At 36.5% G+C, this 54,822-nt stretch overlaps 4 protein-coding genes, 1 long non-coding RNA gene and 2 pseudogenes across 5 annotated transcripts; 4 read left to right on the top strand and 3 right to left on the bottom strand.

Moving 5' to 3' along the window:
- The first annotated feature begins 6,672 nt into the window (after window positions 1–6,672).
- LOC104768076 (F-box protein At2g23160 pseudogene) lies at window positions 6,673–13,221 on the top strand (annotated as a pseudogene).
- Window positions 13,222–25,398: 12,177 nt separating this feature from the next.
- Window positions 25,399–27,916, top strand: LOC104768078 (F-box protein At2g15640 pseudogene; annotated as a pseudogene).
- A 1,324-nt stretch (window positions 27,917–29,240) lies between these two features.
- On the top strand, window positions 29,241–29,923 carry LOC104766891 (calmodulin-like protein 30). The gene has a single exon (XM_010490868.3). It carries the CDS (start codon window positions 29,241–29,243, stop codon window positions 29,802–29,804), a length of 564 nt encoding a protein of 187 aa, XP_010489170.2. The 3' UTR covers window positions 29,805–29,923.
- Window positions 29,913–31,761, bottom strand: LOC104766890 (pentatricopeptide repeat-containing protein At2g15690, mitochondrial). The gene has a single exon (XM_010490867.3). The coding sequence runs from the start codon at window positions 31,759–31,761 to the stop codon at window positions 30,118–30,120; it is 1,644 nt and encodes a 547-aa protein (XP_010489169.1). The 3' UTR covers window positions 29,913–30,117.
- Window positions 31,762–32,275: 514 nt separating this feature from the next.
- On the bottom strand, window positions 32,276–34,742 carry LOC104766892 (uncharacterized). The gene is made up of 7 exons (XM_010490869.3): window positions 34,376–34,742; window positions 34,132–34,189; window positions 33,967–34,047; window positions 33,826–33,861; window positions 33,458–33,697; window positions 33,224–33,365; window positions 32,276–33,062 (listed from the first exon to the last, which is right to left on the bottom strand). The coding sequence occupies exons 1-7, from the start codon at window positions 34,561–34,563 to the stop codon at window positions 32,557–32,559; spliced, it is 1,251 nt and encodes a 416-aa protein (XP_010489171.2). The 5' UTR covers window positions 34,564–34,742; the 3' UTR covers window positions 32,276–32,556.
- Window positions 34,743–46,057: 11,315 nt separating this feature from the next.
- On the bottom strand, window positions 46,058–46,735 carry LOC147920719 (uncharacterized). Its single transcript, XR_015590719.1, has 2 exons — window positions 46,488–46,735; window positions 46,058–46,354 (listed from the first exon to the last, which is right to left on the bottom strand). It is a non-coding gene; the product is annotated as an uncharacterized LOC147920719 (long non-coding RNA).
- Window positions 46,736–53,196: 6,461 nt separating this feature from the next.
- Window positions 53,197–54,480, top strand: LOC147920718 (uncharacterized). Its single transcript, XM_087501195.1, has 3 exons — window positions 53,197–53,205; window positions 53,306–54,371; window positions 54,422–54,480. Exons 1-3 carry the CDS (start codon window positions 53,197–53,199, stop codon window positions 54,478–54,480), a joined length of 1,134 nt encoding a protein of 377 aa, XP_087357321.1.
- Window positions 54,481–54,822: the final 342 nt, after the last annotated feature.

The raw sequence follows: 54,822 nt of genomic DNA, 5'->3' as shown, positions 1-54,822 counted from the left end.
CTCTCCTCTTTTACTTATTATCGTTTCCATCCTGATGAGAAAATCAATCCCATCCTTTTTATGGAAAAATTAAACAGTTTGCTTCCCATTTCCTCACATATCCGATCGCTGGAAGATGCAGCAGGTGGCGGCGGATGCTCTTACGAACGTCCCCGTGTTACTTCTCTGGCCTGAAGCGAAGGTGGCTAGAGTTTCACGATATTTGGGTTTACGGCTCCGGTGATCTCTGTGACGGATACCTAGCGGTAGATCTCGCAGCTGAGGGTGGTGACGGCAAAACCAGTGGCTGGGTTAAATCCTTTGTGGCTGAGGTTGGAGGTCTTTTGTGCTCGTCTTCTCTTTCCCGGAGTTCCAGTGGCAGCAGTTCATCTGACGGGGTTTGGTCCTGAGACGGGTTGTTGGCGGTGGTCCTGCGACGGGTTGTTGGCGGTGGTCATGCGGCAATGGTTTAACTATGAATTTTGTTTTTGTATTTTGTGTTTTAATTTTTTTTAATCAAATTAATCAGATAGCCACGACTTTATTTGTGATTAATCGTGTCCAAAATAACCATAAAAAGCCATAAAATGTTAAATAGCTACAAAACTATAGCTATGACATCTTGTGTTGCAATGTGTGGCTAATTGCTGCAAAATATTTTGTGGCTAGTTCGTAGCAACGCTTCCACGAATAGACACAATTATCAGATAGCTACGAGCTCAAAGACACAAAAACATTTTGTGGCTTTTTGTGGATATTGGCCTAATAGCCACGAAATTATGGGCATAGCTACAAAAAAATTCTTGTCTATAAGCAACTTTTCTTGTAGTATGTGCATTCCTCGCTCCTAATAGGAGAAACACATAGAGAAGGACTTGTGGGATATTTTGGGCGAGACAAAACTCTAATTGTTGTGATGGAACATTTCTTTTGGTCACATTTGAAAAGAGATGTGGAAAGGTTCTGCGCAAAATGTATCACTTGCTTGAAAGCAAAATCCAGGTCACATCCTTATGGTTTATATCTGCCTTTGCCTATCCCTAACCTACCATGGGTAGATATTTCTATGGATTTTGTTTTAGGACTGCCTAAGATCAACAACCAAGATTTTATCTTTGTTGTGGTGGACTCGTTTTCCAAAATGGCGCATTTCATTCCATGTAACAAGACAAATGATGCTTCTCAAACCTCTAAACTCTTTTTCAAAGAAGTTGTTCGTTTACATGGAATTCCAAGGACCATTGTTTTAGATCGAGACACCAAATTTCTCACTCACTTTTGGAAGACCTTGTGGAAAAAGCTAGGAACTAAGCTACTCTTCACCACCACCTATCACCCTCAAACTGATGGCCAAACTGAGGTAGTTAATCGTACTCTCTCCACTCTGTTGAGAGCTATAGTGGGTAAGAATCTCCGAAACTGGTTATCTTATTTACCCTATATTGAATTTGCTTATAATCATGTTAAGCATTCTGGTACCAAATTCTCTCCATTTGAAGTTGTCTATGGTTTTAATCCTCTAATCCCATTAGACATCACACCTCTGCCCAAAACTGTTTATTCTAGTGCAGAAGGAGTCACCAAAGCTGACTTTGTGAAGAAACTTCACCAAAGAGTTAAAGAAAATCTTGAGAAGAAAAGCACAAAGAACAAAGAGCATGCGGGTAAGCACCGCAAGGAGTTGAAGTTTGAACCTAGAGATTGGGTCTGGTTACACATGAGAAAAGAAAGATTCCCCAAGGAGAGAAAGTCCAAGCAGTCACCAAGAGGAGATGGACCACTTCGGGTCTTAGAGAAAATCAATGACAATGCCTACAAGATTGAGCTACCAGGTGAGCTGAACATTTTTCCTACCTTTAATGTTGCTAGTTTATCTCCTTTCCATGCAGATGAAATAGTTCTGCAGACAGAACTCTCTCAAGAGAGAGAGAATGATGCGGACATCAATAGTCAACTTCCGGAAGAACCCGTTCTGCCATTTCCCGAAGAACCCGTTCTACCATTTCCTGAAAAACTCGTTCTGCCAACAATGATACAAACACCTAGGACAAGGTTGGGAGCAAGAACCTTAAGGGAACAATTCAACAAATCCATTGAAAGTCTGATTACTCTCATTGAGCTAGAAGATTCCAAAGAGAAGACTCAAGACGCATCATTTTTGCCGGTCTTACAAGGAATTAAAGAACCCGTTTTTTCATCATTTCCGAAACAATCAATGAAGGGCTGGACCGTGCATGAGAGCTATTACCAAGGTAAGTGTTTGAATTCAAATAATAAATAATGGTTCTTTTCTTGTTTTGCAGGAATCGACCGTTGGGTCTTTATGAGTCTTTTATTTATTTAGGTCCTAAAATCGAGTCTAGTTTTTTTGCAAGTTTAGTCATTTTATTTGTAATAAATTTTGACCCTAGGAGGTCCCCCGCTGCTGGATCGTTATATAAGGTCTCTTCTCAGCATTGTAACCTTTAAGTTTTTATGAAATAAAATAAGAGTTTTCTTAGGTTTTCTTCTGAGATAGAAGCAACCACTCTTTTCTCCTTCTTCTTGTGTGTGAATCCCTGAAGACTGAGATTTGACTTATCATAGATCCTTTCACATATATGTGTGGCGTCCTTCAATCCACCCATCTATCTTTTCATCTTCCACTGCTACCGAATAGACAGAACAGTGTTTTCAACCATTTATCTATTCACCATCTCTTCGTTGCATTCCATCTATCATCCAACGGATAGACAAAACAGTGTTATCAATCATTTGTCTATTTCCATCTATCCACGTGGGTTTCTTCATCCGGTTCCTATATCACCTTGTGTCGCGAAAACACTATTTTCTGAGATTGTCTTTCAGCTTTTTAACTTCAGTCTCAAAGCTTAAATGTCCTCCAAATCACTCCTAGATGCTCCACTATGCTCATATTTGTGTCAAATGGTACCTAGTCCTATAAAGACTCCAAAAGACCCTAAAAAGAAAATCGAAAAAAAACATCAAAAACACATTTATATGATGGTTAAAAAACATAAAACCCATGATATATCAGCTACTCAATTATTGAAAGGACTTTATAAACATGCAATATTTAATGTTTATAAAAATTATTTTACATACATGTATGTATGATGTATGTAAACTATTTTATTTTGGGAAAAAAATCGTTTAATTTCAGAAAAAGTCATTTAAACAATGAAGTAAAACTCTCATCACAACGGCGTCATTTTGTCACTAGCAGAGAGTAGTTCACAATAGAGTAACGTGTATTAGTTGCTCCGTTATCAAATTTAGCTTCACATCTATTTTGATTTGGTCAATAAAATTTAGTATTTTAAAAAGATAGTCAACAGAATTTGATGTTCTAAATGGTTTTAAGCAAAACTTATGGTTTAAATAAATAGCGTTTTTTTCAAAATTTATTTTAAAATGACATTTTTCTATTTTATTTTCTATCTAAAATATGTTTTTAATAATTTAGTATGTTAGTTTCCAAATTTTTATATATATTTTTCAGAAATAGTAATCGTAAACATTTTTTTTTAATTTTTTAATGTATCTTACAGCTTTAAAAATATATAATTTGTTTTTATATATGTTAGAATATTATCGATTGATTACACATAACGTTAGAATCAACCCATTTCTTGCGACTAAACACGAGTTTATGGCCAACAGCTGTACTGGTATTGTTCTCAAAAGAGCAGCCTCGGTTTTTGTACCTTTACAGCTACCCCAGGGACGGATCTACGTTATAAAGAAATGGGGCACGTGTCCTATACTTCTTTTTAAAGTTCTGCTTTAAAAACATTTTTATAGGTAATACTGTAATATGTGTCATAAACTTTAATTAATATTAAAATTAATATTATTTTAATATAAACATCTTCATCGGTTTTTTATTAATTTTCTTTCTCCATTAGTCATTCTTTATACGAGTATCTTCTATGAACGTTTACAAAGAGGAAAAAAAAAACAATCAAAAAATCAAAAACAAAATTATAAACACACACCAATGAAATTATGACAGGTAAGGTATCTCTAAGAATATGACAATGTCTGAGCAGAGATATTTGAGACACAAGTTCTTTCCTGTTTACTTAATAAACTTTTATTTTTATTTTTTTTTAATTCTGTTTTAAATCTAGAGACACTCCAAAAGATGTGCAATGGAAGTGCCCTTAACATTATGCCATTAGAATATTACTTTAATGTAAACATCTTCATCGACTTTTTATTAGTTTTCCTTCTCCATTAGTCATCCTTCATACGAGTGTCTTCTATGAGCGTTTGCAAAGAGGAAGAAGGAAACAATCAAAAAATCAAAAAACAAAATTATAAATACACACCAATGAAATTGTGACAGGTAAGGTGTCTCTAAGGGTATGACAATGTCTGGGCAGAGATATTTGAGACACGAGTTCTTTCCTGTTTACTTAATAAACTTTTCTTTTTTTTTTAATTCTGTTTTAAATCTAGAGACACTCCAAAAGATGTGCAATGGAAGTGCCCTTAACATTATGCAATTAGAATCTTTAGCTTAGTTGGTAATTGTTTCGAATCTCAGTTAGTACTTATTATATTTTTTTTTTTTGGTCAGTTTTATATTTGTTGGAGGCTTTTGTTTACCTTTGGCATTTTCTTATTCCATTTTTTCTTAATTAAAACTATATGCAATTATTTCTATTTTTCACTTTATTCACATTTCTTTTATTACAAAGTAGACATATATCTTAATTTTTAAAAATATAAGTAATCCTACTATATTAATTGGGAAATACAAATATAAAATTAATCTTAAAATGTGTAAAAAATTACATTGAATTGTCATTAGAAAAACTTAGTTAAGCTTAGTTATTAATTAAATAAATATAATTAATTAAAAATAAAAAAAGCTGACAGATCAAATATAAAAAAAAGCTAGAAAAATAAAAAAAATATATACTTTTTATCTCTAATAAATTATGGACGAAAATTAATAAATATATTTTTTTAAAATATAAACCAATCAAAATTTCAAAAACTAAGATTTTATATCCAAGTACACAATATTTTTTTTTAATAACTAAATTTCAAAGATTTTCTTAAGATTTCAGATTGTGATTCTCCTATCATCTTTATTTTCTTTTACTTAAAAATTGTTTGGAATTTTCATATAATACTTATGATTAATAAAATACATAATTTTTTCTGCATATGTTGTGATTTGAATTTTTTAAAACAAATATATATTACCTAATCTATAAAAAATGTGTGTTTTAATTTCCACATTGGCGGGTTGGTAAAACTAAAATTTATATAAATAATAAATTAATAATTTTTATTTGTTCACAATTATAATATTAAAATTACTACTTCATATTTCACAAGATAATGATGCAAATACAACAAACAAACAATATAAAACTGTAATATATGTCAAAAATAAAATACTATATTATTCTAAAATAATTAGTATTCAAAAAGACTAATAGATTTACAGAACAATTAAAAATAAATATTATCTCAAACAAAATAATTTTTTAAAAAAATATAACAATAATTTTTATTATTATATTAGAAATTTTTTTAAAAATGTTGATCCGTGTTTAAAGCACGGAATATCTCCTAATAAACTATTAAATAAGTAACATTAAAAAATATTAACTCTTTTGTAGTTAATTTATTATTTTTAGGCTTTAAGTTTGTGTGATATGATAAGATAAGTGATTTTAAATATATTAAAAATATTTATATTTTATAATGAATATAAGTTTGTAATTCTGTATTTCCTAATTAATAAATTAAGTATGTATCTATTAAGCATAATCATAAACCAATATAAACAATATTTTCAAAAAGTTTGGCTCATTTTTTGGACTTCATTGTTCATACCTTAGAATATATTCAAAAATGCAAAATATATATTTTAATATAAATAAAAATATATATATATTTATTAACTATATTAAATCATTTCCCCATACCAAATATTGTCCTGGATCCGCGACTGCAGCTACCTTTAGGTTTTTTTTTTCTGTATCTTTGAATGATTGAATCTCAAGTACACTTTATCATCAACCGAGTTTGATAGCTAGGCTTCAAGAGAACAATATAATCCAAATCATCAGCCAATGACTTAGTTTATTTCGCTCTATAGATCCTTCCAAATCTTTACTTTTTTTTTTTTTTTTTTTGCTGAGAATGAATTAGGATCTTGCGAGTTGTGAGTGTAATGAACGTCAATTCTTTGTTCGAACTTCGAAAATCTAACGCCTCCTAATTACCACCCGTCTTCGAAAATCGAACTGCTTAAACCGGTCTTTTGCCTTTTACTTTGGCCTTTAACCAAATCAATGTTTCACACAAACTTATCCTAATTACCACCCGTCTTCTTAATTACACTCGAAGAAGGATATATGTAGCTAGTTTCCTCCTTTAGATTTTTGATCCTTCTTATCTCTCTCTAGTATTCAGTCCCTGGACAGTTTAATAATATTTACCGATGGTAAGTAAAGAAACCAGAAGCTGGCGGCCCACTTGGACGTTAAATTGGCCATTTGTTTATTTTTGTTAACCGACCAGAACATATTTATATTCACGAACTGTAATGGTAGCTAAGGTCTCTTGCTAGGTTCCCTCTACGTCGGCTTAATAGATATTGCTAGTGCTAGGTTTCTCTAGGTCTAAGTTTCTATCATCTCTCTATCCTCGTTGGATCGGCAAATCATGGGTTCATCGTCTCCCATATCGATTATTGAGGATCTCATCCCGGCGATATTGTCAAGATTGCCTTCAAAGATGGCACGTTGCAGTCAACTATTGAAAATAATTCAAAGGAAAAAGCTCTCAGACACGTTTTTCGAGGTAGGGTTTTTTCTCTTCTCTTCTCCTCCTTGCTCCTCCTGAGCTGGTGATGGCCACCACCGGCGAATCTTCTCTTCCATGACCAAGAAAAAACGTAAACTCCCTCCTCTTCTTCCAAACCCGCCACCCTCGAAACCCATCCCCAGATCTGAACCCCCTAATCCGCCCTCTCTTGAATCTGAAGTAGATCTGACAATGGCTGGTACTCCAGCTCTGTTACCATCTCTCTCTGCAAATGTCCCCACTGAACAGTCGCCCTCTCAAACCTGGGCAGAGCGAACGTACGGTGGTTCTTGCTGTTTGAAAAAGTGTGGCTCTCCTTTCCAACTCGAGTCGGGTGAGCTCTGTGTCAAAATCCCAAACAAAGTTATTGAAGATAGCAAGCCCCTTTGGCAGAGTTTTGTTATCGGTCAATTCTACCGTAAAGCTCTTTCCTTTGGAAAAATTCGTGTGGTTGTGAACCTAATCTGGAGTAAATGGCATAACGACGGTTCTGTTATGAAGCTCGGTACGCCAAATGCTTTTCTTTTCAAGATTCCTAACGCATCCACGCGACAACGAGTTCTTAAAGAAGGAATTTGGTCAATTGATGGCTCCATGATGTTCGTAGCTGAATGGTCTCCTGAGGTTATTCCGACCCTGCCGGTTCTCAAGTCAGCCCCTGTCTAGATTGAGCTCAGAAACGTCCCACTGGAATTCTATAACCCGGCAGCTCATATAGCTAGTCTAGTGAGACACCCAATTTGTTTGCACAGAGAAACTGAACAAATGACAAATGTTGAAGTTGCTAAAGTGTTCACGGAAATCAATCTATATAAGCCACTTCCTGAATTTGTGTGTGCTCAATTCGAGTCGGGCGACACAAGAAGAGTTGCAGTGTCTTGCCCTCATTTACCACCTAGAGGCCCTCTTTGCAACGAAGCTGGACACTCATCCAAGTATTGCACTAATGCACCGCCTCTATGTTCCATCTGCCATGAAGCTTATCATGCAGCTTTAATTTTCCCTAAGCGAAAAGGCAAAGAGCTGGTGACCTCGTTTACTCAGCATTCCTGTCCTGCCAACTCACTGGAAGTTATCAAAATAAAACAACAGCCAAAAATTTGGATAAAAAAATCTAAGGATGTTGGTTCCTCCTCTCTGAAAGCCTCCTCTGCTCCAGTAGCCCCACCTGACCCTGACATAAGCATCGACAGCTCAGAGGTGAAACCCCAATGTGCTGATGAGGCTGTCCCTGAGGTGATAGCGGACGCTATTGTGGAAGTCATTGATGGGATGCAGGAGAAACCCACGGATTTAGATCCTGATGGATTCGTAAAAGTCCTATCCAAAAGTCAGAAGAAGAAATTGAGAACCAAGCTCAAAAACGGTCCTATCAATGCGGGAAGGTTCTCCTTCCGTCCCTAATTACATATCTAAATATTTTTTATGATGTTGATGTTTTGTTGGAATATAAGAGGGATCAATGATCCAGATAAGCAGCAGCGGTTTAGATCTTGGTGCCAGCAGCAACGACCAGTTTTTGGTTACCTTTTGGAGACTCACGTTCTAGAACACAACGCGCAGCAGATCCTAAATAAAATCCTGCCGGGTTGGAGTCTCATCTCAAATTACGAACACCCCCATATAGGGAGAATTTGGGTGGTCAGTAGCAAACCTGTGATGCTAACTCTTTACAAGAAGTCGCGCCGGCATATCACTTGTGGTATATTTTGGCCAGACAAAGAGCTTCACTTCACGGTTTCTTTTGTTTACTGAGCATATCTGAGGTCTTAAAGACGTCAACTCTGGGACGATCTTTCAGAGATGTCGTCAAACTCGCCTCTAAGAAACTCTCCCTGGCTAGTTATTGGGGACTTCAAACAAGCTCTGCACCCTACAAGCATTCCAGAAGGGAGGACTATGAAGTCTACTCAGAAGGATGTAGAGAGCTCCAAAGTTGCATGAATCTGTGTGGTTTAATGGATCTGCCTGCTCATGGTCCAACTTACACCTGGTGGAATCACCAGCAGAGTACACCAATAGCAGAAAAACTCGATAGAATGCTGGGTAACCTTCTTTGGCTTCAAAATTACTCCAATGTAATAGCCACCTTTGAGGAACCTCTCTTTTCCGATCACGCCTCATGTTGTATCAGATTTCAAGAAAGAGGTCCCAGATTGATCAGACCTTTCCGTTTTAACCACCATCTGATGCAGCATGAAAACTTTCTTCAAGAGGTTTAAGAGTGCTTGACCTTAGAGCAGGTTCCCGGTTCTTTGATGATGTAGATATCTAGAAAGCTGAAGCTGTTAAAAGGCAAACTCAAGGAATTAAATCGTCAGACTTTCTCCGGGATTGAAAACCGAGTTCGTGTAGCCTTAGCTGACCTGAAAGGATTTCAAGCAAATCTATTAACCAACCCCATCCCTGAGCTTTCCTTAGCAGAGCGTAATGCTTACTCACGCTGGCAGAAGTTAGCAACGGCTGAAGCAACTTTTCTCCACCAAAAATCAGGTCTTAAGTGGATAACGGACGGAGATGAGAACACTAGATTCTTCCATAATAGTGTGGTGATCAAAGGCGCCTTTAGTGGCATTAAGAGGCTCAAGCTTGATGACGGGTCAGTCATCACAGACAAACCCTCCATCAAGGCGACTTGTGTGGATTATTGCACGAATCTATTTGGAACTTCCAGTCCTACGCCTTGCCTAAAATCTTGCATTCAATCCATTCATCCATTTCGCTGCTCAGAGACTCAGAGGAGATGTTTGGAAAGATCATTCACATCCGCAGAAATCAAGGATGAGTTCTTTGCCTTACCTAAGGACAAGGTTCCTGGTCCTGACGGATACACCGGCGAATTCTTTAGACATTGTTGGGGGATTATAGGAGTTGAAATAACAGCTGCAGTGCAAAGCTTCTTCACTAATGGAAAAATGGAGCCGAGTTGGAACTCTATTGCAGTGTCTATGATTACAAAGGTGACTAACGCTGAAACGGTTGCAGAATTCAGGCCCATATTTTGCCTTAACGCGGTTTACAAAGTTATATCCAAGCTTCTGGCTAAAAAGCTCCAACACATTTTACCAGAAATGATTCAAGATAACCAAACAGCCTTTATCAAGGAAAGACAAATTGTGGAAAATGTTCTCTTAGCATCAGAACTTGTGCAGGGTTATAACAACAATGGTATCTCGAAGCATGGTATGCTAAAGATAGACCTCAGGAAAGCTTTTGATTCCATCGAATGGAGCTTTATCCTGGATATTCTCATTGCAACTCAATTCCCCTCCAAGTACATTCATTGGATCAGCCAGTGCATCAGAACCACAAGGTTTTCTATTGCTGTTAATGGGGAGTTATGTGGGTACTTCAAAGGAAAGAAGGGCCTCAGACAAGGAGACCCACTTTCTTCCTACCTCTTTGTAATTGGTATGGATATCTTCTCTCGTCTACTTGATCTTCGGTTTCAAGCTGGGCAAATAGGATATCATCCAAAGGCTACCAATCCAAATGTCACACATCTTATATTTGCTGATGATGTGATGTTATTCTATGATGGAGAATCTAATTCCCTGCAGGCTATTGTTCACCTCTTAGAGTACTTCTCCAATCTCTCTGACTTGGTAATGAATAAGAGCAAGACTAAGCTTTTCCTTGTTGGTACTACAGAAGCGGACCGACAAACGCAGAGTGTCACTTATGGTTTCTCTCTCGGTACCCTCCCAGTCAAATATTTAGGGCTTCCTCTGCTCCCAAACCCCCTCTCCAGATCAGATTGTGAACTGCTAGTCAACAGAATACGGTCACGGCTGCACTCTTGGCAGAATAAGCATCTTTCATACGCAGGAAGGCTCCAACTCCACACCTCTGTCATTCAGAACATTATTGCCTACTGGTGTGATGCTTTCATCCTCCCTGCCAAATGCACTAAAGACATTGAGAAGCTTTGTAGGAAGTTCCTTTGGTCGGGTTCCCCTGATATCCCAAAGAACGCCAAAGTTAGCTGGAGGAAAGTCTGTTCTCCCAAAGAAGAAGGTGGTCTTGGTCTAAAAGACCTAAGAGCTTGGAACAAGATCTTTGGTCTTAAACTGATTTGGAATTTGTTCTCCGCTTCCGGGTCCTTGTCGGTGGCTTGGTGCCGAAAGCACAAGCTAAGAAGGAAATGTTTTTGGCGCCTCTCCCGTAAAGGTAAAGGTTCCTCGATGTGGAAGCAAATGCTAAAGCTGCGTCCCACAGCTAAAATATTCCTCTCTTGCAAACTGGGTGACGGGACAAATTGCTCTTTCTGGTACGATAATTGGACTCCTTTCGGGGAGCTAATCACCTTCCTAGGAGCATATGCCATCAGAGAATTGGGCTCCCTCTTGACTCCTTAGTGGCAAAAGCTCATACTGGGAACGATTGGATTTTCAGAGGTGCTAGGAGTCTTAACGAAGAGCTTCTCCTAACCCACCTCACTGAGATAAATATCGCTGAGAACAGAAAGGACATTTACTTGTGGGCCACACCAAATGGAGACCCCAAGGACCGGTTTCATTTCTCTGAAACTCTAGAAATGTGCAGAACGCTGGCACAAGCAAGTGTGGTTCACAAGTTCTTACCCTAAGCACTCTTTTTTAATGTGGCTATGCTGCCTAGACAGATTTCCAACTCTCTCAAGGCTTAAGAACTGGGGAATTTTGAATGATGATACTTGCCCTCTTTGTGAGATCTATTTCGAGACAAGAGATCATCTCTTCTTGAGATGTCCTTACAGCTACGACCTGTGGAGATGGTGCCTTGGAAGGTTGCAGATTCCTTTCACGGGATTCAACACCTGGGACCGGTTCCTCTTCTGGCTTCAGAGGCCATCAAATGAAGAAAAAATGAATCCTCTAAAGCTCATTTCAGCCCACGCCGTTATCTATTATATTTGGCATGAGAGAAACGCTCGCATCTTCAATGGCACTCGCACGCCGGTGGAAAGACTTTTCTCTCACTTGGACCGACGCATTCGAAACACTTTCTCTGCTAGGCACTGCAACCCGAAGCTACAAGACCTGCTTCTACTATGGTTTCGAACCTCCCCTTCCCTCCCTACCTAGTCTCTATTATTATGTAACCTATTATCCTAGTACCGGGCTTGTTCACCCCGGAGTTTAACGTTGCTGCTGCAGGCACCTATGTATCTATGTAATCGATGACCGTTAAGTTATAATACCAGAAATTTTAAGGAAAAAAAGATTGTCTTCAAAGTCAGCCGCTAGGTTTCGTTGCGTATCGAAGCTATGGGCATCAATGTTGGCTAGTCCATATTTCAAGGAGTTGTTCCGGACCAATTCCTTGGCTAAGCCACGCCTCTTATTCGCCATCGTAAAAAAAGATAAGTGGCGCTTCTTCTCGTTGCCTCAGCTTCACAACCCATGCGAAAAGTCGTCGTCGACTCTTGTAGCAGCCGCCGACTTTCATGTGAAGTTCCCTCGAAAGATCCATCATAATAGTAACCGATTATATTTTGCACATGGATACGCCTCTGGTTTGATCTATTTCAGTGGTGCTTCGTCCGACGATAAACTTGTGTTATGTAACCCCAACACAGGAGGGTATGCAGTCTTACCTTCTCTGAAACGTTACCGAAAGACGTATAGTTTTTTCATGTTTGAACCGATTGATAAGCAATTCAAGATATTGTTCATGGTTTATTCTTGTTGTGATCGTAATCATAAGATTCTTACAATAGGAACCGGAGATATGAAGTGGAGAACGATAAAATGTGCCTTGCAGCATGAAATCGCAAGTGAAGGCATATGCATCAATGGGGTTTTTTTTTACTTGGGTGAGACGTTCTCTCGGAATAATGATGATCACGTTTTAAAGTCTGATTATGTGATAGTTTGCTTTGACATTAGGTCTGAAAAATTCACCTTTTTTGACACAGAAAGGTTTTGTAGATTGATAAACTACAAGGGCAAATTAGCTGTGATTTATTTCGAAGATGATGTAAACACTCTTTCGTTTCTTTATAGGAAGAGATATCATGTCGAGGCTGATGCCATTAATAAGTTGCATGTGTGGGTTCTAGAGGATGTTGAGACACAGGAATGGTCTAAATATGCTTATACTTGGACCGACGATAAATTTTTCCGTCGTCGACACGTAAAGGTTGCTGGAGTGACTGCTTGGGGTGAAATTGTTTTTTCGATGGACAAGTATACACCTAAAGAACCATTTTATGTTTTCTACTTCAATCCCGAAAGGAACACTCTCCAACGTGTTGAAATCCAAGGTTTTGGTGAAGCGTGTTGTAGCGTTTACACATTTGTAGACCATGTATAAGATCTTCATGTTAACGATTTAGAACTACTCAAGTCATTCCATGCTCCATCTGTGAAGAGAGAAGAATCAGAATTTGATTCAGATTATACAGAATCAGAATCAGACTACTGACTGACTGAGAAGGGAAAGGAGAAGAAGCAATGGACATGTCACTTTCGGCTCTTATCTATGCGTTTTGTTTTTTTTATTTCAATCTTAATTATCTGTTCGTTTTTGCTCTTATGATATGTACCCTATCTCATATTAGATATTATAATAAAGCAAGTCCGATCGACCCTATCTTCTTCTTTTTTTAAGCTCATATAATTTTTTTTGTGCATATGAGTATACTTGAAGCTATTTATGTTCTTGAAGCTTTGGTTGCTGTATCTCAGTATCTGTATTTATCATTGTGCATAGTATACTTGACGGCACGTGTATAATTTAGATTTAACTAAGCGCCTCCCATATATTGATATCGGTTTCAATTTTGTTGATGCTGAATCAAGTTCTAAGAGGAATATATGCCCACTAGTTAATTATCACTATAAAGAGGATTCTTGTACGAGAGAAAGAAAAACAAAATTATAGTTTCAGTAACATATTGCTCAGTCAATTAGTTTAGAGACGACATTGTCAACCCTACAGTATTTTGTCTCAGCAGTAGAATGTGAGATGCCTCTTAAAAAATTATGATATTTAATCATATAATGAAACCACAATCTCCTAAAGCAATGACGCAAGTAGTGCTTGAGCAGCATAAACAATCCATGAATCAATGTGATGTAAGTGTAAAACGTCGCAAAATGATCTGTCTCTAATTTTTCATTATTACTACAACCTCGAATCAAAGTATTGTAAGGAAAAAAAAATCCGAAACCAACCCAATTACCCAATATTGATAATCCTTATAACTTCTTCAACTTCCTTTCCTTGCACAATACATCGAACACTCTTTGAGATTTGTTAAGAATCGCAGTCCATATATGCTCATATGATGCAAACAAATACAATAAGATTCAATTTTGATAACAAACTTAGAAAGCTCATCAATTGACAGCAACATCTCACCAGGAAATAGAAAAGAATGGTATTTTTAGTCTCCAATCGATCATGAGAAAGCACCAATTCATCAAATAAAATTCTCTAATTGAGTTTTTAGGCCTTCTACAAGGCACATTTTTTAGAGGGTCTTTAATTAAAAAGTAATACGTGTCAAAATTGGATCAAGTTTGTCAAAACAATATGTCAACAGCTCTACCTTCATTCTCGGATCCATAATGGCTCCAATGGAAAGAATGGTACTATATTCTTTCCAGTACTTGTCAAATTTTGTCCTCATTTCATTTGCCATAGTTTACAATTCCAAATTTCCATCATTTGAATAACTATTCAGCAAGCATTCGATCTTCCAAATTTGTGCAAAATACAAGTTGGCCGTAGGATAACTTGTACCTGAAAAGGACTTGAAAATGTTTAACAAACATTTAATATTCTAAATCATATATAAAGCTGAAATATGATAACTTGTACCTGAAAACAGTTTGGTGATATCGTAGAACGGTTCTAAGAAAGCATAAATCCTTTCAGCTTTATCCCATTCTTCATTTGAGGGACAGAACTTGTAACTCCTATCAGCCCTTTCTAGTAGGGAGAAAGCTCGTCGATATTTTATTACACTACCAAGCATCAAATAGGTAGGATTCCATCTGGTGGTAACATCCATCTTCAAACCAGCTGCATACTTAAGACCAACATCTAGAACACATTCTTTGAATAAATCTTTTCTTCCTTCTGACCACTTAATCCATTTCACTGTCTCTGGAATCTTATGCAAAGGACCCTCAACAAATTTTAAGCCAACTTGCACTATAAGGTTGAGGTCATGAGAAGAACATCTGATATGAAAGAATTCACCATCACAGAGCAAACCATGACGTGATGAGAGTTGATCTTTAAGTATGTTTTGCATAGTATCATTAGAGGATGCATTGTCAAGCGTAAGAGAAAATATCTCTTCTCTATTCCCCAATCTTCCAAACAACTAAGTACCTTTTTAGCCAACTCAAATCCTGAATGTTGTGGAGGCATAGCACAAAATGAGATTATTTTACTCTTTAGCTTCCAACTATCATCCACATAGTGAGCTGTCAACATATATATCCCTCGATACTGATTGATCTCCACACATCACATGTCAAACATATCCTATTCCCAACTTTGGCTAGCTTGATACGATCATGAGACCATCTAAGATGATCCTTGAGTCTTGTTCAACACAAACGAAGTCGAAGATCAATTCTTCCAGCCAAACGACTATATGAGATACATTCTTACCTCATTTGGAGCATATCTCGAAGTGGAATCAGTCCAATCAAAGTTCGGATGAAGGAGTTATTTATATTACAAAAATGTGAACTCATGGCTACTCAATTTGAACATACGAGCATTCAACGGAGGATTCAGACCAAGTCAGAAGGATTCAAGGTATGAACCAAACTGTTCTGGAATCTTGATCCATTCTGAAACCATAGAGAATTGGAATCACATTGACATCAATTCATATGTAAAAGATATGGATATTTCAAGTCAATGGATCTATCTCAGTCCCAGTTTCACCTTTAAGACAAAGATCGTGTTACACAGACCAACTCAGAAACAATTTCGACATGAAACCACTTGGAGGAAGTTAATGGATCTCATATGTTTCCAACAAGCTCAGAAACAGAAGATTTGGCCCACGAAATACAAGGATACGCTTCATTGGCCAAAGAAAGTGAATCTAGTTCTACACTTGAAAAGACTAAGGTCCAATTGGTTTAGGAGCTTCCAGAATTATGTTTGGCAACCAAGAGGTGTTTCTACTAATCCCAAGGGGAAGAAATAGTACAGCTCATGTTGTTTCTCATCAGCAAGTTGGACCAAATAGTCAAAGTCAAAGAAGATCAAGGAAACACTTAATGGGTTAATTGACGAGCTTATGGTCAAAGAGAACATGAGAATTTCTATTGGGGATGATATTTATCAAGTCCAGCCCAGTTTGAGCCTAATACAAGTCCAAGAAAGCCCAAAATAATCACTTTATTTTGTGGTCAAAGAAAAGTGACGAAAGTAAGAGATAAATGCATAAAGAGTCACTTTGTTGGGAAAGAAACATGCACTAAGAGTTGGGTCTTCATTCAACTTAGTATCTTTAATGTTTTTAGTTTCAAGAATAATCAATACTTGACTTTGTGACCAAGTTTTCTATCTCTTTATAAACACACTAGGTCTTGAAAATATTTTGATTAAATTTATATATGATTGATAACAGTAATAAAAATATTATTTTATAGAAAACTTTAGATTACTATTAATGAAAAAATTAAATTTCAGATACCCAATTTTTTAAAATAGAAAAATCAGTTGTGTTATAAAATCAAATCTGATAAAAAATCTTGAATTTAACTCACATCCAATCGAGGCGAATCAAACTGGTGACCTCACATATCCTAAACATTTCTTTGACCACCAGAAAAACAGAACAATTTTGTAATCATGAATTTATCTCATTTTTCATATTTAATTGATCGCTATTACCTATGTTTTCGTGTTTTTTATTCAATGTTTTCTTATTCTTCATATTCTTTCTTGTCGTTTTCATTGTCAAATTTTATGGTAATTATCATCGTTACTTTTACCGTCTGGTTCTTCGTTATACTCTTCTTCTTCTTCCTCATCAACTTCTTCATATTCTTAAACTTTTAAATGTTTAATACAGATTAAATATTTGAAATATTTTAAACTTTAAATGTAGTTTAAATATTTGTAACATTTTTTTTATAGAGTTAAATATTAATGATACTTTAATTTTTTATAGATTTTAAATAGTTATAATATTTTAACATTTTTATGGAGGTAATTATAATATTTTTAAACATTCTATAATAAATATTTAAACCTTTAAAATTTTAAATTTAAAATAAATTAAATAAAACTTCGAAATTTGGAAACTTGATAAATAAGCATAAATCAAGAAAAATTGATAAAATTATAGTTAAAAACATATTAGTTTTATTTATAATGGTTCTCAGCCATAGTCTAAAATTATCTAGTCGATGTGGGACGTACATATTTCTTTTATTTCTATAGATTTTACTTTTTATGTTTTCGTTTTCTAAAAAAACTTAATAATATAGATTACTACTATATTTACAAAAATGTTATTAGTGAAATATCTAATTCTTATTGGTTTTTTAAATCCTATATGGACACCTTTAGGAGTTTATAGCTTCGGCTTGTTATTAGTATAGATATAATATTTTTAAATTTCTATGGAGGTTAAGTAATTGTAAAATTATAAAACATTCTATGAAGTTTAAATATTTTTAATATTTGAACCTTTTAAAAGTTTCAATATTTATAATATTTTAAACTTTTAAAATTTATAAATTATAATTTTTTTGAAACCTTTTAAAAGCTAAGAAATTTTTAAAATTATATAACTTATAATATTTTGAAACCTTTAAAAGCTAAGATTTGTAGAAGTTTCAATATTTATAATATTTTAAACTTTTAAAAGGTTTCGAAATATAATATTTGAACCTTTTAAAAAGTTTCAATATTTATAATATTTTAAACTACAAAAATTTAAAAATTATAATATTTAAAACTTTTTAAAAGCTAAAAACTTTTAAAAGTTTCAATATTTATAGTATTTAAACTTTTAAAATTTTAAATATTATAATATTTTTTTCTGAAACTTTTTAAAGTTTTAATTTGATCAAATTAAAAACCGGATTAATCCGAACAAAACTTTTAAATTTGGATGCATGATAAATCAAGCTTTCCTGCTCATTCGTTATTGGAATCATATTAATCTAATTTATATTGGTTCTGAACCATTGTCTAAAATTTTTTTAGCCGATGTGAGATATTGTACATAGTTCTTTTATTTCCATAAATTTAAAACTTTCCTTTTTCTAAAAAATTCTGCTAATTTAAAAAATGTTAATGAATGACATGTCAAATCATGATAGGTTGTTTAAAATAATTCTTAATATAGAAACTTCTAGAAATTGTAAAAAATGTTAATGAGTGATATGTCAAATCGTGATAGGTTATTTAAAATCCTATGTGGACAGCTTTAGGAGTTTATAGCTCATACTTTTATTTTTAAAAGCTAAAAACTTTTAAAAGTTTCAATATTTATAATATTTAAACTTTTAGAATTTTGAAATATTATAATATTTTTTTGAAACTGTTTAAAGTTTTAATTTGATCAAATAAAAAACCGGATTAAACCGAACAAAACTTATAAACTTGGACGCATGATAAATCAAGATTTCCTGTTCATTAGTTGTTGGAAGCATATTAATCTTATTTATACTTGTTCTGAACCATTGTCTAAAAGATTTCTAGCAGATGTGGGATATTGTGGTTAGTTCTTTGATTTCCATAAATTTAAAATTTTCCTTTTTTCTAAAAAATTCTGTAAATCTAAAAAATGATAATGAATGGCATGTCAAATCATGATAGGTTGTTTAAAATAATTCTTAATATAGAAAATTCTGGAAATTGTATAAAATGTTAATAAGTGATATGTCAAATTTCTATTGGTTGTTTAAAATCCTATGTGGATGGCCTTAGGAGCTTATAACTCCTAGTTTTTTCTAAAAAATTCTGTAAATCTAAAAAATGTTAATGAATGACATGTCAAATCATGATAGGTTGTTTAAAATAATTTTTAATATAGAAAATTTTGGAAATTGTATAAAATGTTAATAAGTGATATGTCAAATTTCTATTGGTTGTTTAAAATCCTATGTGGACGGCCTTAGGAGCTTATAGCTCATACTTTTTGTTAGTATAGATTTAAAAATAACTTTTTAAATTTCGAAATTTTTCGATAATTATCTTTTTACGGTATTAATTATTTTTAAAACAAAATATTTTGTTATTGGTTGTAATCTCAAATTCCTCCTATTAAATATTAACCTTTACACATGTCAAAATCTCAGATTGATAACTTGACACATGTCCAAATCCTGTTAATGACTAATTTTCAAAACCCAACTTTATATAATAAGATGTAATCTCATTTGAGAAAATCATTCAATCCAAGAAGTCTTTTATCTTTTATTTGAGAGTGGTAAACTCCCTTTGTTCCTTTTGGAACTTGTTCTTTCTCCTTGGTGGGTTACATCAAAGAATTCTCCTTGGTGGGTTACATCAAAGAGTTTTCGGTATATCAAGTGATTCTGCCACACTTGACGTTGTCATTCATTAGATGAGGATTGAAGATTCGTTACAAGAGAGTCTAGGGCACAAGGATTTTCGGGATTCGTCTCACGCCTTGTCATCTGTCTCCGCGAAGCTTCTATCTTAAGTTCCACCGTCTTGCTTTGTTTGGTTTGTTTCAAGAGAGTTTAGGGAATAAGGATTTTTGAGTTTATCTCACGCCTTATAATCCAGCTTCGCGAGCCATCGCAATTCTAGGACTATTAGTCTACCTACCTTACAGCGTCGATTCCTTGGCAGAATCACATCGTAACTCTTGCTTCATTTGTTCTTTGCGAATCCCATGGAATTTAAGCACGTCCGCCACTGCAGTATTTCTACTAATTGTTCTATACTCAGGATTTAGATACTTCAAGAGTTCCCTAACCCGTGGATACTCTACAAAAGAGAACGGCAAGTCATGGCATATAATAACCAATGTTATCAATTCACGAACAACAGAATGATCAATCTTTCTTGATGCTAATCTTCCTTCTGCAGCAATCAATGTTTGCCTCACATCACCATTTCTTGCTCTTTTCTTACATCCTTTTGCGTGGCGGTTTAACGGTTGATGTTCCATGGTTTTTTTCCACCACAAGTATTCCAGCACAATGCTTGCATTTAACAGTTTCTTGACCTGATCACTGTTCTTTCCATTAAGATCGAAGTGATTCCAAACAGGTGAAGTAAAGCGACATGTCCTTCTTTTAACTTTTCCATTACTCTTCGTTTTCTTCTTCTGAGGAGATATGTCCTCATCAGTAAACTCGTCTGATTCAACATCATGAACATCATGATCATCCATGTCCATTTTAATTAATTCCTGTAAAAATATATTTTAATCAAGCACTATCATCAAAACAAGACCATTATGAATGAATAAATATTATTTAAAGATATGGTAGGAAAAGCATATTATTCAAGTATACGTATAACTAAAACTTCAAAGAAAACATCTCACAACATAAGGCCTCAACGTTTGTTTGTGATCTAGAAAAGAACTATATTGTTTGTAGCTTTTAGTGACGCAAAATTAAAACAATAAATGTACACATAGACAAACTTATATAATCTTCATGCGTATGATTAAACAAATAATTTTACTAAAATGATTAACGAGATAGTGTACTTACGTATTGTCAATTACAATGAAGGTTGATATGAGTGTAAGTTCGAAACCAATTTTTTTCTTAGATTTATATAGTACGGCACCATTAAAAAAACTAGGGTTAGGGTTTTAAGTCAATTAGTAGATAAACTAAAATGTTAACAAATAAAAATAATTTAAAAAATTACTATATTTTTAAGGGTTTTTCGGGTTAAACCAAGTCCGGTCGGACTAAGCCCAAAAAACCCTAAAACCTAAAAAACCCAAAAAACCTTAAAATCCAAGTCTGAACATATATATTTAAATTCGAACCCAGTATTTTTCAAGACCCTAATTGATATGCCTACTTAAACGAGAGACGTATCTATCTTTTTCTTCTTTTTTTCTATTTTTTTTCATTATTCTAATTGTGAGAGACTGTGTTAGAAACCTCTATCGAGGTGCTCTTACAACCACTAACTAGATACACCACAACGATGGCTAGTTCATAACGCAGGTCAATTTGGTTGACAAAATAGAATATAGATCTTGATGAGACTGAGAACAGTTATTGAAACAAGGGAAGGCGTGGCTTTGTCGGCAAGGTGTTCCAAGAAAGGTCATTGAGAAAATCTAACCGGGACGATCAAGATCTCATGTGCTTGAATGTGGCTCCAGAACCTACGGTTTAATTTAGAATATTTTTTCCTCCCAAATTGAGAAAATATGATTTTTGACTGTGAAATTGCGAGACTTATGTTTTCTGTCAAACCCACGAAACATTATTCCATGATGTTTTTCGTCCAAATGCCCAAAATTGCAGAATTACGTTTTTTATTAAAATCACAAAATTACATAATTAAGTCCAAATGCCCAAAACTGCAAAAAAAAAAAAAAAAAAATTGCTTTAATATAATTTTAGTGGAGCTGACTAATGCAATTGCAAACATTAATATGATTGTCGTGAAGCTCACTAAAGCAATTGCAAACATTAATATGATTTTAGTGGAGTTGACTAATGCAATTGCGACTTATAAATTAAAATTGTAATACCTCACAGGTAATTATAGCTTTGCACTTATAGTATCTGGGAATCGAATCCACAAAAACTCTAAACTTACACATTATATTGTATTGTTTTTTAATTACACTAAATAAGATGGTTTGTATTAGAATAGCAATGCAAAAATAAATAAAAGCTTTGAAAGTTTTCATATGTAAAAATATAATGTTGATTTTGAGGAAGATTTTGCACTAGTTGCTAGGATCGAGACTATAAGAGTCCTAATTGATCTCGCAGCTTCACATGGATGGGAAATCCATCATCCTGATTTAAAAACAGTCTTTCTTCATAGAGAACTCAAGAAGACTATTTATATTAGTCAACATAAAGGATTTGAGAAAAAAAGAAGTGAAGGAAAAGTCTACAAGCTAAACAAATCTTATATGGCTTAAGATAGGCGCGTAGAGCATGGAACAAGCTGAATCATATTCTGGAGAAGCTACAGTTTTTCAAGTGTTCAAAAGAACCCTTAGTATATCGGAAGAAAGCCGATAAAGATCTCTTAATTAAAGGAGTTTATGTTGATGACCTGTTTGTCACAGGAACAATTTTAGTTGTGATTAACAAATTTAAGGAGGAGATGACTGCTAAATTTGAGATAAGTGATATTGGGAGATTGACATATTATCTTGGTATGCAAGTATGTCAACATCAAAATGGCATAACACTAAGTCAAGCTCGGTATGCTCACAAAATTTTGGAGGAAACAGGGATGTCCAACTGCAACTCGGTTCTTATACCGATGGAGACAGAGCTAAAGTTATCGAAAGCCGAGAATGAAGAAGAGATTGATGCAATATTGTATAGGAATAATGTGGGGTGTTTATGTTACTTGCTACACACTAGGCCAGATCTATCTTATCGCGTGAGGATATTGAGTCGATATACGCAGAGTCCGAGACAATCACATGGAGTAGCAATGAAACATTGCTTAAGATACTTGAGGGGAACCACTCATCTTGGACTGTCTTATGACATGAAGTGAAGGTGCCGAAACTAATAGGCTAAAGTGATAGCAGCCATAACATCAACCCTAATGATGGAAGAAGTACTTCATGGCACATATTCTATCTTGGTGGGAGTCCGATCACATGGTGCTCGCAGAAGCAGGATGTGGTAACCTTATCCTCTTGTGAAGCAGAATTCATGGATGGAACTGAGGCTGCAAAACAAGCAGTATGGTTGCAGGACTTGTTGGTCGAAATCACTGGATCTGTGGAGGAAAAGGTTGTCATTCAGATTGACAACCAATCAGCAATAACTCTTACTAAAAACCCTGTTTTTCATGGTAGAAGTAAGCATATTCATAGGCGCTATCACTTCATAAGAGAACGTGTTGAGAGTGGTCAGATTGAGGTTGAGCATGTTCCGGGAAATGAGCAGAGAGCAGACATACTTACAAAGGCCTTAGACAAAAACAAGTTCAAGGTAATGAGAAACTTCATGGGAGTTCAAGATTTGTCAAAATTGAGTTTCAAGCTTAAGGAGAAGATTGTTGGAGTAAGCTTGAGAGAAGCTTGAAATGGAAGTTAATCATAGTCCTAACATAATTGTGCTTACAAAAAGATAAGGATCAAAGTGTATTAAGGAGATATTTAAATATGAGTGATTCCTATTATGATTAGGAATAGAAAAGTTATATATAAGACTATGTTAAGATGTGATATAGCTTAAGAGGTTTTGTGAGAAAGAGAGATTGAAAACTTAAGTTTTTGAAATAGTTTTCTTAAACTAATAAAGTGAGTTATACTTTATAAATCTTGTGTTCTTAAACAAACCTATTTTCTATTGTCTTCTCAATTTCACTCAAAGAAGAATGCTTTTTCTTATCCCGGATATATGTAGCTATAGTTTCCTCCTTAAGATTTTTGATCCTTCTTATCTCTCTCTCTAGTAATCCCTGGACAGGTTAGTATTTTATTTACCGATGAAGAAACCAAAAGCTGGCGGCCCACTTGGACGTTAAATTAGCCCATTTGTTTGTTTTTGTTAACCGACTAAAATCCGAACATATTTATATTCACGATCTGTAGCTAAGCTCTCTTGCTAGGTTTTCTCTCTACGTCGTCTCCTAATATATTCTATTGCTATAGGTTTCTCTAGGTCTAAGTTTGTATCATCTCTTTTTCTTCGTTGGATCGGCAAATCATGAGTTCACAAAACCAAAACCAAAAAAAAATCATGTTTTCATTATCATCGACTAATGATCTCATCCTGAAGGAGATATTGTCGAGATTGCCTTCAAAGTCAGTGGCAAGGTTTCGTTGCGTCTCGAAGCGATGGGATTCAATATTGAGTAGTCCATATTTCACGGAGCTGTTCTTGACCAGGTCCTTAGCTAACTATGAAGCACGGGGACAGCAGTTCCATGACGTCACCCCTCTCGGAAACGTTTCAGGTACCGGGACGGCGAAGAAACGGCATGGAAACGTCTCCGGGACGTTTCGCACACGGTGGAGACGGCAACAGTTTATGGGGACGGCAACGGTTCTAATCAAAAACGTTTCTGAAACGTTTCTTTTGTAAAATAGGAAATTTAACTGTTTTTTCTTCCACTGTCCCAAAAAGAAAAGAAAAATTAACCTTTTAAATATTGTCTAATTAGGGTTTACAAATATCAATGTTATATATATATATATGTCTCAACTCTCAAGCTTCTTAATAATTTAATATAAGTCAAATCTTTGTTTAATCAGTGTTTATAGATCGAAACAACGAAACTTATAAACATAGTAGTTGATAAGTTACGTAACTTACGTTTATATATTTTATATTGTTTGATTATATATTTTATAATCGTTGGTTGATTATTAACTTACGTCTACGTAACTTTTTAATATTTATATGTAGGTTGATTATTGATATGGCTACTCAAGAAAACAGTGATAATGTCGATATTGATAGTGGATCTAGTCAAAATGGTGAAGCTCCATTATGGGCTTACGTGACTAAAATTCAGAAGCAAGGAACAACAGGAGGAACTTGGAAGTTTAAGTGTAAGATATGTAATGAAACCAAGGGGGGATCTTATTCGAGAGTGAGAGCACATCTGCTTGGATTGAAAAACGCTGGTGTAAATTATTGTCCGAAAGTAACTAAGAGTGAAAGACAAAAGATGCAAGGGTTAGAAGACGATTTTGAGAAGAAGAAAAACGAGAGTGGAGCTAGAGAGGTTCCTTTACCTTGTGAAACAAGTTTTAGCTCTAAAAAAAGAAAGTCTGTCATCTCCCCTATTGAGAAAGCATTTGGTATTGAAATCAGAGACCAGTTGGATCAGGAAATTGCAAGGATGTTTTACACAGGAGGATTGCCATTTAATCTTGCAAGAAATCCGCATTATCACAGGTCCTACCAGTTTGCTGCTTCCCACAACATTGATGGTTATGTGCCTCCTGGTTATAATAAGTTGAGGACAACTTTGCTACAGAAAGAGAGAACTCATGTTGAGAAGTTATTAGAACCACTAAAGCTAACATGGAAAGAAAAAGGATTGACGATTGTGTCAGATGGTTGGAGTGATCCTACAAGAAAACCTCTGATTAATTTCATTGCTACTTTTGCTAGTGGTCCTATATGTCTCAAGGCTGTGAATTGTTTTGGCGAAGTGAAAGATAAATTCTTCATTTCTGATTTGATGAAAGAGGTTCTCAATGAGGTGGGTCATTAAAACGTCGTGCAAATCATCACTGATAATGCAGCAAATTGTAAGGCGTCCGGTGATATTATTGAATGCATGTTTCCTCACATCTATTGGACATCATGTGTTGTCCATACACTTAATCTGGCCTTGAAGAACATATGTGCAGCAAAGAATGTGGAAACGAATGTCGTAACATATGATGAATGCAGTTGGATAACAATAATTCATGACGATGCGATGGCAATAAAAAATTTCATCATGAACCACAACATGAGGCTGTCAATGTTCAACAAGTTCAGTCCTCTTAAATTACTATCAGTTGTTGATACTCGTTTTGCTTCCATCATTGTGATGCTTAAGAGATTGAAGCTTATCAAAAGAGGTCTTGAAGCTATGGTCATAAGTGAGGAGTGGTCTACGTATAAAGAGGATAATTGGGGGAGAGCAAGCTTTGTTAAAGAGAAGATTGTGGATGATGATTGGTGGGAAAAAGTTTCTTATATCATTGATTTCACAAGACCTATATATGATATGATTAGGTTTTGTGACACTGACAAGCCATGCCTTCATTTGGTGTATGAGATGTGGGATTCTATGATTGAGAAGGTGAAGCTTGAGATCTACAAGAAAGAAAACCGTCAAATGTCTGAATATAGTGTCTTTTACACTGTTGTTTATGAGATCTTAGTGGCTCGTTGGACGAAGAATAACACTCCCCTACATTGTCTAGCTCACTCTTTAAATCCTAGGTAAATTTTAAATTATGTGTTTAACCTTTTTGTTTTATTTCATTGACAATATATAATAGTTTTCATTTGTTGCAGATTTTATAGTGATGTATGGCTTAATGAGGATGCTACAAGAAAAGGTCCCCATAGAGATGATGAAATCTCTCGTGAGAGGATAAAATGCTTTCGAAGATTGTTTCCTAATGATGATGAGCATACTAAGGTTCTTAATGAGTATGCATTATTCTCCATGAGGACTGGTCATTTTGCAGATTTATCATGCATTGTCGGAATGGGTACTATGGAACCCTTTCGTTGGTGGGCTAACTTTGGTGCTGATACTCCATGTCTCCAAGCTTTGGCTTTTAAATTGCTTGGTCAACCTAGTTCATCATCTTGTGCTGAGCGCAATTGGAGTACTTACAACTTTATTCACTCACTCAGAAGAAATAAGTTAAATCCAAGCCGTGCTGAAGACTTGGTTTACATCCACCACAATCTACGCCACTTATCAAGGAATTCTGGTCAATATGAGGATGAAAAGACCAAGATGTGGGATGGTGGTGGAGATTCATATGATACCATGGAAGATGTCGGATTTTTGGAGTTTGCTAATCTTTCATTAGATGAGCCCGATCTTGAGAATGAGTTTCCCAAAGAATAATTTATTTTAACTATTATTTAATATATTATAGTCATGTTTTGTTTCATGAAATTTTTTTTATAAATGACTTTATTTATTTTATTTTACTAATATATGGATATTTTTATATTTTATATATTATAAAACTGACATACCCATACCCCTAAATATTTACTTAGCCGTTTCCCGTCCCCGTCTCGGTGCAGCATAGTTGGCTAAGCCACGCCTCTTATTCGCCATCGCAGAAAACGGCAACGAACAAGTAGACGTCTGTGTGTGGAACTTCTTCTCGCTGCCTCAGCTTGAGTATCCATATGAGCAATCATCGTCGTCGACCCTTGTAGCAGCCGCCGAATTTTATGTGCGATTCTCTCCAGGCAAAGTACGGATCAATCATCTTACTAACCTAAAATATTTTTCATGTGGCTACGCCTCTGGCTTGCTCTATATGTATGGTGATCGATACCAAGCTAGACCTGTGATATGTAACCCCATCACGGGACGGTATGCGATCTTACCTAATCGTTATACCTACAGAAAGGCTTATAGCTTTTTCGGGTTTGACCCAATTGACAAGCAATACAAGGCATTGTCCATGGCTTATCCATCTGGTCCTGGTCATCATAAAATTCTTACATTTGAAGAAGATGGAGATTTGATGTGGAGAAGGATCAAGTGTCCCTTACGACATGATATTAAGAGTGATGGGGTATGCATCAATGGGGTTTTGTATTACTTGGCTGAGACGTCGGAATGTGCTCATGTTATGACGTCTGAATATATGATAGTTTGTTTTGATGTTAGGTCTGAAAAGTTCACCTTTATTGATGTAGAAAGGTTTTGTCGATTGATTAACTATAAGGGCAAATTAGCTGTGATTTTTTGGGATGATGATGAAGACATTTATGAGAAGTGTCATTTGGAGTCGGATGTCTACATTTATATTGAGAATAGTCTCGACGCTGAAGCTATTAGTGAGTTACATGTGTGGGTTTTAGAGAATGTTGAGAAACAGGAATGGTCGAAATATGAGTACACTTGGACCGATGATAGATTCTTCCGTTTTCACGTTTTCGTCGTTGGAGCGACTGCTTCGGGTGAAATAGTGTTTTCAATGCGCAAGTATATATCTAACGAACCGTTTTATGTTTTCTATTTCAATCCCGAAAAGAAGACACTCCAACGTGTTGAGATCCAAGGTTTTGGTGAAACTTTTAAGAAATGTTTTAGCGTTCGCACTTTTGTAAACCACGCAGAGGATCTTGATGCTAATGATTTAAAACTACTCAAGTCAGTCCATCCTCCATTGGTTGAACCATCAGATTCAGATTCAGACTAAGAAGTGCGAAGGGACAAGGAGAAGAAGATAGGGATGATCATTGGAGTTAGGTGATAGCATTGGGCAATTAGGCATGTCATTTTTGTGTTCTTATCTGTACATACGTTTTTATTGTCAACCTTATTTATCTATTCGTTTATCCTCCTTTTAATATGTACCTTTTTTATTTTTACTATATTATAATAAATCAAGTTTTTTTTCAAATCTAAGTGTTCGTCATTGAAATCCATGCTTGGAGATTTAATCTAAGTGTACATACTTGTTGCTGTATTGTCTTTGCTCTTGTTCATTCGTTCTTCATTGCAGCACAGAAATATAGTGATTTTTCTTCTTTAACGATCGAGCTTTCTTCATTTTGGTATCAAGAAGATGGTTTTGTTGCTTCTCTTAGTTGTCTCTCTACTTTACTTTTAATCTTTGATTCTTCCAGATTATATATGTGGTCTGTTGTTTTTACAAAGTGTTGTTGGGTTTATCATTTCTGTGTGATAATGACACTAATTTCACGGTGAGATTTGAAACTTTGGTCTCAAATACTTTGAACTTGATACGGAGCGGGAGCTTCTAACTATGATGAATGCTTTGGTCTCAAATACTTAGATGCAATGTGTAAAAAGTTCTACCAATTCCTGGTTTATATTAGTCTCAGTTTTGGCTCTTCATGGTTCTTAAATTATGCAGAATTTCTTGGTAGCTTAGTTTTGACAGGTTGAAACATTTGGTTCTCTGTATCAGTAGGTCTTGTCTTAAACATCTTGCCAGCTGTCTACTTTGGTTATCTGTTTTTGGGGTCTCAAAAACATGGTTTTGTTGCTTCTCAGTTCTTTCTCTTTCTGAATGCGAGAGGATCTATGCTTTATTTTTCAACTTTGTTTCCTGTGTAGATAAGGATCTGTCCTCTGTTCTTTTTTTCAACGTAACATCTTGTTGGATTTGTCATTTGGCTGTGATCATATCAAAAATAAAGTATGGTAAGAATAGAATTTAGTATCCAGCTTTTGATACCAAAGTGATTTCTCTAACGTTAAACTAACATCAAAACAAGTAGGGGATGAGTTGGACGGACACAATTTTGTATAGCAACAAGACAATTATGGTATCAGATTCTTATTCTTATGATAAAGGAATCATCTTTGCGTTGCCTTGTTCCTTGTTAATCTTATCCTCTTCCTTACCGAAGCTTTTTCTCAACATGAAGCGTAAGTTGCCATGGAATAAAGTCACAAGGACAAGGTTTCTTTCTTCAACGCCAAGACTCTCTCTCTCTCTCTTCCCCCCCCCCCCCCCCCCAAAGGAATCATCTTTTTGCAGTATATAAATTGTGGGATCTGATCTGAAGAGTTTCCCTGAATCCCTCTCCCAAGAAAAGATTGGTAATCTCAAATCAAACATGTCAAACGTGAGCTTTCTTGAGCTGCAATACAAGCTCTCTAAGAACAAGATGTTGAGGAAGCCTTCAAGGATGTTCTCTAGAGACAGACAATCCTCAGGCTTGTCTTCACCCGGACCAGGAGGCTTTTCTCAGCCTTCCGTTAATGAGATGAGACGTGTTTTCAACAGGTTTGATACGGACAGTGATGGAAAAATATCTCAGACTGAGTACAAGGTAGTGCTGAGAGCGCTAGGACAAGAGAGGGTTATCGAGGACGTGCCCAAGATCTTTAAAGCCGTGGATCTGGATGGTGATGGGTTTATTGATTTCAGAGAGTTTACTGATGCATACAAGAGAAGCGGAGGGATTAGGTCTTCCGACATTCGAAATGCTTTCTGGACTTTTGATTTAAACGGGGATGGGAAGATAAGCGCAGAGGAAGTGATGTCAGTTCTAAGGAAGCTTGGGGAGAGATGTAGCTTAGAGGACTGCAAGAGGATGGTGAGAGCTGTTGATGCAGATGGAGATGGATTGGTTAATATGGAAGAGTTCATGAGGATGATGTCTTTCAACATCGTCTGAACAGACTTCTTTCGTTCTCTCTGTTATTGTAATTAAATATCATTCTTCATTCAATCCAAATTCAAAAACATGAAATCTTGTAACTTTGAATCGACATAATCTCCAAAGTTCTTCCAGAATAAGACCAATAATATAGATATAAAGCAAGCACTTATTCAAAAGTTAGTACATAAACTGAATAACTCATGTAAAAGCTCAGATGAAATTTGTTACAGCGTAGCAAATACTATTCCATTCCCAACTGCTAGCAGAGTTCTGGCAAGAGCTTAGAGCGCTATACATGATCCGAAACAAAGGCACATAAAACGCTGCTCTACCAGTAATCACCACAAGAACATTTACCGTCTTTGAAGTGATGGAAACGTTTGTTGTCTCTCACAATCAACTCCCTACCAATGATTTTGGACATGATCTTGATAAAGTTGTGACAGTCCCCACAAACACGGAGATTCTTAATGATTGTGAGGGTCTTCCGAGGTGGTGTGCATATGATTCCATAAGCAATTGCTAACCTCTCACTGTGGTAGAGTAGAGCCTGTTCTTTGGCCTCTTGATCGATATCATGCAGAACAAATCGTGTGTCTGGAACATAAACCACTCCCTTCTTTGCAGCCATCTCCTTTGCTTCATCCTTGTAAAATGTCAGATTCCGGAACTCAAGGATCCTACTCTTACTAGTAACCATATTTGTTTCCTTGAATGATTTGGGTGGAGGAGTAGGAATCTTGTTGGTTACAGCCTTTGAAGGATCAAGATCAACCATCAATTCCTCAGTGTAATCCTCTAAATCGATATCTCCATGTAGCCGAGCATAGTTCCTCATAGCTTCCCAGAACTCAGCTGTGGGTTCAAACGGAAGGTCACGGATGTATTGCTCTGCCTCAACAAGATGTCCACATTTACCAAGAACACCTAAAACACCCAAATAATGCTCTGTACTCGGAGCAATCCCATACTCGTTTTTCATCGAATCAAAATGCAGAAACGCTTCTTTAATCCCACCCACAGTAGCACAAGCCAAGAAAACAGAAAGGAAAGTCTCCTCATTGGGCTTCAACCCTTGTTTCGCCATCTCCTCAAACAGATGCAACGCATCATCTCCCATTCCGTTATCACTATACGCACGCATCATCAAATGCCAAGAATCCATATCTTTATCAACCATATGATCAAACACTCTCTTAGCATCAGTAACACTGCTACACTCCCCAAACATACTAATCACAATATTGTTCAGTTTCGGATCACCTCTAAACTTAGACTGCAGGAAATGATCATGTACCTTCTTAGAATGCTCAAGCGACTTCAGATTCGCACAAGACTCAAACAACAGAACAAAACATTCTCTATCAGGCATAGCTCCCTTATCAAGCAACTCAATCGCATCTTTATATAGCCTACGCTGACACAAGCTCATCACCTCTTCAACACTAGGTGTAGCAGCTACCTCATTCCTCTGCTGATTCATCTGATTAGGGACCTGATTCGAGCTTCTTGGTGGTTGCTGCTGCTGCTGCTGCGGCGTGTAATACTGACTCTGAGGACTTTGCTGAACATTCTGATTCTGATATTGAGGCCGTGGACCACCGTATTGAGGCCTTTGACCACCGTACTGAGGCCTGTTCCCACCGTATTGAGGATTCTGAGGACTCCATTGGTTAGGGTTTTGTGGAAATCGTTGATTAGTGTTCGTCTGATTCTGATAACCTTGAGAATCGAAGCTTTGAGGTGGAGGATATGGCCGTTGTTGTTGAGACGGTGATCCAGACGGAGGATTCTGGTAGTAATCGTTCGTGGCGGCGGAAGTGCTAAGGTTTCTGATCGGAAGCGAGTTTAGGGTACCGGAGAAGTGGAATTGAGAGGAGAGCCTGGGAAATGAGGAACGTACTTGGAGAAGAGAACCTATTGTGACGATCTTTTGGGTTCGTGCGCAACGAATCGCCATTAGAGAAGACATTTTTGGGGGAGGAAGTGGTAAAGATTAAAACCCTGCGAAATGCAAAACCCTAGTCTGGAAAAAATGAGAGAGAATATTCGCAGGAGGAAAGAAAAATAGTATGATAAGATTTATATTTGGGCCTGAGTTGGGCTAAGATATTGCAACTTTAGCTTCTTTTGAGTTTTTTTTTTTTCTTTTCTGAGGATACTATTCTGGGGATACTATTTGAGTTAACTTCTTATAAATTATAACATTTTATTAAACAAGAACTAAGCATTTCATTAAACAAGAACTAAGCATTTACGAATGTTTTTTCTGTTTTATGTATTATCGCACTAACACTTTGTTTTCTTTTATAGTGTAAAAGCTTTAATATGTGTGAGTATTCGATGGAAGTACTGTTTAAGTGAGTGAGAAGTATAAAAGTCTTTGTAATCCTTTGTGTCTCTTCTACTTCATCATATAAACAAACCAAATCGGTTGACCAAAAAACAAAACAAAACACAAACCAAATCGATGAAGTCCGAGGAACTGAAGTTAATACATACACTAGTGGTACGTACTACAGTGTTTTATTAACACATTTTTCGTGTAAACAAGTAACAGATACGTCTATACAGAGACTTATTTTTGAGACTTGTACACACAAACATTTGTAGATCCCTCATGTATGTTACTATGTTAGGTTGTAGTAATCATCACTCTATTTACATCTTCCGCATCCTATACATCCCTCTTCCTTTCTAAAACATCTCTCTACTACTTCCCATATGGTTTCACGTTACCCCGTACCTTGCTTAGTTTCCCTCGATTTCATAGTCTTGAACGGAAAACGCGTTTCTTGAAACCAAGATTTGAGTTCTTACGGGAGGAGGAAGTGGCATATGGTTGGCCGTTGAGAGAACCCGCAAATCTAATATCCCACCCTTCGATGTTCTTTGGAACACACGAGTCGAATAGGAACTGCCCGAGAACGCTGTGAGCGTTTATACTCGTTGGTTGGAGTGGGCGGAAAGAGGATCGTTCTCTCTGTTCTTCTTGTGAAGACGACGATGGGTCGTTGCTGCTGCTGCTGTTGCTTTGATATGGTGCTGAGCTGGGTAAGAAAAAGTGGTCACATGGCCCAGTGGCTACTCTTCTTAAGCTTTGGTTAGATTTCACAGCAACTTTCTGAAGGTCACATATTAACTCAGAGATCTCATCATGCGTATGAGCTCTTTCTCCAAGCTGCCGGATTTTTTGTAAGTGAACTGACATGGCCTTCTCTAAAAAGTTGGAGATAACAGCTCGGTATTGTATAGGGTTATGTGTGTAGTGTCCTGAAGAAGAAACAGAGAAGCAAAACAAGACAAAAAAAGCTCAGGTTTTGTAGCAATGACAATCACGATCAAACGCAATCTCTAGGAAACAGACTAACCATTAAGAGACCCCGTAACATAAATATTTTCATAACCATAACATTTTACATCTCATGACTAACCTGCATGAGGAGAATTTTTCCACTTGACAACCTTAACTTCTCCTCCCAGTTCCTGCAATTGATGGGTGAAGCTTGAAATTACTTGGTGGGGAGCAAGGTCGTCATTCTCCGAGCACAAAACGAGATATGGAGCCCCAATTTCCTGGAAAAGTACAAGGATAATTAGTTATCTTATGTTAGCTACAAATTTGAGAAGCCAAAATTAAGAAAGCTCAGTGGACAGTGGAAACTTACAACCGATGAGTAGAGTGCGTGCCAGTACTCACTGCGTTGGGATTCAAATCTTGTAAGATATAAACCGTCCAGCCCAGAAGAGATCCCTTTAGCCATCCAAGATACTAGTCTTGAAGGTCCAGACATTCGCCGTATGGTGGGATGTAGTGCAAATTTCACATTCAGATCACTTGTGAAATCCAATGGTCCAGAGTCGTAGACGTGTCCAGAGATACAGTTTCTAACCAACTGGCTATCATCCTTCACAAATCAGAAAACAACCTATGAGTCGAAATTGAACCGAGGAAGCAAACAACATAACTAGACCTCATGAGCTGAGACTTAATGACTTAAATATGAAGTGTATTGGATTTGGAGACAACTCTCACCGGATGAATTTGAGCTTCACAGTCACCCATGATCACCTACATCGTTTAATACATTTATATACCACAAAGAACAAAACATAAAAACCAGCACAAGATAACCAAAAAATTAGCTGAAAGTTCAAACCTTTTTTTTTAACTAACCTGTAAAACTTTGTACATACAAGCTTTGGGAGCACCAGAGAAAGCTAGAAAGATAACAGGACATGGTCTAGTCTTTAGCTCCTGAAACAAATAACAGAAGTAGCAACATGTAAGTAACACACACACCAAAAGCAAGTTAACACCTTAAGCTTAGATAGAACTTACCTCAACAAGTTCAGAAAGAAGATGAAACGCTAGAGAGAGAGCCATTTCAGGGTAAAACCTGAAAAAAAAACATGAGACAAAATTACAAAACACACTTTTAAAAGATTCTCAAAGTACCATTATCTAAAAGCATCCACTATGGAATCTTTCAAGATTCTTCTATACAATTTTAAAAAACCAATCTCATACCCAGTTTTTTTTTTCAATTGGGGCAATCAAATCTAACAGGAGGAAGAGAACTTACGCAGTGAGAAAATCAGAGCGGCAAACAAGAGAGTTCCAACCAAGAGAAGAGTAAAGATCAACGAAATTAGAAAGATGGTTCTCGTTGATCGAACTCCAAACAAAGATCACAACAACACCGTTAGATCCACCACCATCACCGTCAACATCCATCTTCTTCCCCCAGTAAACCCTACCACCGCCGATCATTGCTCCGCTCCGGCGAGAAGCTCAAAATTGTTTTAATGAGATTTGGTTTTTTTTTTTTTTTTTTTTTTATACAATTGTGTGAACCAAACTCGAAAGATGAGATCTTTGGGATACGGGTCCGTTGGTTGTTATCATCAACCACGTCAGATCCTTGTGTGTTTAATTTTACATCCTGGCGTAGTTTAGTGTAACCCCGGTTATAATGCGCTTTTGTTTTGTTTTGCTGTGTACGACGTCGTTTGATTTGCCACGTCATGGGATTTACCGTGGAAGTAAACGGTCAAAGACGATAAAACAAGACTTGTTTAATCCATCTACGGCTCTACGCTTCCGACAAGAAGTACAAAAAAAAGATCTTATCTTTTTACTACATATGTATATAAGGAACGTTACATTTTAAAGAGCAAAAAACTCACGTGACTAAGTTACATGATCTTCAGATTTCTAGTCACATCCCTAATTACATGAGATCTAGTTATATTAAATACACGATAAATTAGCGACAAGATATTGAAGATTAATGTCCTTTTAACTTTTAATGGTTCATAGATCCTTCTTCCATATTTTCAAAATTGGAGCATGGAGAATTGGAGATTGACAAAGTCCCATTTAACGGCTGTCTGCTTCAAATTCATGACCGTCTAAAGCTTTTTTGTTGAAGATGTGAGCAAACTAGGACTTATAGTTAAATAAGTTTTTCTATATATATTGTATCTTCAATAACATAACAATTCACATGCTCAACAATCTCTCCCCAGATCCGATTCACAATACCTGCCTCGCGTCCAACACCGTCTACACTACACCAGATCACATGATCCACCGATGCAGCCTGGAGAGAGAATGGAAACATGGGATGTGGCTGGATCTTCAAAGACCAAACCGAACAAGCTTTGATCCAAGGAACCACAACGGCTCAGCATTTCCGATCACCCTTGATGGGAGTTGCCATTGAATCGGGATTCAATAAAGTTCACTTTGCTTCAGACGAGCAAATGCTAGTCCAAACAGTCAATCGGAAGTCTTCTCCAAAAAACTTCACGGATTCTATATGATATCCACTCTCTAGTCTTTCAACTTAATCTCTGTAGTTTTTCTTACATCCCTAGGAATTGCAATTGGCAGGCTGATGCTCTCGCAAAGAATGCTCTCAGTGGTATATGTATCGAAAACTAATTAGTTTTATGAAAAGTATTGTTTGCCAAAAAAAAAAAACAATTCACATTAGTGTTATTTGTTTTCTCGTGAAAAAAAAGGAGAAAAGTTGTCGTTATGTATTAAAAAGAAAATTTCATATAACACACCAAACAAATTTCTTCTTTCGTGATTTGATTCTTTCGTGATTTGACAAAGTCAATTACACTTTTCATACAATAGTCACAAAACTATTTATAGACAATAATGTACATATAGAGTGTGAATGGTTGCTGCGGTTAGGGTGGACAAATCCGTCTACGAAATAGACCGCTTTTTATTTACCATTCAGCAAATATAATCCGCAGTGGTGCGGTCTAAATAAAACAGAGATAAGACCGTTGCGGACTAACTGTGGACGGCTTTTGCATACAAATAGAGTTGGTCCGCAGCGGTCTGTAGACCGCCCTCAAAATAGAGCGGTCCAAACCGCAGACGGATTCGGCCGTCCTAACCGCAGTTACCATTCAAGCCCATAATCAAACTACATTAGTTTCTTTTCTCTTCCATACATAACCTCACTTTATTTAAAGTAGTTTCTTTTTCATAATATATAAATAACTAAATAAAAAATAAAATAAAAAGCTGGGAAAAAAATAAAGAGCAAATCAAAATCACATGTTATTCAATTAAGGATTTCTAAATTACTTCTCAAATCCAATGTTATTGAATATGAAATTTGTAAAAAATCATTTAAAATCACTCACAATCTCTGTTATTCAATAAAAAAATTTGTAAAAATTATATCAAATCCTCTATTATTCAAAACATAACTTTTTTATATATATAAAAACATAACAGTGATTTTGGAAGACTTTGTATACATTTTTGTAAGAGAAATTCTTTTTGAAAAATCACACATTTATAAGTGTGATTTGGGAATGATTGGTAAAAAAAAACAATTCACATAAACAAAGAAAAAAAGTCATTTTCCACTTTCTTATCTATTGTTGTCATCTCTCTCTTTTGAACAAAAATTCAGAAGATGTACCTCGAACTTCCCTTTTCTCTTTTTTTTTTTTTTTCAATTATGTAATCCAGAATTCTGAATTCTTTTTTAAGGCATGTAATCTGAATTCTTTGGTCGGAATACTCAAGTAACACTTCCCAGAAAAGTAGGAACCAACAAGGTTCAAATTCAAACTGACGTCACATATAACAGTTAATTATATTTTATACAACACACCATGGTTATACTCAGCAATACAATTGGGGTCAGTGGCGATAAACCAAACCAAAGAACACGAACATGACGTGCCCAGAAAATAGGATGGTGACTTTTGTATTTAATGTGATTTTGTGGAGAATCTCATAAAATCAGCCCAAAATTATTCTTAAAATCTCACCAAATCTTATAAAATCACAAACTATTTTTTCTTATTAAAAATGAAAATAACACCAAATCCACCGAATACCTTAAAACCCCACTTTAAATCTCCTAAAATCTAAAATATCATAAATTTCACAAAATCATTCAAAATTCCACTTTCAATACACCCTTCTATATTTTGTGGTGATAAACCAATTGTTCTTCTTCGGCGAGAGAAGTAGAGACCATAAATTATTCATGGCCAAGTAGAATTGTAGCCGGAGTGTTATAATTCATTCATTTTTGGAAAAATTTCAGATGTAATCACCAAATAACTAACAAAAAAAATTAGAATTATAATCAGATCGAATTTAAAGTATGCTAATAGATGCTAGATTTACATGATTTATGTGTAAAAAACATTAAAACATAAAGAAAATAAGAAATTATGAAAACATTGTAAATGACAGGCACAAATTTAGAGTTGCAAAAAAAGAATTTAAGTTCAAAATGACTGAAAATTTACAAATATACCATTCATTTGTTGTAGACTTATGGACGTACATGTAACACCCGTGAACCAAAACTGTGAGTTTTGGGGAAGGGTGTCGATCGACACCAAGAGGGTGTCGGTCGACACCATTGTTCTCTGGTTCGACCAATTCGATTTAATTATCGATTTGGACCGATTTGGTTTAGGGTAAACCATTGAACCGAGTTTTAAAGGGAGAAAACGACCTAGGTCATGTTTTGTTTTGTCTCACGCTGTTTTTGAGAAAAATAGAGAGAAAAGTGTTTTGAAGTTCTAGAGAGAGATTGGGAGATTTTCTTGCTGTTCTTGAGAGATCCAAGGGTAGGAATGAGTTAGAAGCTTGCTAGGAAGGTTGGATTTGTTGCTGTTGGTCTGAATCTTCCTGCAAAGAAGTGAGTGCATGACAATGGCTAATCTAAGCCTTTGATGTCCTTGTTCTTGCTTGTTTGTTGTTGTTTTGTGTGTTTTTCTTGCTGGGATTGGTTGTTACAGGTTTCAAAGGACGTTTTTGGCCTGGGTTTTGAGTATTGGAGATTTGGAAGAGGTTGGGAAGCGAGATTCAAGCGGATCGTGGTTGCAGAGGGAGTGTCGATCGAGACCACTTGGTGTCGGTTGACACCAGCAAATTAGGCATCGATCGACACTGTGGGGTAGAGTCGGTCGACACCAAGGCCAGTGTCGGTCGACACTTGGCTGGTGTCGGTCGACACCTCCCTTTCAGCGAGATGATGTTTGATTTCCTGGTTTGTTTGTCTTTTTTGTTTATTGTTTAGAACATTGGTATCATTGTTGCTTGTGTGTATAGCCCAGTAGATGGGAGGATTGCCTCACTGAGGGTTTATCAAATACTCATGCATCTCAATATGTGTTTGTGGTGCAGGTAAAGTCAAAGTGTGATCGTGGAATCAAGGCGATGAAGAGGAGGATGTTCTAGGGACTCGATTGTATGTTGTCTGGCGTTGCTAGGTTGCTAGAGTTGGGTCTTTAGAAAATATTGTTTAGGTTGCCGGTTTCATGATTCATGATGTTTGATTATTGGATTGATGTTATTGATTATTATTGGTTATTTTATTATTGGAAATTTATTGGTATTGTTATTTCCGCTGTTGGTTGTGGTTGTGGATAGGTGGCTAGTGGATATGGGACCACTAGTTGTAGTTATTTATTATTATTATTATTATTTATTATTAAAAAAAAAACAAGTCGGATCGATTCAGTTTGGTATCAGAGCCCTTACGGTTTTATGTTTGGGTTCACTAGGTTTCTGTTGTGATGTTTGGGATTGCATGTCTTGATTGATTATGTGAGTTAATCAATTGTGTGTGGCATGGAGTCCTAGAACATCCTCTTCGAGCCTTCAATGAGATTCCATTATGAGTAATTGTTATGTTTCTTTGTGTGGTTTTGTTTTGTTATATGCTTGTTAGCCTCTGTTTTTGGAAGATCAGTGGTTAAAGGTGGTTGAGTTTTTGGTCATGGACGTGGGCGTTTTCGTGGTCGTGGTCGGGCGAGTTCTTGAGGCCAGCGAGTGTGTGGTCCTGAGTTCCACGAGGAGGTACGTGAGAGGGTCGCAAGCATATCAGGAGGGACCAGAGGGGGTTAGCCGGTGAGCGTGCCGGGGGTGCTGGGAACACAGGTGTGGGGTTGCAGCAGGTAGAGCCCAGGGTCGAGATGATCGCTTGACGGATCTGTTGGCGTACTGTCGGAGCGGTTACCGAGAGGGGTACAAGTGTAGGCTCCAGTTGTGCCGCATGTGGCGGGGTGCAGTCGAGGGCTGCGGATGTTGAGGACTTTCCATCTTATGTTAGGAGGATGGAGCAGTGGTAGATGACCGGTGTGAGATTCTTCGCGAGAGGTATCGATCCTAGAGAGGCGGATAAATGGACATATGTAGTTGGAGCAGATATTTTTCTGTTTAGTGGGTAATCCAGTTGGATATTAGAAGTGGTGTGGGTAGGTGTAACATTGTAATGTTATACTCGTACCACGGGAAGTACCTTTTGTCGAAAGATGTTTATAGTCATTAAGGATTGTTGCCTCTGAAGGGATGGTGGTTTTCCCAGAATACTGATAGCTCGAGGGGCTGATGTTCCCTTGAGGGGATGATTAGTCCTCTGATTCCGAGATCTTGAGGATTATGGTCCAAGAGTGAGACGGTATAACTCGAAGACGGAGGTCTAAGAGTGAGATCGGTATGGCTCGAAGGTTGCGACCTAAGGGTGGGAGAGTTGGGAGCAAGCAATGCCTAGGACGTGAGTATAAACATAACGACTAAATGTAGACCTCGAGAGAGTGTTGGTGGTTTAATCTTGGTTTTTGGATGTGTTGTCCAGTGGGTCAGGGTTTTATGACTTGAGCGATCATGAATGTGTGGCTGTTGCACCAGGATTGTGCAGCCGGTGGTGCTGGAGTCCCGTGAAGGGGAGTTGCAGCAGTTATGAGCCGGGAAAGGCATGTTTGACAAATACATAAGTTCACGAGAAACCTTCATGGCAGGATAAACTAATCATTGCGACAATTCTGGAGAAGCTGCGGGAGCAGAAGTTGTTTGCTAAGTTGAGCAAGTGCAGTTTCTGGCAGTGTGAGATGGGTATTCTGGGTCATATTGTGTCTGCAGATGGGGTTTCTGTAAATCCGGAGAAGATTCAGGCTATCAGAGATTGGCCTAGACCGCATAGTGCCACAGTGATCAGGAGTTTCCTTGGTCTGGCAGGTTACTACAGGAGGTTTGTGCAGGGGTTTGCGAGCAGAGCACGTCCGTTGACTAAGTTCACAGGGAAGGATGTTCCTTTTCTTTGGTCACAAGAGTGTGAAGAAGGCTTTGCAAGCCTCAAGGAGATGTTGACTACTACTCCAGTGTTGGCTTTGCCTGAGCAGAGAGAACCCTATGTGGTTTATACAGATGCATCCAGAGTTGGTCTGGGGTGTGTGTTGATGCAGCTTGGGAAGGTGATTGCCTATGCTTCGCGGCAGTTGCGGAAGCATGAGGACAACTATCCTACTCATGACTTGGAGATGGGTGTTGTAGTTTTTGCCCTGAAGATTTGGAGATCTTATCTTTATGGTGCAAAGGTGCAGGTGTTTACAGATCATAAGAGCCTGAAATATATATTCACTCATCCTGAGCTGAACTTGAGGTAGGGGCGGTGGATGGAGCCGGTGGCGGATTATGATTTGGAGATAGCCTACCACCCTGGTAAGGCTAACTTGGTTACAGATGCTCTGAGTCGGAAGAGGGTAGCTTCGGCTCAGGAGCAAGAGATGGAGTCTCTGGTAGGGGAGATCGGTGCGTTGAGTTTGTGTGCTGTGTCTCAGGCACCGTTGGGTTTAGAGGTGGTTGATAGAGCAGATCTTCTGAGCAGAGTGCGGTTGGCTTAGGAGAAGGATTTAGAGCTGGTGAATGCCTCAAAGGATGTCGATTAAGAGTATCAGGTCTCAGATAATTGTACTATCTTGGTGCACGGTTGGGTTTGTGTGCCCAAGGATGAGGAGTTGAGGTAGGAGATCTTGAAAGAGGCTCATGGGAGCAAGTTTTCTATTCATCCAGGAGCGACTAAGATGTATCGTGATCTGAAGAGGTACTATCATTGGGTCGGGATGAAGAAGGATATAGCTAGTTGGGTCGTGAGGTGCGATGTGTGCCAGCTAGTGAAGGCTGAGCATCAGGTTCCAGGAGGGTTACTGAAGAGTCTTACCATTCCGGAGTGAAAGTGGGATATGATTACTATGGACTTCGTGGTAGGTTTGCCAGTGTCCAGGATGTTTGATGCTATTTGGGTCATTGTGGACCGGTTGACTAAGTCGGCACATTTTCTGGACATTAAGAAGACTGATGGAGCAGCGGTCTTGGCTAAGAAGTATGTGAAGGAGATAGTGAGGTTGCATGGGGTGCCAGCGTGTCTGATAGGGATTTTAAGTTCACTTCGGTGTTCTGGAGAGCGTTTCAGGCAGAGATGGGCACAAAGGTGCATATGAGTACAACTTATCATCCCCAGACAGATAGATAGCCAGAGAGGATGATCCAGACGCTGGAGGATTTTCTGAGGATGTGTGTGTTGGATTGGGGAGGCCATTGGGCAGATCACTTGAGCTTGGTAGAGTTTGCTTACAACAATAGTTATCAGGCGAGTATTAAGATGGCTCCTTATGAGGCTTTGTATAGGAGGTCGTGTCGTACACTGTTATGCTGGACTCAGGTGGGGGAGAGGAGCATTTACGGGGCAGATTTTGTTCAGGAGACCTCAGAGAAGATTCGGGTTCTCAAGCTGAACATGAAGGAAGCTCAGGATCGACAGAGGAGTTATGCCGATAGGAGGAGGAGATATCTTGAGTTTCAGGTAGGAGACAGAGTGTACCTTAAGATGGCCATGTTGCGGGGTCCGAACAGGTCATTGACTGAGACTAAGTTGAGTCTGAGGTATATGGGTCCGTTCAGAGTGATTGAGCGTGTTGGACCAGTAGCTTATAGACGGGAATTACCTGAGGTTATGCGTGCATTCCATAAGGTTTTCCATGTTTCTATGTTGAGAAAGTGTCTCCGTGAGGATGATCAGTTGTTAGCTAAGATTCCTGAGGATCTTCAGCCTAACATGACTTTGGAGGCAGGACCAGTGAGGGTTCTCGAGAGGAGGATTAAGGAACTTCAGAAGAAGAAGATTCCTTTGATGAGAATCTTTTGGGACTGTGATGGTGTTGTGGAGCAGACTTGGGAGCCTGAGGCGAGGATGAAGGCAAGGTTTAAGAAGTGGTATGAGAAGCAAGTCGCGACTTGAGCTTGTCTAGCCTAGTCCCATCTGTAATCCGTGGCTGGAGCGGGAATGGAGTATTCCAGCCCATCTCTCTTGTTTACTTGGTCGCTTGGGATGGTTGGTTGTGCGACTAAGTAACAAGATGAGATGGTGCTCGGGGTACAAAGTTTCCGTGAGGCGGAGTTTTTGAGGAAAGTTTCCTGAAATAGAAGTTTCCAAAAATGGAAAGTTTCTAAAAGTGGAAAGTGGTAAAAGTGGAAAGTTTTATGTGAGTTAAAAAATTTTCCATTTTAGCGGAGAGAGCCTTGGAGGGGCTTGTGTGGCCTTAGTGGCGGACTTTTTAGTCATTGTGTGGCCTTAGTGGTGGTCTTTTGAGACATTGTGTGGTTTTTATGGCAGGCTGTTTAGTCAGATGTATGGCCTTTTTGGCGGGCTGTTTAGCCAGAGTGCCTGTTTAGGCGGTCCTTCGGGACAAATGGTCTTTGTGACGGTCCTATTTAGGACATTTGTTTGGTCTTGGTGGCGGTCCTGTTTAGGACATTTGTTTGGCCTTGGTGGTGGTCCTGTTTAGGACATTTGTTTGGCCTTTGTGGCGGCCCTTGCTGCAGTGAGATGATCCATGTGTGGTCATGAGGTATCCCAGTGAGGGGATATGTGGTTGGTAGGACATTGAGATGTCTTACGCGAGCCACAGGAAGGAAACCTGGATAGGGATAGGACTCAGACGTGTTCAGAATTGTTTGCTTGCGACTCTTGGGGGACTTTGATTCTCCTAGTACTGCCATATTCTGAGACTTTGTGGCTTGGGAGTATGGTTGGTATATCGACTTTGGATGACGATCCGGGGGCGCGCTATAGGGTGGCAACCCGAGAGACGAGTATTGGATTTTTCCTTATATATATTATGGCATGCGGGCCTTGACCCGATGAGGAGCCAACATTATGGCATGCAGACTTAGGTCTGATGAGGAGCCAACAAAACTCAAGGTTTAGGCCTATGAGTAAAGGAAAGTCCAAAAGTCGAGAGCAAATAATGCCTGGAGCGTGAGTTTATCGCCTAGAGGTGACCTTTCGTATATCGGTCGGAGGAATGTGGGCCGTGGAGACGGTGGCACAAGAGTCCTTGATTGATGTTTGGTTGAGATTCGAGGACGAATCTATATTGGTGGGGGAGAATTGTAACACCCGTGAACCAAAACTGTGAGTTTTGGGGAAGGGTGTCGATCGACACCAAGGTGGTGTCGGTCGACACCATTGTTCTCTGGTTCGACCAATTCGATTTAATTATCGATTTGGCCCAGTTTGGTTTAGGGAAAACCATTGAACCAAGTTTTTAAAGGGAGAAAACGACCTAGGTCGTGTTTTGTTTTGTCTCACGCCGTTATTGAGAAAAATAAAAGAGAGAAAAGTGTGTTGAGGTTCTAGAGAGAGATTGGGAGATTTCCTTGCTGTTCTTGAGAGATCCAAGGCTAGGAAGGAGTTAGAAGCTTGTTAGGAAGGTTGTATTCGTTGTTGTTGGTCTAAATCTTCCTGCAAAGAGGTGAGTGCATGACCATGGCTAATCTAAGCCTTTGATGTCCTTGTTCTTGCTTGTTTGTTGTTGTTTTGTGTGTTTTTCTTGCTGGGATTGGTTGTTACAGGTTCCTAAGGACGTTTTTGGCCTGGGTTTTGAGTATTGGACGATTTGGAAGAGGTTGGAAAGCGAGATTCGACTCTCGGCTTTGAGCGGATCGTGGTTGCAGAGGGAGTGGTGATCGACACCACTTGTTGTCGGTCGACACCACTTGTTGTCGGTTGACACCACTTGGTGTCGGTCAACACCAACAAATTAGGAATCGATCGACACAGTGGGGTTGTGTCGGTCGACACCAAGGCCAGTGTCGGTCGACACTTGGCTGGTGTCGGTCGACACCTCCCTTCCAGCAAGATGATGTTTGATTTCCTGGTTTGTTTGTCTTGTTTGTTTATTGTTTAGAACATTGGTATCATTGTTGCTTGTGTGTATAGCCCAGTAGATGGGAGGATTGCCTCACTGAGTGTTTATCAAATACTCATGCATCTCAATATATGTTTGTGGTGCAGGTAAAGGCAAAGTGTGATCGTGGAATCAAGGCGACGAAGAGGAGGATGTTCTAGGGACTCGATTGTATGTTGTCAGGCGTTGTTAGGTTGCTAGAGTTGGGTCTTTAGAAAACATCGTTTAGGTTGCCGGTTTCATGATTCATAATGTTTGATTATTGGATTGATGTTATGGATTATTATGGTTATTTTATTATTGAATATTTATTGTATTGTTATTTTTGTTGTTGGTTGTGGTTGTGGATAGGTGGCTAGTGGATACTTGACCACTAATTATAGTTATTTATTATTATTATTATTTATTATTATTATAAATAAAAAAATTTGAGTCGGTGATTTCAGTACACAATAATGTTATGTACAACATACAATAAACGTATAACCTAACAGAACACATGCATATACTAATACATGATCATTAACATCTACAGTTATATACATATTATGATCCTTATCTCGTCTCCAATTACACAATAACTCTTGTACGTACATGGTGTTCTTGTATGTTTGTAAACAAATATGTTACAAAAATGGTTTAATATAAATAAAAATTATTTAAATTTCTACATATATATGAACACACATATTATTATTATTTATGTACATGATAATGTTAATATTTTAAACTGTATCAAATAAAAAAAATCAAAATTAAAAACGGAATTATAAAAGTAAAAAAGAGAAATAAATGTAAATAAGTACAAAATGTATATTTAAATTTGTTTTCTCTGTCTATTAAAAACTATTTAAATATGTACGTTCATATTACACATCGTTCTCCTTTACACAAGGTTGAATGAGATCGTTGTTCATATCATGATCGTTATCTCGTCTTCACATACATAACAACTCGTGTAGGTACATGGTTTTTTTGTATGTTTGTAAACATATATGTTACAAAAATGGTTTCATATAAATAACAATTATTTAAATATGTACGTACACATGAACACATACTATTGGCGTGTACATACGTGATAATGTTAATAATTTAAATAGTATCAAATCACAATATTCAAAATTTAAAACAGAATTTTTAAAGTACAAAATAGAAATTTAATTATTAGTTTTCTTTGTCTATTAAAAATTATTTAAATATGTACATACATATTATACATATTACTAACGTGTACGTACATGATAATACTAAAATCGTTTCAAGTGACAAGATTCAAAATTTAAAAGTGAATTATAATTCAAAAATGTAGGAAATTTTATCTTAAAAGATAGAGAAAACTAATTAACTTAAATAAACAAAATAATATATATAATTGTTAAAAGTGAAAAAGAAAAAAATATAAACACAAAAAGAAATGTAAATCATTCAACTTTCTCTCTCATATAATATTATTTTAAAATATTTTTCTTCTCTTGCTCTAATGTAACCGAAAAAGAGCAAAACTAGACACTGTAGTGTGTACAATACTATTTATTTTAGTTCTGGGAAAACTAATCTATGACTATTATGTGAAAACTTCATTTTATTTTGCTAAAATCTGGTTGAAAAATATTACACATAGTTATTCTATGAAAATTACCCTATATTAAATTGCCAACTATCGCAAAAAAATATTTGGTTTGTTGAAAGTTTCATATGTAGAAACTACGACAACAATCTTTGTAATCACTAAATTTTACGTAAAAATAGAGTTTTTTTCAAATATAAATTCTGAACATGTTTAATCATTCAATGCTTTTGATTGGCATTTATAAAAAAAAGATTATCTAAAATTCCTGAAATAATTATAAGTCCCGGTCAACTTAAATTTTGTTAATTATATACAATGGTAAAAGACCAGCTCACATCGTTTATAATATTCAATTTGCTTCTTGCATGATCCACACTTTCTCTTTAATTATATACTAGGTGATACGGTGCAAAGACATATTGCATGATCCACACTTTCTCTTGCATGATCCACACTTTCTCTTTAATCAAAAAGACATATTGTAATTAATTTATTTATTATATTTTGAATGCATAAAATGTTTTGGTTTATATATTTTTTTAAGTAATTTCGAAATTTTAGATATTATTGAATAGTATATTTGGTTTACTTACATGATATAACCTACACGTAACTATTTTAGAATGACAAAGACATCTCGTCCCATCCCGTCTTTTCTTGTCCCTACCTGTTTCATCTCGTCCCTATCCGTAAATTTTTTTATGTCCCATAACTTTTCTCATTTAAATAATTAACTATTATACAATTTTTATCGTCTAAAATTTTTGGATAAGAACATAACTAAATTTTGTGATTTTCTCACATTTTTTGACATATAATTTATTTACTTATGCAATAGAAGATTTGTTCATAGTAAATAAATTAGAAAGCTACTTATTAATATTCAATTTTGCATAAATATATAGTAATACAATATAGTCAACCAATTGTAATTATTGAATTTTACAGTTTTAAATACTTATTTTAGGAAATTTACTATTTAGAAATACAAATATAAATTGAAATTTCTTTGCTTCTTTTTTGTTTTTTTAAAATGAATTTTTATATTTTTTCTTAAACAACAAATGTACTCCATGAAATAGTTTATTTTCATAAATATATATTACTTTTATTTATGACTACAAAATATATTAGTTACAAAAGATTTTTTTTAAGATAATTCTTGCATATCTTATATATATTATATATATTCATTATAATAAATTTGAATTTATTTTTATTAATTTCACATATCTTATATATTAATTAACTTTATATTATTAAGGCTATAATGAATACTTTACTATATTAAAATACCTTTTAAAGTAATTTAATTTTTATTTTAAATTGTAATAAGTTAATTTTTTAAAAAATTAAACTGGGTTTATTTATTTGTTCCTAAAACTGTGAGGAAAACTATACACAAATATTGAATGTAATTTTCTTATCTTGTTTTTTGGTTTATTCCTAAAATATTTATAAAAATTAAGAAATTTATATTTGATTTATTATGTAAGATTATCCCAAAAGATTTTGATGTATATATTTTCCTTAATTAATTATTCTAATTGATTAAGATTGAGGGAAGATTGTCTCAAAAGATTGTTTTAAATTTGCAGTTAAAAACAATCTCGGCAATCAAGAAATTTGGTAAGATTTGGAAATCAAAATATATGATTTAAATTAAAACCATTGAAAAAATCGGTGGCCAAGATTTATATTCATTTTGATAATCAACAGTAAATATTTGAAAAGATAATCGGCTCAACTAATCGAGTATTAAATGACCCGCGCGGGATCCGACTTAATTTGAATGGTTAGAGAATTTTAATTCCATAATATACTAATGTATTAATAATTATTGATTTTTAACCATTTTATTTAAAACCTACCAAAACAAAATTATGGTACAAAAGTTGGTCCACGAGTACTCCTCTTTTAATATTATAGATATAATAAATCACACAATTGGTTGATTTGATCGAAATTTACAAATATTAATAAACATTTATTTATCATTTTTTTTGAAATTTAATCCTACTGAATTATTAATCACGTAAGAGATTTGAGCATTTAATGTTGAGCATAATTTGCAACGAAAAAAATAGTGTCAAAGTGCAAATTTTCTTGCCATGGACTCGTTCGTGTTTGTAAACACCTGCAATGAACATTTAGATTTTGAATATCGTTATCTTCATGTTGGTATTTGTAATTTGCATATGATTTTGTAAACACATGCTAATTAAGGATGTTGGTATTCGTTGATCCCTATGATGAACAACTGGATTGAGTTGTGGTTAGGCCTGAAATAGCAGTCAAAACCCAGTGGCAAGAAAAAAGAAGTGTGATCACTGAGGTCTTCTTGAGAAGGTACTTTTCTGATGTTGTAGCCTCCAAAAAGAACTCCCATCGAATAGTGAAATATCCATTCCAGTTTCTACGAGTCTGGTGGCTGTGAGAACCATGCAGGTCGTGTGTGTTTTTGATGCGGCTTTTGGCATGAGTGAGAACATCTCCAAACATTGTTAGGGCCTCAAGCTTCTTCTTGGCTACATCCTTCTCGACCTCATCTTCATCTCACTCAACCTTCTTTTCATTTTCATCTTCCTTCTCCACCCCATCTTCATCTCCCTCAACCTTCTTCTCATCTTCATCTTCCTTTTCCACTTCATCTTCATCTCCCTCAACCTTTTGAATATCTGATACACAAATGTGAAAATGTTTGGATTCGTACTTGGTTTGCTCATTATTGTTATCTTCATAGTAAAAAGAGATTATAATCTAGCCTTTTGATTAGTGTGAAATTTATTTTCGTTGTAATAATCAGAAAAATATATTGAGATCAGATTTTGGATGTGAGATTACAATGTAGTGTGAACTAGTGACTCAATCAATTAAACTTTTTATACCGTTTTGGTTAAAAAAACAAATACAAATATGCAATTAAAGAAAATCCTTTGTAAAAGAAAAATAAAAAATTTTCTTCAAAAAGAATACATTTGTAATTAAAGAAATTCTACAATTTATAAATTATTAAATCTGCTGAAAATAATTATGAAATATTATAAGAATATTTCTAATGATAATGTAACAGATGACAAAAAAAATCATATAGTACAAATTATATAAAAATCTTACAAAAAAAGAAGTGATAAGGTTTTTCTTAAAAAGAATAAACTTCCATAATTTAAGAAATTATATAATTTGTATCAGTTTTCTCATCAAACAAAACACACAACTCTTCAAAAATATCATCTTTGGTTCAACTTCATTCTATTGGTAAAACTTATATTTTTATTATTATTATCATTTCTTATAATGTTGTCCTAGATATATAGTAAAGCTACAAGATAACTCATAATTCTATAGTGTGTTTTTTTTTTTCTCTTATATGGTTTATCATGATGACGAGAACGTTTTATTTCTTATGTTTTATCTTTCTTTTAAAGTTTGTCATGTTATTTTAACCACATACCCCGTGCTACAGCACGTGGTGACATATGTTGTAATTAATTTATGTATTTTTATAATTTTGAAATTTTATATAGTGTTAAGTAGTATATTTTGTTTACCTACATGGTAAAAGTTAAAACATATTTAGATAAGTATGTTGTTTAGAGATCGTTAATCCTTTGCACGGTAACAAATATACAATGATTGTTTGCAGTTTTTAAGCGATATCGGTATAATTATAGGTGTTAAATCCAAATATCATATTTTAATTTGGTTTTAGTTTGGACTATTGCACGTATATAACCTATACGTAACTATTTTAGAATGGCAAGACATCTCATCCCATTCCGTCTTATCCTGTCTCAACCTGTTTCATCTCGTCCCTACCTGTAGATTTTTTTATTTCCCATAACTATTCTCTTTTAAATAATTAACTATTAGACATTTTTTCTCCTCCAAATTTTTTGGAAGAACATAACTAAATTTTGTGTTTTCCTCACATTTTTTACATAGAATTTATTTTCTTCTGCAATAGAAGATTTGTTCATAGTAAATAAAATAAAAAAGCTACTTATTAATATTCAATTTTTGTATAAATATATAGTAATACAATATAGTCAACCAATTGTAATTATTGAATTTTATAGTTTTAAATACTTATTTTAGGGAAATTACTATTTAGAAATACAAATATAAATTGAAATTTCTTTGCTTCTTTTTTAGTTTTTTAAAAAGAAATTTTAATATTTTTTCTTAAACAACAAATGTAATCCATGAAATAGTTTAGTTACATAAATATATATTATTTTTTATGCTTACAAAATATATTAGTTACATAAGATCTTTTTAAAGATATTTCTTGCATATCTTGTGTTTCAGAGAGTATTTACAAATAAGTTGATTATAGATATATTTTATATATCCATTAAAATAAATTTAAATTGATTTTTATTAATTTTCATATCTTATATATTAATTAACTTTATATTATTAAGGCTATAATGAATACTTACTATTTTAAAATATATTTTAAAGTAATTTGATTTTTTTTTAATTGTTTTGTAAAATTAAATTGGATTGTTTATTTGTTCCTACAATTGTGAGGAAAAATATGCACAAATATTAACTGTAATTTCTTTTATTGTTTTCTTATTTTTTTCCTAAAATATTTAAAACGAATCATAAATATAGATTTGATTTATTATGTATTTGAACGTTTTCCTTATTTAATTATGATGTATATGTTTTCCTTAATTAAATATTCTAACCAATTAAGATTTACGCAAGATTATGATTGATTTAATACATAATAAATATATTTGAAAGATAATCGGGTCGACTAATCGGGTATTAAATGACCCACAAATATCCGACTTAATCTGAAAGGTTAGAGATTTTTATTTTAATGATATACTAATGTGTGAATAATTATTAATTACTAAGCTTTTTATTTAAAAATTACCAAAACAAAGTCATCGTCCAAAAATTGGTCCATGAATATTCCTGCTTTAATAGTATAGATATAAAGGTAAAGGAGATGACCCTCTTACATTTTTTTTTTTTTTTTTTTTTTTTTTTATTTTTATTTTTATCACATGTAAAAGGCGAAACCTTTTTCTCTCCCAGACACGAGCCCTGAGGTCAACCAAAGCAGCATGAAGCGTACTATTAACCGGATCTCACCAACCTCTTGTTACTAAAAGAAGTAATACCCACTGGTCAATGCTTGGTTCCGTCAAAGCTACCAGCCATCCAACCCTCCATCGAAGTTCAATTCTTCTGCTCGTCGGTGCTCAACCATCCCCAACAGCCAACATGGACCTCTCTGGTAACTTCTTCTTCATCTACTTGTTCTTAAACTCAGCTCACGCCCGTTGTTAAACTTGTACGATTTACCCCTAAAGCTTCTCCAACCTACAACCATAAAATGACAAACCGATACTCAGCCTTTCAGAAGGGTAAAGGATTGGAAAGAGGATACTCTCCCCCTCGCCGCAAACTTATCCGAGCCCCGGAACTAGATACATCAACACTGATCGAAGAAAACTCTCTCACCCTTATGGGAAGACTGACAAACCCCTCAGTCCAGAGGTTGTATGCCATGTTTCCCTTCCTCGCCAATAGATGGACCCTCAGAGGTAAAGCTACAGGCGCCGACCTTGGTAGAGGCTGTTTCCAGTTCAAATTCGAACACGAGGAAGACCTGCAGAAAGTTCTCGAGAACAGACCATACTACTTTGACCAATGGATGGTCATCCTTCAAAAATAGGAACCGGTGATCTCTGAAACCTTCCCATCTATGATTCCCTTTTGGATCGAAGTACAAGGTCTACCTAAACACTACTGGCAAAAAGAGATGCTACAAGCCATCAAAGACGAGCTAGGAGAGGTTATGGAGGTAGAAATAACAAATGCTAGCGCTAAAGTCAAAGTCCTCATTAATGGGCTGCAACCACTAATAAAGGAGACGGTGGTAGAATTTGCAAATGGGAGTGAAGCTCATGTCTACGTGGATTACAAGAATCTAAAAAATCACTGTCACCATTGTCAAAGGCTTACCCATGAGGAAAAAGCATGCCCGGGAGTACAGCGAAAAGAGGGAGATATCCCTGCATCCCAAACAATCCCCTCACACCCTTCAGCGGTGATACATAGGAACTACTACACGCCGGAAGATAACTTTCGTGCTCCCTCTCAGCCTAAATCCATTGGTCACCCTACAGAGAGCCATAGTCTCAGATCTTACAGAGAGAGAGTAGACCGCAACCCCTCGGTCCAAAACAGAGCTCATGCCTCCCAAAACTACCTCTCAGGAAGTAAAAGGAAATATGAAGATAGGCTGCCTATCGAAAACAGAAGTTACCACCCGAGGTCCTATGACTCGAGATCATACAGCCAGAGGAGGACCCCTCCGAGGCCAAGAGAACACCAAAGCAGAGGAATTTCAACTCAAGGACATCGGTCATCTCACGGCACCCAGTCCCCAAACTTCCAGTGGAGAGAGAAGTCAACCCCAAGAGAACTAAACTGGTCGGAATCCTCTAAAACTCCTAGAAGCAGGAGACCACCTCTTGAGTGACTCCCAACATCTGAACCACCTATTACTGCTCCCATTGTTATACCTTCAACAAATGAAGTCATAGGAGAACTTCGGGAAGTCACAATACAATACACAACCTGTGCGGATCCAACTGAAAGCCTGGCAAGGAAACAGAGAGTCATCCAAGGAGAGAATCGAGGAATGATGACAGAAACAGCGGCTGGTATCATTGCGGCAGTCTCCCAAGCAAATCATACCCCCCTGCCACAATCAAATGAGAACCTGGTGTCTCCAACTTTGTCTCCTGATCTTCCCATTCACCCTGCTGATATCCTGGACCAACCTACAGCACCAAGAAAGAAAAAAGGAAGTCCTCCACTGAACAAATCTGTTAACAGAAGCCCTCTAAACCTACGAGGAGCAAAGTCGAGTAAGAGGAACAAAACCTTAAGTTATAATTATCCAAAGAGACGACATACCTCTGGCAAATCAAACTACATGAGGGACACCAACTCCCCATCAAATAATCATGATCAGGTTAGGAATGCCAGAAGTGATGAAAATGGAGCTGGACCTTCCTCCACTCGAGACCCTCCTCTAGCATATATCATACCGACCATAGTGAAGAACAACCGGTGTTTTCACAAAGCCCCACCTCCTCTTCCTTAAAGATTGCAAGCTGGAACTGTTGAGGGTTGGGGAACCCCACAACAGTCCGGCGACTAAAGGAGATTAAACGACAATTATCTCCATATATAATGTTTCTCATGGAAACAAAAAACCCCGATGATGTCGTACTAACAACCACACAACCCCTAGGATTCACAAAGATGAAGCTTGTTTCTCCATAGTCCAAGTGGTGGAGGCTTAGCATTGCTCTGGAAGGAACACATTGAGATCCAAATCGTATCTGAATGCCAAAACTTCATCGATACTTAGGTGAAAGCAGAAGGGAAAACGTTCTTCGCAACCTTCATCTATGGGGATCCTGACAATACAAAGCGAAAAGGCATATGGGATCAAATCTCACTTGTTGGAAAAACCAGATCAGAAGCATGGATCCTAACAGGAGATTTTAATGACATCATAGACTCATCAGAGAAATCTGGTGGACCAGAACGCCCTGAAGGATCCTTCATCGACCTCAGAACCTTCATGTCAGAATGTGATCTCTTCGACCTTCGTCACTCAGGCAACTTCTTGTCGTGGAGGGGTAAACGACAGGAGCATATGGTCTTCTGTCGACTGGATCGGGCTATGTCAAACAGTGAGTGGGCAACCTCCTACCCATCTGGGAGAAGTGAATACTTACGGTTCGAAGGTTCGGACCACATGCCCCTCATAACTTACTTTGATCTTAAAAGGAAGAAAGGTAAGGGTTTATTCCGGTATGATAGAAGACTGAAGTCAAACGAAGAAGTCTACAGGCTGATAGAGGAAAACTGGAACCCTGCAATCATTGAGGAGGTAGACCTTAAGATAAACAGAGTCAGAAGAGCCGTAATCAAATGGTCAAAAGAAAAGCACATCAATAGCCAAAAAAGAATAAATGAATGCAAGGAGAAGCTGGACTCAGCTATGTCTGAGGCTCTCACAAACCCAACTGATATTGCCAAATTAACGGAGGATATGGCAAAAGCCTACGGCGAGGAAGAAGAATTCTGGAAACAGCACAGCCGCCAGCTCTGGCTCACCTTAGGAGAACGAAATACATGCTATTTCCATGCCATCACAAAGGGGAGAAGAACTATAAACAAATTCATTGTTCTAGAGGATGATGTGGGGCAGGCTCATTACGAAGAACCCCAAATCCTAAGAGTTATCACTGAGTACTACCAAACTCTGTTCACCTCTGCAGCTGGCGATAGTTGGTCCGTTATCTCAGAAGCTCTACAACCTTGCATCTCAGATGAAACCAATGAACAACTTATTGCACTACCCTCAAAGTCAGAGATCAAGAAAGTAGGCTTCTCCATTCACCCAGACAAATCCCCAGGGCCAGATGGTTTCTCCGCAAGCTTCTTCCAGTATAACTGGAACACAGTGGAGGGTCAGATAACGCGGGAGATCCAAGCCTTCTTTACCACTGGAACCTTGCCACCAAAGATCAATGAGACCCATGTTAGACTCATACCAAAGATTCAAAGCCCCAAAACCATGAAAGTCTATAGACCAATCGCCTTATGTTCGGTTTATTACAAGATCATAGCAAAGATACTTACTATGAGACTACAGCCGATTCTCCCGACTCTGATCTCTGAGAACCAATCGACATTTGTGCCACAACGTGCAATATTTGACAATGTGCTCATCACACACGAAGTCCTCCACTACTTGCATAACTCAAAAGCAAAAAAGAAAGTCTTTATGGCTGTTAAAACTGATATGACAAAGGCCTACGACCATGTGGAATGGGGTTTTATTAGACTAGTGATGGAAAGAATGGGTTTTCACCA

The sequence above is a fragment of the Camelina sativa genome, chromosome 19, assembly GCF_030686135.1.
Source record: "Camelina sativa cultivar CO46 ecotype springtype chromosome 19, ASM3068613v1".
Classification (NCBI taxonomy): Eukaryota; Viridiplantae; Streptophyta; class Magnoliopsida; order Brassicales; family Brassicaceae; genus Camelina; species Camelina sativa.
Note: the sequence above shows the minus strand (reverse complement) of the source record. Positions and strands in the feature narration are given on the sequence as shown.

Coding starts and splice junctions, on each gene's coding strand:
- LOC147920718 (XM_087501195.1), top strand. Junction 54,372..54,421: donor CAAATCCCCAGGGCCAGATG/GTTTCTCCGCAA, acceptor GTGGAGGGTCAG/ATAACGCGGGAGATCCAAGC.
- LOC104766892 (XM_010490869.3), bottom strand. CDS start 34,563: ATGATCGGCGGTGGTAGGGTTTACTGGGGGAAGAAGATGGATGTTGAC. Junction 34,048..34,131: donor TTCTTTCTGAACTTGTTGAG/GTAAGTTCTATC, acceptor TATTTGTTTCAG/GAGCTAAAGACTAGACCATG. Junction 33,063..33,223: donor GAAAAATTCTCCTCATGCAG/GTTAGTCATGAG, acceptor TTTCTTCTTCAG/GACACTACACACATAACCCT.
- LOC104766890 (XM_010490867.3), bottom strand. CDS start 31,761: ATGTCTTCTCTAATGGCGATTCGTTGCGCACGAACCCAAAAGATCGTC.
- LOC104766891 (XM_010490868.3), top strand. CDS start 29,241: ATGTCAAACGTGAGCTTTCTTGAGCTGCAATACAAGCTCTCTAAGAAC.